This window comes from Triticum aestivum, chromosome 3D (assembly GCF_018294505.1).
Source record: "Triticum aestivum cultivar Chinese Spring chromosome 3D, IWGSC CS RefSeq v2.1, whole genome shotgun sequence".
Taxonomy (NCBI): Eukaryota; Viridiplantae; Streptophyta; class Magnoliopsida; order Poales; family Poaceae; genus Triticum; species Triticum aestivum.
This window is the reverse complement of record NC_057802.1, coordinates 348,350,012-348,421,647: the sequence shown is the minus strand read 5'-3', so window position 1 is coordinate 348,421,647 and position 71,636 is coordinate 348,350,012. Positions and strand designations below refer to the sequence as shown.

Below are 71,636 nucleotides of genomic sequence, written 5' to 3'. Positions count from 1 at the left end.
TGATGGAGATTTCCCTCCCCAAGATGGGAGAGTTGTTGGTGATGATGATGACGATGATTTCCCCCTCCATGAGGGAAGTTCCCCCGGCAGAATCGCTCCGCCGGAGGGCAAAAGTGCTCCTGCCTAAGTTCCGCCTCGAGACGGCGACGCTCCGTCCCGAAGGTCTTCTCTTTATTTTTTTCTAGGTCAAAATCACTTATATACCAGAAGATGGGCACCGGAGGTGGGCCGAGGAGGCCACAACCCACCAGGGCATGCCAGGCGGCACGCCAGGGGGCCTGGCGCGTCCATGTGGGTTGTGCCCACCCGGTGGCCCCCTATGGTGTTTATTGGCTCCAATAATTCTTAAATAATCCACAAAAAATCATCGTGGAGTTTTAGCTCATTTGGAGTTGTGCAGAATATGTGGCCTGACATAGCTTTTTCAGGTCCAGATTTCCAGCTGCCGGAATTCTCCCTCTTGGTGTGTACCTTGCAAATTATGAGAGAAAGGCATTAGAATTACTCCAAAAAGCATTATTATGGATAAAAACATTATAAATAATAGTAAGAAAACATGATGCAAAATGGACGTATCACCAAGTTCCGCCTCGAGACGGCGGTGCTCCGTCCCGAAAGTCCTCTCCTTATTTTTTCTAGGTCAAAATGACTTATATACGAGAAGATGGGCACCGGAGGTGGGCTTGGATGAGCACAACCCACCAGGGCGCGCCTGGGCTCCCTGGCGCGCCTAGGTGGGTTGTGCCCACCTGGTGGGCCCCCTCTAGTAGTTATTTGCTCCAATAATTCTTAAATATTCCATAAAAAATCTCCGTGAAGTTTCAGCTTGTTTGGAGTTGTGCAGAATAGGTGGCCTGATGTAGCTTTTCCAGGTCCAGATTTCCAGCTGCCAGAATTCTCCCTCTTGGTGTGTACCTTGCAAATTATGAGAGAAAAGGCATTAGAATTTCTCCAGAAAGCATTATTATTGATAAAAATATTATAAATAATAGTAAGAAAACATGATGCAAAATGGACGTATCAACTCCCCCAAGCTTAGACCCCCCGCTTGTCCTCAAGCGAAAACCGAAATTGAAAAACACGTCCACATGCTTTGAGAGAGAGGTGTCGATAAAAACAAAATACATACATAGAAGCATCATGTTGATTATTATAATAGCATCAAGTTTAAACATAGGACTTTTACCATAGAACTTTTGATCATATACTTCTCAAGAATAAGTAATAGTTCATCACACAATCAAAGTACAAAGCAAAAACTCTATTAGAAACCAACAAACTATGTTCTCAGTCAACTTTGCAACTACAATTCATCATCTTTTCAGGAAGGGTCACGTGTCGGAGCCTTTAGGCAAGCCTACATACTCAACCATCATATAGTCTTCTATGATTGCTAAAACTCACCTTGTACACATGAGCAAAACGTCTCAACCGGACACATAGAAAGATAGGGGCTTATAGTTTTGCCTCCCAACGTATTCACCGCAAGGGTGATGTCAACAATAATAACTTATGCTATCTATATTCAACTGTACATATGTGCCTAGATCTTTCCTCACCACATGATGCTTGCCAAAGGAGAAAAATAAAAAGGAATAGAAGAAAAACTTTGACTCTTTGCATAAAAGTAAATACGTAAAAGTAAAAGATAGGCCCTTCGCAGAGGGAAGCAGAGGTTGCCATGCGCTTATTTGTTTGTATGCTCAATCCCTTAGTGCAAAAGAACGTCACGTTGTATTTCCCCTTAAGATGACAACCTTTATTATGCAGTCTCTCGCTTTTATTCTTTGTCATCCAAGTTTCTACAACGCTCAATTTTCTCTTACTCTAAATGATCTCACACTTTTAGAAGTAATTTTTATTGCCTTTTTGCATCGATGACAACTTACTTGAGGGATCTTGCTCAATCCCTAGGTAGGTATGGTGGACACATGAAAATAAGATTTGGTTTAAGGGTTTTTGGATGCACAAGTAGAATCTCTACTTAGTGTGGAATTTTTGGCTAGCAAAGATAGGGGCAAGAATCACATGTTGAAGGATCTATGACAATATGACTTCTATGTGAATATAAACAAACATAAACCATTAAGTTGTCTTCCTTTTCCAACGTCAACAATTTTGGCATATAATATTTTTGATGAGGGCTCACAATCACAAAAGATTTCTAGGATAGTATATTTATATGTGAATCTTCTCTTCCCTTATTAATTATTTCATGAGTTGCATCCTTGACTAATGCTATGTTTGTCAATCTCTAATAAAATTTCCTACTTATACTTTTCCTTATGTGGTGCCATCACCTAACATAGGAATAGTAAATGATCTTATTGATTTATTTCCTTTCTTTTATTTAATTCCTTTCTCTTTTTCTTTCTTTCTTATTTCTTTTCTTTATTTGCAACATGAAAGTAGAGAAAGCAAAAACTCAAACTAAACTTTATTATATAACTTGCACACGATTACAAGGATAGATCACTAAGCAAACTCTCAAAGAGGAAAGGATTGAACTAAACTTTCATTCATCTAAAGCAAAAAGATCGAACTAAGATAAGTAAAAGCAAAAAGATAGTGGGATGATACGATACTGGGGCACCTCCCCCAAGCTTGGCGGAAGCCAAGGGGAGTGCCCATACCCAATACTCAGTTCTCTTTTGGTGGTGAAGAAGGTGATGGTGGTGATGAAGCGATCCTATCCTTAAGGATCACGAGATTCTCCAATCGACGGATGACGCTCCGAAGATGGATGATATGCTCTTGATGCAGAATATTTTCGCGGGTGAGATACTTATTCTGTATGCGAACTATTTCAATGACGCGAAAAGCTTCAATCTCTGCAGGAGTAAGGTGAGTAAGGTAGGGATTAAGGATATCCTCTTCCTCCTCCTCGGCCAGCAGTGCTTGTGCTGCCACCGGGGATGGATCTAAGGTAGTTTTCTTGCCCTTGTCTCCCTTCCATAAGCTCCTCCCGCTTCATCTCGATCTTCATCAACCAGGAATCTTCTTCCATGTTGTTGGAGGAGCAAGAAGACATGATGCCTGGCTTGATAAATCTGACCGGAAATAGCAAGAAAAGAGGACAGAGGATTTCTCTGCGATATGGTGATCAACAGGTTTGGGGAGTATATATAGATTTTTTATCTTGGAGGACAAGCATACGGGAGAAAAACGGAGTACGGAAGGTGTCCTAAGTGGGCACAACTCGCCTGGGCGCGCCAGGCAAGCCTGGTGTCTTGTGCCCACCAGGGGACGCTTCCTGGAAGTTTCTTTATTTCCAAAATTCTTAAATATTCCAAAACTGATAAAAAATATTTTTGTAGATTTTCGGAGTCCGTTTACTTACCGTATCACGTACCTCCTTGTTTTCACAATTCTGGAGTGTTCCGGAAGGACTCTTTTATGTGTTCTTCCGGTGTCAAAGTTTGGATAATATTAATTTCAACGTTAATGGGCGTACCTGAGATATAATGTTTTATTCATTGTCCATTGACAACCTTCGGGTTAGTACCTTCGGAATTATTTATTTTGATGGCTCTAGACCGGTAAACTTCCTCGATGACATCTGGGCCTTCCCATTTTGAGAGGAGTTTTCCTGCAAAGAATCTGAAACGAGAGTTGTACAAAAGGACATATTCTCCGACTTTAAACTCACGCTTTTGGATTCTTTTGTCATGCCATCTTTTAACCTTTTCTTTGAATAATTTTGCATTTTCATAAGCTTGGGTTCTCCATTCATCTAGAGAGCTAATATCAAATAACCTCTTTTCACCAGCAAGTTTGAAATCATAATTGAGTTCTTTAACTGCCCAATATGCTTTATGTTCTAACTCAAGAGGCAAATGACAAGCTTTTCCATAAACCATTTTATAAGGAGACATACCCATAGGATTTTTATATGCTGTTCTATAAGCCCAAAGTGCATCATCTAATTTCTTAGACCAATTCTTCCTGGACCTATTGACAGTATTTTGCAAAATTAATTTTATTTCTCTATTGCTAAGTTCAACTTGACCACTAGACTAAGGATGATAAGGTGATGCAATTCTATGATTAACATCATACTTGGCAAGCATTTTACGAAAAGCACCATGAATAAAGTCTGAACCACCATCAGTCATTAAATATCTAGGGACTCCAAACCTTGGGAAAATAACTTCCTTAAGCATTTTAATAGAGGTGTTGTGATCAGCACTACTAGTTGGAATAGCTTCTACCCATTTAGTAACATAATAAACAACAACCAAAATATGTGTATACCCGTTAGAGGAAGGAAACGGTCCCATGTAATCAAATCCCCAAACATCAAATGGTTCAACAGCAAGTGAATAATTCATAGGCATTTCTTGACGCTTACGGGTGAGGGAGTCCTGGACTAGGGGGTCCTCGGGCGTCCGGGCTATGTGATATGGGCCGGACTGAGGGGCGTGAAGATACAAGATCGAAGACCTTCCCCCGTAACCGGATGGGACTCTCCTTGGCGTGGATGGCAAGCTTGGCGTCCGGATGTGTGGTTTCCTTCTTCTGTAAAACTGACCTGGTATAACCCTAGCCCCCTCCGGTGTCTATATAAACCGGAGGGTTAGGTCCGTAGAGGCAATCATAATCATACAGGCTAGACATCTAGGGTTTAGCTATTACGATCTTGAGGTAGATCAACTCTTGTAACCCTTATACTCATCAAAGTCAATCAAGCAGGAAGTAGGGTATTACCTCCACTAAGAGGGCCCGAACCTAGGTAAACAACGTGTCCCCTGCCTCCTGTTACCCTTGATCCTCAGACACACAGTTCGGGACCCACTATCCGAGATCTGCCGGTTTTGACACCGACATTGGTGCTTTCATTGAGAGTTCCTCTGTGTTGTCGATAGAAGCATTGATGGCTCGCCTTGTCATCAATGACAGCATCACTTTTGGAGGAGCCCTAGTTTCGGGGCAGACCCTCCGGCTTGGCAGCTTCACTATGAGCGCCCGTCCGGCCATTAAGCCAAAGGTGCCCCCCCCAAGTCATCAAAAATCATCTCCGCGTCGGTCCCGAATACTCCGACAAGATGGATCCGGCGGATATATCGTCTTTGAACGAACTGCTAGATCACATCGCCGCCCTGGGAGTCACAACTGACTATGATCGGATTGGGTTTAAGCCTGATCAGAGAGAAATCAAATCTCCGCCAGTCACCCATCTGGTAGCGGTCGTGGAGGAACAAGCTGACGATAAATCTTCTCCTATGTTGAGAACAAACTATGTTCGGATTTTCGAGCCCGGTGAGCCGGATACCCATCTTAGGGAGGACACTCCCTGTCCTCCGAACATTGAATCGGGCGTTGAGCCTGAAAACTCCCAGGGGACACTCCGGATCCCGGGTTTATAACCTCGGAAATTCTTCAAACTCCGGATGCCACAGCGGGTCAAGGTTCGGATTTATCCCAGCCCACCCACCACAAACAATATTCCCCAAGCAATTCCGGTCCTCCGGATATATGCGACCTAATGTATGTGCGGCAGCAGCCTCAGGAAACAGCCCATCACTTTTGGGCCAGATTTCTCCTTGTTAAAAACAAGATCAAAGATTGTTGCGACAACGACGCGATTTCAGTGTGTTGCAAAAACTGTACAGAGGAGGGAATTCTCAATGCCCTCAAGCGCCGTCGCATATTGCACTTTGCACATTTATCACATATAGTACAGAAGTACTGCGCAATGGAAAGCGCCTGGAAAGATCAGACAGCCCGCTGGGAACCACAGGCCTTCAAGCCATCTCCCGGACGGACAAAAGGGATGCACCCTCGCGGGGCACCTGACCATCATCCTATGGATAAGAAAATCAAGCCCTTAACGGGACACACGACTGTCCTTGAGAACTGGCTCGACAGCCATGTCAAATACACACGACACTGGATACCGAACCAACGCACAGCCTTCGAGCATGTTGGATACTCCGGCAAGTGGCCAAGAGCGACGAGGATATCCTCACCAGCACTACCCCAGAGAAGTACTCTTCGGAGGGCGACGATCTCAAAAAGTTTACGGTCTTCGAGACCTTTTCTTCAAATAACCGTCGTAAAAGGGCGCTCCGCGACCTCGCTGATGTCTGCCAAGTAACAGAGATAAGTCCTTGGAACGATACGGTGATAACCTTCAACGCTGAAGACGAACCAAGAGCCCGATCAGTCCGGGCACCAGCCGCTCTGGTCCTAAACCCAATTGTGGACGGCTTTCGCCTCACTAAAGTGCTCATGGACGGCGGCAGCGGACTGAACCTCATCTACGAAGACATGCTCAATAAAATGCAAATGGACAAGAGCCGCATTGAGCAGAGTAATATAACCTTTCGAGGCATTATCCCCAGTCGGGAAGCAAGATGCTCAGGGAAAATTAAACTCGATGTAGTATTCGGCACGCCGGAGAACTATAGGTCCGAAGAGTTGCTCTTCCATGTGGCACCTTTCAACAGTGGATATCATGCCCTATTGGGGCGAGACACATTCACACGCTTTCAAGCCATACCCCATTATGGGTATATGAATCTTAAAATGCCCGGGCCCAATGGAGTTATCACTATCACCAGTGATCCGGACATAACACTCCGCGCCGAAAACAAAACCGCATCTTTGGCCCTCGAGGCATTATCCGAGGCCCTTGCGGCCAAAGAATTAACCACCCTACGCTCCACAATGGATAGGGACAACGTAATCCTCGATAAGAGGCCTAAGTCCACTTCTTTTAAACCAACAGACGAAATAGTCAAATTTCAAGTTCACCCGACGGACCCCAAGAAGACAGCATCCATTGGGGCACGGCAGGATCCGACGGTTGACACCATGTTACGCGCGTTCCTGCGTGAGAATTTGTACATCTTCGCCTGGCACCCTTCGGATATGCCAGGTATCCCACGCGGACTGGCCGAACGTAGTCTCAATATACCAAAGGGATACAAACCAGTCAAGCAAACATTACGGTGATTTTCCAAACCCAAGCGACAAGCTATGGGGGAGGAGCTAGCCAAGCTACTGGAAGCCGGGTTTATCAGAGAGATCAAACATCCGGACTGGCTAGCAAACCTGGTCATGGTGCGGAAGAAGGATAAATCCTGGCGCCTGTGTGTCGATTTCAAAGACCTTAATAAGGCATGCCCTAAGGACCCCTTCCCACTACCTCGCATTGACCAGATCATTGATGCAACTGCGGGACACGATTCACTGTGTTTCCTCGATGCATACTCCGGATACCATCAAATTAAGATGAAGGAATCCGACCAGGCCGCACCAATATTCATAACCCCGTATGGGCCTTTCTGCTTCAACACTATGCCTTTCGGGCTAAAAAACGCCGGCGCCACTTACCAACGCATGATTCAAACATGCCTAGAAAAGCAAATCGGCAAGACAATCGAAGCATATGTAGATGATGTAGTCATCAAAACTAAGAATGTTGAATCATTGGTGGATGACTTACGCCTTACATTCAACAATCTCCGAACATACGACATACGGCTCAATCCGGAAAAATGCGTTTTCGGCGTTCCCGCCGGAAAACTGCTCGGGTTCATTATTTCCAATAGAGGAATCAAAGCAAACCCAGCCATAATTCGGGCCCTGTCACAATTGGCCATACCAACAGACCTCAAGCAGGTCCAAGAACTAGCTAGGTGCATGGCAGCTTCAGCCGCTTTATCTCCAGATTGGGAGAAAAGGCATGGCCGCTTTATCGCCTGCTCCGACGCACCGACCACTTCGCGTGGATGGACGCGGCAACAGCTGGATTGGAAGAAATAAAAACTTTGTTAGCCAGCAACCCAATACTGGCCGCACTAAACGTCGGCAAACCCATGTTGCTCTACATATCCGCGACACACCAGGTGGTGAGTGCGGTGCTCGTTGTCGAATGAGAAGAAGAGTGACATAAATTCCCACTCCAAAAACCAGTATACTACGTATCGACGGTCCACACACCATGCAAATCCCGATACCCACATTATCAAAAGATAGTGTATGCGGTCTTTATGGCATCCCAGAAGTTGCGGCACTACTTTCAAGAGTGTTTGATCGCGGTGGCTTCCGAAGTACCACTTAATGATATCATCAACAACCGGGACGCCACTGGCCGGATTGCCAAATGGGCCATTGAGCTCTCACCATTTGAAATAACATATAAGCCACGCCGAGCCATTAAATCTCAGGTGTTGGCTGACTTCGTCGCCGAGTGGACAGAGGCCGAACTCCCTAAAGAATACGGCACATATTCCAACTGGGTGATGCACTTCGACAGCTCTAAAATGCTAGCCGGACTTGGGGCTGGTGTTGTCCTGACATCCCCCACAAGAGACACAGTCCGTTATGTGCTTCAAATACTATATACAGACTCTAATAATGCAGCCGAATATGAGGCTCTATTGCATGGTCTCCGGATGGCCGTCTCTATGGGCATATAATGCCTCGAGGTGCGCGGGGATTCAAACCTCGCAATATCTCAAATAAATGGAGAATTTGATGCCAAAGATCCGAAGATGGCGGCTTACCGCAACGTCGTACTTAAAATATCAGCTCGGTTTCAGGGGCTCGAGTTTCATCACGTAGCTCGGGAGAGTATATCAGGCAGCGGACATCCTTGCTCGCATGGGCGCTAAACGCGACCCCGTCCCACCGAACACCTTTGTGGAGAGGCTTTTCAAGCCATCCGTCGTATGGCAGGACAAGAGCGGCAACACCAATCCGGAGCCGATCATACCCCCAGATTCCGAACACAGCTCCGATATCATCGGGGGCTTGGGCATCGAAATAACACCATCAGTCCACGAAATCATGGATGTAATTGCCCCATGGACTGAACCTCTCCTTGCCTACCTCGCTAGGAAGGAGCTCCCTGATGATCAGACTGAGGCCCGTCGCATTATTCGGTGCGCGAAAGCCTACAAAGTTCATGAAGGAGAACTATACAAGAAAAGTACTACCGGAGTCCTTCAAAGATGCATCTCTGAAGATGAGGGACGACATCTCTTGGCTGAAATACACGCTGGTCTTGGTGGCCATCACGCTGCAGCTCGGGCCCTTGTAAGCAAGGCCTTCCACACGAGTTTCTTTTGGCCCACGGCTTGAGCAGACGCACAGGACCTTGATAACCCACAAGTATAGGGGATCGCAACAGTTTTCGAGGGTAGAGTATTCAACCCAAATTTATTGATTCGACACAAGGGGAGCCAAAGAATATTCTCAATTATTAGCAGTTGAGTTGTCAATTCAACCACACCTGGATAACTTAATATCTGCAGCAAAGTATTTAGTAGAAAAGTAGTATGGTAGTAACGGTAACAGTGGCAAAAGTAACAGTAGCAGTACTGTAGTGATTGTAACAGTAGTAACGGTAAAGTAACTAAGCAAAGATCAATATGTGAAAAGCTCGTAGGCATTGGATCGGTGATGGATAATTATGCCGGATGCGATTATTCATGTAACAGTTATAACATAGGGTGACGCAGAACTAGCTCCAGTTCATCTATGTAATGTAGGCATGTATTCCGAATATAGTCATACGTGCTTATGGAAAAGAACTTGCATGAAATCTTTTGTCCTACCCTCCCGTGGCAGCGGGGTCCTATTGGAAACTAAGGGATATTAAGGCCTCCTTTTAATAGAGTACCGAACCAAAGCATTAACACATAGTGAATACATGAGTGGTCCCGATTATTGTCACTTCGGGGTTGCTGGATCATAACACATGGTAGGTGACTAATGACTTGCAAGATAGGATCAAGAACTCACATATATTCATGAAAACATAATAGGCTAAGATCTGAAATCATGGCACTCGGGCCCTAGTGACAAGCATTAAGCATAGCAAAGTCATAGCAACATCAATCTCAGAACATAGTGGATACTAGGGATCAAACCCTAACAAAACTAACTCGATTACATGATAAATCTCATCCAACCCATCACCGTCCAGCAAGCCTACGATGGAATTACTCACGCATGGCGGTGAGCATCATGAAATTGGTGATGGAGGATGGTTGATGATGACGACGGCGATGGATTCCCCTCTCCGGAGCCCCGAACGGACTCCAGATCAGCCCTCCCGAGAGAGTTTAGGGCTTGGCGGCGGCTCCGTATCGTAAAACGCGATGAATCCTTCTCTCTGATTTTTTTTCTCCCCGAACGTGAATATATGGAGTTGGAGTTGAGGTCGGTGGAGCTCCAGGGGGCCCATGAGGCAGGGGGCGCGCCTAGGGGGGCAGGCACACCTCCCACCCTCGTGGACAGGGTGTGGGCCCCCTGTCCTTGATTCTTTCGCCAGTATTTTTATTAATTCCAAAATAATTCTCTGTTGATTTTCAGGTCATTCCGAGAACTTTTATTTCTGCACAAAAATAACACCAGGCAATTCTGCTGAAAACAGCGTCAGTCCGGGTTAGTTCCATTCAAATCATGCAAGTTAGAGTCCAAAACAAGGGCAAAAGTGTTTGGAAAAGTAGATACGACGGAGACTTATCAGACCTCATACAGCGCTGCGTTGGATGTCAGCTTTTCGCCAATCAAAGCCATATGCCGCCTACCGCCCTACGAACAATCCCATTACTTGGCCTTTTGCGGTCTGGGGGCTTGACATAGTCGGACCCCTTAAAGGGGGAAGCCATAAGAAAAAATACCTGCTGGTCATGGTAGATAAATTCACTAAGTGGATAGAGGCCAAATCAGTTAAAACGGCTGAAGCCGGACCAGTGATCGATTTCATATGCGGTGTCGTACACCGTTATGGTGTCCTACACAGCATCATCACCGATAACGGCTCTAAATTTATGGCCAACGAGGTAAAAACTTGGTGTGCTAATCTGGGCATCAAGCTCGATTACGCCTCCGTGTATCACCCTCAAACAAGCGGTCAAGTCGAATGGGCTAATGGCCTGATAATGAGCGGCATTAAACCCAGACTAGTGCGATCCTTAAAGGATTCAGATAAACATTGGATTGATGAGCTGGACTCCGTACTCTGGGGGCTGCGGACCACACCCAATCGCACGATTGGATACACACCGTTCTTCATGTTGTACGGCGCAGAGGCCGTCTTGCCCTGCGATATTATTCATGACTCACCTCGAGTGCGCATGTATGAAGAGAGAGAGAGGCCGAGCTCGATCGGCAAGACGACTTATATGGCCTGGAGGAGGAGCGCGATGTCGCAAAAGCTCGTTCAACATTTTACTAACAAAAGGCTCAAATATACCAAAGTAGAGAAGTGTGGGCCAAGACTTATAATGTCGGTGAACTCGTTCTACGCCTACCAGAGAAGAAAAAGGACAAGCTCAAGCCCAAATGGGAGGGTCCCTTCATTATAGATGGAGTTCTCACTGGAGGAGCCTATCACCTTCGTAATGCATCGGACAATCGCTTAGAGCCGAACCCATGGAATGCTGCCAGACTCCGAAGATTCTACGCCTAAGTCCAGACTCATTGTTCGTTACCTTTTTCTCTTTTTTATCTTTCTTCTTTTCATTTTTATATGACTTCTAGCTCGTGTTCAGATAAACCAAACACCAAAGGGGTATACATCCTTAAATGTACATGCCCCACAATACCTGGGGCCTTCTTTTCACAGAAGCTTATTATTATTTTTCGAGCATCAAGCTCACCGTATATATGTGTCATCTTCTCATATATGTCTTTTCTTTGCCATTATATGCACCTTTATGACTTAAGTTTTTGCCAAGCTGGGTTGCCTGGCTCCTGTGCTTATGCCCTACGTTCCCGCTTGTTCGGCTAGGGCATAAAGGGAGCACCTCTGCGATTGTTACAGCCGGGTTATCTGGACGTGTACCTCAAGACGGGTGAAGCCGAAAACTAGCGTTCTTAAGGGAATAATTGGTCGGCGGACAAAAGACTAATTCCTTCGTTGCGATATAAGCCCCCAAAATATAACGTGTACTGTGATTTTTTGCATCACAGCTTAGGCATGCACAACAACGCATGCTGGCCCAGGGAGAGGAACCCTTGACAGAACTATTCTCTCTGGAAGATGTTTCTTACGATCAAATGTAATATAACATAACTCCCCGAATACAACTTGTCTGTTCAAGCAACTATGACCAGACTGCCTGGTTTCCGAACATACTTTGGTGTTTACCGACGGTATAGTATTCGGAAACACACCAAACCTTGGGTTTCGGAGGTTGAAGCAGAAGGTCTGCCATGACAATCGTTTTACAATTCGGCTGGAGATAAGTTTGCCGATACAGTACATTGCTACTTGGACTCAAAAACTTCTTCCTCCTCTAGACCATCTAACAGGTTGCCTAGTTTACAATCCTGTTGTGAAAACTTGGCGGCTATCTTTACTTGGTCATACACCAAGCTAACAGGAATTTCTTGTCCATCTGGTCCCCGAGGTCCGACCCAGGCCATATGATTCAGATCAAGTCCGGTGTACCGCGTTTTCACCATGGCCGAGGCCTCTCGTGTGCCTTCTCGGCATGCTGATATCTTCCATAGCCAAAAACAGCGACGAGCCCCCTTGAATAAATTCACGAGTTCCTCCATACTTCCTGGAGGAGAATCGGATGGCCATAAAGCCTTAGCGATGTTCCTCATTGCCTTTCGAGCTCGCTCATGCACTTTGGACAGGTCTTGTAGCAGATCGCCTTGAAATCCAGAAATTCTCCTTCAGACCGCCCAGTCAGCACACCTACAGAAACAAACTTGTTAAACCTTTCCATCAGGGGACCATACAAAAGTCAGGGTTCAGAGCATACTGAATATGCCGCCTTTCAGCTTTCTGTTCTCCTTCAAAGCATCCGATAGTTGGGCTCTTACGTCCTTCAGTTCTTCGGCTTGCATGATGTTTATATCTTGTAGTTTGTTCTTCTCATCAATGGTCCGTGTTAATACACATTGACCAGCGGCTTCTTGCCCTTCGGCGTGTTGTTTGTCCGCTTGAGTAGCCCTGAGCCTCTCCTCCAGCTGATCTGTCGACCCTGCAAATAATGTATATTTAATAAAAGCAATGTGGGCACGAAATATATTTCCAGACTACTGTTGTGCTTACCATCAGGTGCCTTCTTGGATTTCTTCAAATTTTCCAGTTCGGCGGTGGCAACAGTTAGCTTAGTTCGGCAGTCTTCTAGCTCCTTGGATAAGGCATTATTTTTCTCCGTGAGTACCTAATGATGTAACGACCCTTAAATCAATTGGGCCAACTGCTTCAAGACTCAGGGGCTACTGGCATATGATTATTAAATCTACACAAAAGTTCTTACCCGCATATCCTTTCAAAGCTGGTGAGTGGCTCCAGCAAGCCCATCCCGAGAAGCTCGGATGTACGCATCCGCTGAGCTGAAAGCATTGAATGCCTCTTCGGTGAAAATTGGGTCGCGCATAGCCGCCCTCTGGCGCCGATGGTTCATCGCACTCTCCACTTCAGAGTTGGTGACAGATACATTATCCGAATCCTATGGGAGAGGACAATCCGGCATTGCACCTGTATCAACCCTAGTCTTTGGGGCAGGTCCATGGTCGGATTGGTTGATGCATGACCACCAAGGTCTCCGGACATAGTTTGGCGTATGCTCTTCCTGAAAATGTGGCACAACAGGAAATGTCACAATTTGGTAACATCTGCCAGGGGCATATTAAAAACCATACCTCTTTGGTGAAGGTGGAAGCTCGGCAGCATTGCCATCCGCCTTTCTTTTCGAAGACCCACCCTGCGCAGGCGTCGCCCTCTTAAGGGACGCTTCTGATACGGCATGGCGAGACGAGCATCGCCCCTTTGGAGCACGAGACAGTGTGGTGGGTGAGGCGCCATGAGAAAACTCTTTTGGAGGAGACGTCTCCTGGGTACTTACGTGGGAGGAGGGGAGATGGCCGGGGTAATCGGCTATAATGGCCACTTTTGTGCCGTCGTAGCTCGCCTGATAGAAGACCCCCTCCTTGAGCTCTATAAATATATCCGGATCCTCTTCAAATCCGGGATCCAGGTCTTGAATATGGTCCTCCGACTGCGGAGCAGGGCTATAGATCCCCGCGACAACCTTTCTCCATTCCTGTCAAAAATAGTCAGATTAAGTTCAACTGGGTACGACTCAGGAAGCGGATTGAATAAGGTTACAGAGTGAAAGCTCACCCAGCTAGGAGGGTTGTACATGGAAAAGCCCTCTCGGCACTTAAGGCGAGTGAAGTCTTCTTTCTCCCCTTTGTAAAGATCAGCCAACGTGGCAGCCAAGGCGGCAAAATTGTCCGACCCCTTACGCCCGCGGCGTGATGCGTCGTCTTCCCTGTTGTAGTGCCACATGGGAAGCCCTCTGGACTTGAGTGGCTGAACACCTTGCGTTATTGAAATCTCCATTACCTCGATTATAGATAGTACGGATTGGGCAAGTGTCTTTATCTAGCTCATTAACTTCTTGACCTCCGCACTGTCTTCCTCCTCGAGGCTCCGGGGGCGCCAACTATGGCGCTTCTTTAATGGAGCATTGGAAAATTCGGGTAGGCCCCGTCTGATTGGGTCTGGAAGAACAACGTCTTCGATATAAAACCACTCTGAGGGCCACTCTTCGGATGCCTTCTTTGGAGTGCCGGACAGGTATCCTGTCCCGGCTATACGCAATACTTCGGCGCCGCTCACCTCGAATATAGATCCCTTTTGGGAGCAGGGGACGAGGCAGAAAAGTCCCCTCCATAACTCAAAATGGGCCTCGCAGCCTAGGAATAGCTCGCAAAGAGCAACGAAGCCCGCGATGTGCAGAATGGAGCCCGACATGAGATTGTGCAGCTGGAGGCTGTAATACTCCAGGAGACCTCGGAGGAAAGGGTGGATTGGAAATCCAACGCCTCTTAATAGGAAGGAAACGAAGCACACTCGCTCCCCTTCTGTAGGATTGGGGAAATTTTTCGCCAGGGCTTCGCTGTTTATGGAAGTTAATCCCACCCGAACGGGAACCAGGTCCGTGGGAGGAAGATATCCCTGCGTTTGGATCTTGGTCGGCTGGGCGTGGGAGAATGAGCAGCTCTCCCAATCGCCTTTTTGAGGGCCGTGGGTTGCGAGGAAGAACTGGAAGCGCCGGCCATGTTTGCACGGTTTTCTGTGGCTAGCTCTAAGGATCTTTGACTGGTGTGGAATGGCATCTGAGATCCAGTCCCCTTAAATAAACGCCTTCCCTATGCCGTCAGGGTGTTATTTGTAAAAATACTAAGACCTTTCGTATTCGTCTGACACGTGGAAGCCGAGGCAACGAAAGCACAGAAGCCGAAGGATATGACATTTAATGTGAATCTGAAGTTGTCCAGAGTGTCATGGAGGTCTCACCTTACAAAGCCGAAGATATAAAAGCCGGATACATCATTGTCATTGAAATGTTGAATACAATTTTTTTTGCTTTGGAGTATTCGAAGGAAGAACCCGCCTTGCAATTCCGAAGACAATCTGCGCACCGGACACGTCGTCATTGAAGCCTGGTTCGGGGGCTACTGAGGGAGTCCTGGACTAGGGGGTCCTCGGGCATCCGGGCTATGTGATATGGGCCGGACTGATGGGCCGTGAATATACAAGATCAAAGACCTTCCCCCGTAACCGGATGGGACTCTCCTTGGCGTGGATGGCAAGCTTAGCATCCGGATGTGTGGTTTCCTTCTTCTGTAAAACCGACCTGGTATAACCCTAGCCCCCTCTGGTGTCTGTATAAACCGGAGGGTTAGGTCCGTAGAGGCAATCATAATCATACAGGCTAGACATCTAGGGCTTAGCTATTATGATCTCGAGGTAGATCAACTCTTGTAACCCTTATACTCATCAAAGTCAATCAAGCAGGAAGTAGGGTATTACCTCCATTAAGAGGGCCCAAACCTGGGTAAACATCGTGTCCCCTGCCTCCTATTACCCTTGATCCTCAGACACACATCTCGGGACCCCCTACCAGAGATCTACCGATTTTGACACCGACAACGGGCATCCTTGAAGAGAGTAGGCCAATAAAATCCAGACTACAATACCTTATGAGCAGTTCTATCTCCAGCACGATGCCCTCCATAAGCTTCGGAGTGACATTTCCGTAGGATTTGTCCCTGTTCATGCTCGGGTACACAACGTCTAATAATACCATCTACTCCTTCTTTATAAAGATGTGGGTCATCCCAAAAGTAATGTCTTAAATCATACAAGAATTTTTTCTTTTGTTGGTATGTAAAGCTAGGTGGTAAATATTTAGCAACAATGTAATTAGCATAGTCTGCATACCAAGGAGAACTATGAGAAACATTTATTGCAGTTAACTGCTCATCAGGAAAACTATCATCAATAGGAAGTGGGTCATCAAGCACATTTTCAAGCCTAGACAAGTTATCAGCTACGGGGTTCTTAGCTCCTTTTCTATCAATCATATGTAAAATCAAATTCTTCTAATAAGAGAACCCATCGAATAAGTCTAGGTTTAGCATCTTTCTTTTCCATAAGATATTTAATAGCAGCATGGTCTGTGTGAACAATTACTTTGGAATCATCAATATAAGGTCTAAATTTATCACAAGCAAACACCACTGCTAAGAATTCTTTTTCAGTAGTAGCATAATTTGTTTGAGCATTGTCTAGAGTTTTACTAGCATAATTAATAACATTCAATTTTTTATCAACTCTTTGTCCTAGAACAGCACCAACAACATAATCACTAGCATCACACATAATTTCGAGGCAAGTTCCAATCAGGTGGTTGAACAATAGGTGCAGAAATTAAGGCTTTCTTGAGTGTTTCAAAGGCTTCTAAGCAATCATCATCAAAAACAAAAGGAATATCCTTCTGCAAAAGATTAGTGAGAGGCCTAGAAATTTTAGAGAAGTCTTTGATAAATCTCCTATAGAAACCAGCATGACCTAGGAAACTACAAATACCTTTTATATCTTTAGGACATGGCATTTTCTCAATTGCATCAACCTTAGCTTTGTCCACTTCAATACGTCTTTTAGAAATTTTATGACCCAAGACAATGCCTTCATTTACCATAAAGTGGCACTTCTTCCAATTCAAGACAAGATTTGTTTGTTCACATCTCTGCAGAACTCGCTCAAGATTGCTTAAACAATCATCAAAAGACTTCCCATAAACAGAAAATTCATCCATCAAAACCTCAATAATCTTTTCACAAAAGTCAGAGAATATAGCAGTCATACATCTTTGAAAGGTAGCAGGTGCATTACATAAAGTAAAAGGAATATGTCTATAAGCATAGGTTCCAAAAGGACAAGTAAAAGTGGTCTTTTCTTGATCAGGTTGAGAAACAGGTATTTGTGAAAAACCAGAATATCCATCAAGGAAGCAAAAGTGTGTGTGCTTACATAATCTTTCAAGCATTTGATCAATAAAAGGCAAAGGGTAATGATCTTTTCTAGTTGCTTTATTTAATTTTCTAAAGTCAATTACCATTCTATAGCCTGTAACAATTCTTTGTGGAATTAGTTCATTCTTATCATTAGGAACAACAGTTATACCTCCTTTCTTAGGGACATAATGAACAGGACTTACCCATCTACTATCAGCTATAGGATAGATTATGCCTGCTTCCAGAAGTTTTAATATTTCCGTTCTTACCACCTCTTTCATCTTCGGATTTAACCGACATTGGTGATCAACAACGGGTTTAGCATCAGGTTCCATATTAATTTTGTGCTGACATAGAGTGGGACTAATGCCCTTTAAATCATCAAGAGTATATCCAATAGCGGCTCGGTGCTTCCTTAGAACTTTCAACAATCTTTCTTCTTCATGTTCTGAAAGCTTAGCACTAATAATAACAGGATATATTTTCTTTTCATCAAGATAAGCATATTTCAAAGTGTCTGGCAATTGTTTTAATTCAAACACAGGATCACCTTTAGGTGGAGGAGGACCACCCAGAGTTTCAATAGGCAAATTGTGTTTAAGTAGAGGACGTTGTTCAAAGAAAATCTTATCTATTTATTTCTTTCATGCATATGTAAATCATTTTCATGATCTAGCAAATATTGTTCTAAAGGATCAGTAGGTGGCACAACAATAGAAGCAAGACCAATTAATTCATCCTTACTAGGCAATTCTTTTTCCATGAAGATTTCTACTAAACTTGGAAAAATTAAATTCATGAGACTCATCACCAAAGCTAACACCGACAGTTTGTTTCTTACAATCTATCTTAGCATTAACTGTGTTCACGAAAGGTCTACCAAAGATAATGGGACAGAAGTCATCTTATGGGGAGCCAAGAACAAGAAAATCAGTAGGGTATTTTATTTTCCCACACAAGACTTCAACATCTCTAATGATCCCAAATGGTGATATGGTATCTCTATTAGCAAGTTTAATAGTAACATCTATTTCTTCTAACTCTGCAGGTGCTATGTCTTTCATAATTTCTTGATATAAGGTGTAAGGAATAGCACTCACACTAGGACCCATGTCACATAAGCCATGATAACAGTGATCTCCTATTTTAACTAAGATGACAGGCATGCCCACAACGGGTCTATGTTTATCCCTTTTATCAGGTTTAGCAATTCTAGCAGCTTCTTCACAGAAGTAAAATAACATGCCCATCCATATCTTCTTCCAAGAGATCTTTAACCATAGCAATGCTAGGTTCTACTTTGATTTGTTCATCAGGTTTAGGTGTTCTAATATAGCTTTTGTTAACCACAGTTGAAACTTTAGCATGCTCCTTTATCCTAACAGGAAAAGGTGGTTTCTCAATATAAGCAGAAGGGACAACTGGATCAACATTATAAAGTATAGTTTCTTATTTAACTAGTACTGGTTCTTTAATTTCTTCTTTAATAGGTGGGTGATATTTAAACCACTTCTCTTTAGGGAGTTCAACATGAGTAGCAAATGATTCACAAAAGGAGGCTACTATCTCAGAGTCAAGTCCATATTTAGTGCTAAACTTTTGAAAAGCATCGGTATCCATAAAAGATTTAACACAATCATACTTAAGTTTAATACCTGACTCTTTACCTTCGTCGATTTCCCAATCTTCAGAGTTGCATTTAATTCTTTCCAAAAGATCCCACTGGAATTCAATAGTCTTCTTCATAAAAGAACCATCACAAGAAGTATCAAGCATGGTTTGATCATTACGAGCAAGCCGAGCATAAAATTTTTGGATAATAATTTCTCTTGAGAGCTCATGGTTGGGGCATAAATATAACATTGACTTAAGCCTCCCCCAAGCTAGAGTGATACTTTCTCCTTCATGAGGCCAAAAATTATATATATAATTCCGATCACGATGAACTAGATGCATAGGATAATTTTTTGATGAAACTCCAATTTCAAATGATTCCAATTCCATGATCCAATATCATCGCATAGCCTATACCATGCCAATGTTTTTCCCTTCAAAGATAAAGGTAAAACCTTTTTCATAACTTCATCCCCGGGTAAACCTGCAAGCTTAAACAATCCACAAATTTGTTCCATATATATCAAGTGCATATCAGGATGTTCGGTTCCATCTCCTGCATAAGGATTACCTAGCAGTTATTCTATCATACCCGAAGGGATTTCATATTCAATATTTTCAGTAGGTGAAGTAGGTTGAGGGGTAGCTAATTGTGGTTTCGGACAAGGTGAAGATACTCTGAACAAACCCCTCAAAGGATTGTTTTCCATAGTAACAAGTGACAATAAATTTCAGCACACTATATAAATGTTTCCTTACCAAAGGCGCTTCACTCCCCGGCAACGGCGCCAGAAAATAGCCTTGATGACCCACAAGTATAGGGGATCAATTGTAGCCCTTTTCGATAAGTAAGAGTGTCGAGCCCAACGAGGAGCAGAAGGAAATGACAAGTAGTTTTCAGTAAGGTAATGTCTGCAAGTGCTGAAATTGTAAGTAGCGGAGTAGTTCGATAGCAAGATAATTTGTAACGAGCAACTAACGATAGTAGTAACAAAATTGCAGCAAGGTAGCCCAATCCTTTTGAGGCAAAGGACAGGCCAAAACGGTCTCCTATGATAGGCAAAGCATTCTTGAGGGTACACGGGAATTTCATCTAGTCACTTTCATCATGTTGGTTCGATTTGTGTTCGCTACTTTGATAATTTGATATGTGGGTGGATCGGTGCATAGGTGTTGTTCTTACTTGAACAAACCTCCTACTTATTGTTAACCCTCCCCCAAGCATCCGCAACTATGAGAAAAGTAATAAGAATAAATTCTAACCATAACATTAAACTCTTGGATCCAATCGGTCCCTTACGGAATAGCGCATAAACTGGGGTTTAAGCTTCTGTCACTCTCGCAACCCATCATCTAATTGCTACTCCACAATGCATTCCCTTAGGCCCAAATATGGTGAAGTTTCATGTAGTCGACGTCCACATGACACCACTAAGGGAATAACAACATACATACTATCAAAATATCGAACACATATCAAGTTCACGTGATTACTTGCAACATGATTTCTTCCGTGACCTCAAGAACAAAAGTAACTACTCACAAATGATAATCATGCTCAAGATCAGAGGGGTATTAAATAGCATAATGGTTCTGAACATATAATCTTCCACCAAATAAACCATATAGTAATCAACTACAAGATGTAATCAACACTACTAGTCACCCACAAGCACCAATCTATAGTTCCGGAAACAAGATTGAACACAAGAGATGAACTAGGGTTTGAGATGATATGGTGGTGTTGAAGATGTTGATGGAGATTGCCCTCCCCAAGATGGGAGAGTTGTTGGTGATGATGATGACGATGATTTCCCCCTCCGGGAGGGAAGTTCCCCTGGCGGAATCGCTCCGTCGGAGGGCAAAAATGCTCCTGCCCAAGTTCCGCCTCGAGACGGCGGCGCTCCGTCCCAAAAGTCCTCTCCTTATTTTTTTCTAGGTCAAAATGACTTATATACCAGAAGATGGGCACCAGAGGTGGGCCTGGGTGAGCACAACCCACCAGGGCGCGCGTGGGCTCCCTGGCGCACCCATGTGGGTTGTGCCCACCTGGTGGGCCCCCTCTAGTAGTTATTTGCTCCAATAATTCTTAAATATTCCATAAAAAATCTCCGTGAAGTTTCAGCTTGTTTAAAGTTGTGCAGAATAGGTGGCCTGGCGTAGCTTTTCCAGGTCCAGATTTCCAGCTGCCGGAATTCTCCCTCTTGGTGTGTACCTTGCAAATTAGGAGAGAAAAGGCATTAGAATTTCTCCAGAAAGCATTATTATGGATAAAAATATTATAAATAACAGTAAGAAAACATGATGCAAAATGGACGTATCAACGACCCACATCTTTTTAAAGAAGTAGTAGATGGTATTATTAGACGTTGTGTACGTGAGCATGAACAGGGACAAATCCTACGAAAATGTCACTCCGAAGCTTATGGAGGACATCATGCTGGAGATACAACTGCTCACAAGGTATTGCAATCTGGATTTTATTGGCCTACTCTCTTCAAGGATGCCCGTAAGTTCGTCTTATCTTGTGATGAATGTCAAAGAATCGGTAATATCGGTAAGCGTCAAGAAATGCCTATGAATTATTCATTTGTTGTTGAACCATTTGATGTTTGGGGATTTGATTACATGGGACCTTTTCCTTCCTCTAATGGGTATACACATATTTTGGTTGTTGTTGATTATGTTACTAAATGGGTAGAAGCTATTCCAACCAGTAGTGATGATCACAACACCTCTATTAAAATGCTTAAGGAAGTTATTTTCCCAAGGTTTGGAGTCCCTAAATATTTAATGACTGATGGTGGTTCACATTTTATTCATGGTGCTTTCCGTAAAATGCTTGCCAAGTATGATGTTAACCATAGAATTGCATCACCTTATCATCCTCAGTCTAGTGGTCAAGTTGAACTTAGCAATAGAGAAATAAAATTAATTTTGCAAAAGACTGTCAATAGGTCCAGGAAGAATTGGTCTAAGAAATTAGATGATGCACTTTTGGCTTATAGAACAGCATATAAAAATCCTATGGGTATGTCTCCTTATAAAATGGTTTATGGAAAAGCTTATCATTTGCCTCTTGAGTTAGAACATAAAGCATATTGGGCCATAAAAGAGCTCAACTATGATTTCAAACTTGCTGGTGAAAAGAGGTTGTTTGGTATTATCTCTTTAGATGAATGGAGAACCCAAGCTTATGAAAACGCAAAATTGTTCAAAGAAAAAGTTAAAAGATGGCATGAAAAAAGAATCCAAAAGCATGAGTTTAAAGTCGGAGAATATGTTCTTTTGTACAACTCTCGTTTCAGATTCTTTGCAGGAAAACTCCTCTCAAAATGGGAAGGCCCATATGTTATTGAGGAGGTTTATCGGTCTGGAGCCATCAAAATAAATAATTTTGAAGGTACTAACCCGAAGGTTGTCAATGGGCAACGAATAAAACATTATATCTCAGGTACTCCCATTAACGTTGAAAGTAATATTATCCAAACTTTGACACCGGAAGAACACGTAAAAGAGTCCTTCCGGAACACTCCAAAATCATGAAAATAAGGAGCTACTTGATATGGTAAGTAAACGGACTCCGAAAAATCCGCAAAAATATTTTTTGTTAGTTTTGAAATATTTAGAAAATTAGGAAAATAAGAAACTTCTAGGAATCGTACCCTGGTGGGCACAAGACACCAGGGCGCGCCTGGGCGCGCCATCCTGGCGCGCCCAGGTGAGTTGTGCCCACCTGGGACATCTTCTGGACTCCTTTTTCTATCGTATGCTTGTCATCCAAGATAAAAAAATCTATATATACTTCTCGAACCTGTTGACCACCGTATCACGGTGAAATCCACTATTTTCTTTTCTTTGCTGTTTTCTGACAGATTCAGCCAGACCAACATCATGTCTTCCTCACCTTTCAATAATGGAGAAGAAGACACAAGGGTGGCTCAGGAGGATCTAAGGAGAGATGAAGCCGGAGAGGCTGCTATGGAGGAAGAGGAGGGAAATCCTTCTGGGGCTCACTCTTTGACCTCTGAGAGAGGCACACTAGCCGGCATCTCTACTCACCCCAATCCTCATCAAGCCATGGGATCTTCAAACAATCAAGCGAGCCTAGAAGTACAAGAAGAACTCCCTCCGAGGAGGCCTTTACACAGGTTACATAGTAACAATTTTCGCAATTTGATTCACAATTATGGGTTCGAGAATACTCCTCGTAGGCACATACCGTCCAATTGGGACATATCTCGGCCAAGAGAAAACGGTGCAGGAACAAAACCGCGGGGCCCGGAGAATAAACATATCATGGCTGAGGTGAAGAAAAACTGTGAATTAATTCATCAAGCCCTTCAGGAGATTCAAGGTTTGAAGGATCTACTCATGGTTATATTGGAGAATACTTCTCCATCACCACCATCATCTTCTTCACCACCATCATCTTCTTCACCACCAAAGGAGAATTGAGTATCGGGTATGGGCACTCCCCTTGGCTTCCGCCAAGCTTGGGGGAGGTGCCCCGGTATCGTATCATCCCACTATCTTTTTACCTTTACTTATTTTAGTTCGATCTTTTGCTTTAGAAGAATAAAATTTTAGTTCGATCCTTTCTTCTTTGAGAGTTTTCTTAGTGATCTATCCTTGTAATCGTGTGCAAGTTATATAATAAAGTTTTTATTTTCTTTACTTTCATGTTGCAAATAAAGAAAAGAAATAAGAAAGAAAAATAGAAAGGAATTAAATAAAATAAAGGAAATAAATCAAGAAGATCATATACTAATCTTATGGTAGGTGATGACACACATAAGGAAAAGTATAAGTAGAAAATTTTATTAGAGATTGACAAACATAGCATTAGTCAATGATGCAACTCATGAAAGAATTAATAAGGGAAGAGAAGATTCACATATAAATATACTATCCTAGAAATCTTTTGTGATTGTGAGCCCTCATCAAAATATCCAAAATTGTTGACGTTGAACAAGGAAGACAACTTAATGGTTTATGTATGTTTATATTCACATAAAAGTCATATTGTCATAGATCCTTCAACATGTGGTGCTTGCCCCTATCTTTGATAGCCAAAAATTCCGCACTAAGTAGAGATACTACTTGTGCATCCAAAAACCCTTAAACCCAAATCTTATTTTCAAGTTTCCGCCATACCTACCTAGGGATTGAGCAAGATCCCTCAAGTAAGTTGTCATCGATGCAAAAAGGCAATAAAAATTGCTTCTAAAAGTGTGAGATCATTTAGTGTAAAAGAAAATTGAGCGTTGCACGAACTTGTGATGGTGAAGAATAAAAGCGACAGACTGCATAATAAAGGTCGCTATCACAAGGGGCAATGCAACGTGACGTTCTTTTGCACTAAGGGGTTGAGCATACAAAGAAATAAGCGCATGACAACCTCTGCTTCCCTCTGCGAACGGCCTATCTTTTACTTTTATGCATTTACTTTTATGCAAAGAGTCAAAGTTTTCCTTCTATTCCTTTTTATTTTTCTCCTTTGGCAAGCATCATGTGGTGAGGAAAGATCTAGGCACATATGTCCAGTTGAATATAGATAGCATGAGTTATTATTGTTGACATCACCCTTGAGGTGAATACGTTGGGAGGCGAAACTATAAGCCCTATCTTTCTATGTGTCCGGTTGAAACGTTTTGTTCATGTGTACGCAGTGAGTGTTAGCAATCATAGAAGTCTATATGATGGTTGAGTATGTGGACTTGCCTAAAGGCTCCGATACGTGACCCTTCCTGAAAAGATGATGAATTGTAGTTGCAAAGTTGACTGAGAACATAGTTTGTTGGTTTTTAATAGAGTTTTTGCTTTATACTTCGATTGTGTGATGAATTGTTACTTATTCATGAGAAGTCTATGATAAAAGTCTTATGTTTAAATTTGTTGCTGTTATAATAATGAACATGATGCTTCTATATCCGTATTTTGTTTTTATCGACACCTCTCTCTCAAAGCATGTGGACATGTTTTTCGATTTCGGTTTTCGCTTGAGGACAAGCGAGGTCTAAGCTTGGGGGAGTTGATACGTCCATTTTGCATCATGTTTTCTTACTGTTATTTATGATGTTTTTATCCATAATAATGCTTTTTGGAGTAATTCTATGCCTTTTCTCTCATAATTTACAAGGTACACACAAAGAGGGAGAATTCCGGCAGCTGGAAATCTGGACCTCGAAAAGCTACGTCAGGCCACCTATTCTGCACAACTCCAAACAAGATGAAACTTCACGAGGAATTTTTATGAAATATTTGAGGAATATTGGAGCAAATAACTACTAGAGGGGGCCCACCAGGTGGGCACAACCCACCTGGGCGCGCCAGGGAGCCCAGGCGCGCCCTGGTGGGTTGTGCTCACCCAGGCCCACCTCCGGTGCCCATATTCTGGTATATAGGCCATTTTGGCCTAGAAAAAAAGTAAGGAGAGGACTTTCGGGATAGAGCGCCGCCGACTCGACGCGGAACTTGGGCAGGAGCACTTTTGCCCTCCGGCAGAGCGATTCCGCCGAGGGAACTTCCCTCCCGGAGGGGGAAATCATCGTCATCATCATCACCAACAACTCTCCCATCTTGGGGAGGGCAATCTCCATCAACATCTTCAACAACACCATCTCATCTCAAACCCTAGTTCATCTCTTGTGTTCAATCTTGTTACCGGAACTATAGATTGGTGCTTGTGGGTGACTAGTAGTGTTGATTACATCTTGTAGTTGATTACTATATGGTTTATTTGGTGGAAGATTATATGTTCAGATCCAATATGCTATTTAATACCCCTCTGATCTTGAGCATGATTATCATTTGTGAGTAGTTACTTTTGTTCTTGAGGTCACGGGAGAAATCATGTTGCAAGTAATCATGTGAACTTGATATGTGTTCGATATTTTGATAGTATGTATGTTGTGATTCCCTTAGTGGTGTCATGTGAACGTCGACTACATGACACTTCACCATATTTGGGCCTAAGGGAATGCATTGTGGAGTAGCAATTAGATGATGGGTTGCGAGAGTGACAGAAGCTTAAACCCCAGTTTATGCGCTATTCCGTAAGGGACCGATTGGATCCAAAAGTTTAATGCTATGGTTAGAATTTATTCTTAATACTTTTCTTGTAGTTGCGGATGCTTGCAGGAGGGTTAATCATAAGTAGGAGGTTTTTTCAAGTAAGAACAACACCTAAGCACCGGTCCACCCACATATCAAATTATCAAAGTAGCGAACACAAATCGAACCAACATGATGAAAGTGACTAGATGAAATTCCCGTGTACCCTCAAGAACGCTTTGCTTATCATAAGAGACCGTTTTGGCCTGTCCTTTGCCTCAAAAGGATTGGGCTACCTTGCTGCACTTTTGTTACTACTATCGTTACTTGCTCGTTACAAATTATCTTGCGATCAAACTACTCTGCTACTTACAATTTCAGCACTTGCAGACATTACCTCGCTGAAAACCACTTGTCATTTCCTTCTGCTCCTCATTGGGTTCGACACTCTTACTTATAGAAAAGAGCTACAATTTATCCCCTATACTTGTGGGTCATCAGACTTCATCATTCTTATTGTCTCAAGCCAAGTCAATTGGGTTATCAAGTTTCTATACTATATCCAATGTGCCTCCTTCCGGTAACTTGTACTTAAATTGTTTACATTGGAAAGTTACTTGCCCCTTTGCATGTTTTGGTTTTGTTCCTTCCATGTGTTTGTATATGTTGTGTCTCCAAATTGCTTATCTTGAGTAATCAAGTATGTGTATGTTGGTTTGCACTTCATGTACATGTGTGTCGTACGTTGAGCCTTTGTGCATCTTGTTTGTATTTTAGTTGGCTCTTGTGAGAGATTAATGGAGTATCCCATTGTGGGGGAGTGATGTGCTTTGTGCACCTCACAATCCTATAAATGTGTGTACATGAGTAATACCATCTAGTATTGATATTACAAGATTATCTAGTCGCTATGTGGTATGTCTTCTCATGAGAAATTCAAATTCTAAATAATCCATTAATTATCCTCTTGTTGGATCCTCTTATTGCCTCTTGTTAAGTTTTTATTGGTATCATATTATGGGGAAGTAATATTCTATGTGCATATTACAAGCCTAAAAAATGTGTTCATTTGAGATAATGTCACCTAGAATTGATATTGTAAATTATCTTGTTCCTAGGTGGCATGTTAGCTCTACAAGTTGCAAGTTGCTTATATGTTTGGTGTGAAGATGATGTCGGATATCCTTGCTATCTACCACCGGGAATTATTTCCAAATACTTCTTGTCTTTTGATAATTGGCACTCACTTATGTGTGGTAGAAATTATTGATCATCTCCACGTTGGTGTTTGCTTCTTATTGCCTTTTCTCTTGCCAAGGAATGTATCAACTCCCTTTGTCTTCCATACCACTTGTGGATCTTGTTAATTTCTTAACCTTGCCTAGTGTTTTCTAGATATAGGGAAAGTGGTAATCCCACCTTGTGCATTTTGTATTCAAATACAAATTCTCTATAATGCACTAGTCTTGGGGGAGCTATCCTATTTTCTATAAAACACCCATCTTGTGATCCTTATCAAGTGTGTGTTGGTGGAAGGCAAGTCATTTCTTTTTGGTACTTTGTGCCATCGTGAAACTTTGTAGAGAGCTTGGTTTGTTTGGAACCATCCTCTCTTTTGGGAGTTTGATATCTTTTATTTAGTGCGTATCAATGGATATCTCATTCCTCAATGTATTGATGACCCACAAGTATAGGGGATCAATTGTAGCTCTTTTCGATAAGTAAGAGTGTCGAACCCAACGAGGAGCAGAAGGAAATGACAAGTGGTTTTCAGCAAGGTAATGTCTACAAGTGCTGAAGTTGTAAGTAGCAGAGTAGTTTGATAGCAATATAATTTGTAACGAGCAAGTAACGATAGTAGTAACAAAAGTGCAGCAAGGTAGCCCAGTCCTTTTGAGGCAAAGGACAGGCCAAAATGGTCTCTTATGGTACACGGGAATTTCATCTAGTCACTTTCATCATGTTGGTTCGATTTGTGTTCGCTACTTTGATAATTTGATATGTGGGTGGACCGGTGCTTAGGTGTTGTTCTTACTTGAACAAACCTCCCGCAAGCATCCTCAACTACGAGAAAAATATTAAGAATAAATTCTAACCATAGCATTGAACTTTTGGATCCAATCGGTCCCTTACGGAATAGCGCATAAACTGGGGTTTAAGCTTCTGTCGCTCTCGCAACCCATCATCTCATTGCTACTCCACAATGCATTCCCTTAGGCCCAAATATGGTGAAGTGTCATGTAGTCGATGTTCACATGACACCACTAAGGGAATCACAACATACATACTATCAAAATATCGAACACATATCAAGTTCACATGATTACTTGCAACATGATTTCTCCCGTGACCTCAAGAACTAAAGTAACTATTCACAAATAATAATCATGCTCAAGATCATAGGGGTATTAAATAGCATATTGGATCTGAACATATAATCTTCCACCAAATAAACCATATAGTAATCAACTACAAGATGTAATCAACACTACTAGTCACCCACAAGCACCAATCTATAGTTCCGGTAACAAGATTGAACACAAGAGATGAACTAGGGTTTGAGATGAGATGGTGTTGTCGAAGATGTTGATGGAGATTGCCCTCCCCAAAATGGGAGAGTTGTTGGTGATGATGATGATGATGATGATTTCCCCCTCCGGGAGGGAAGTTCCCCCGGCGGAATCGCTCCGCCGAAGGGCAAAAGTGCTCCTGCCCAAGTTCCGCCTCGAGACGGCGGCGCTCTGTCCCGAAAGTCCTATCCTTATTTTTTTTCTAGGTCAAAATGACCTATATACCATAAGATGGGCACCGGAGGTGGGCCTGGGTGAGCACAACCCACCAGGGCGCGCATGGGCTCCCTGGCGTGCCCAGGTGGGTTGTGTCCACCTGGTGGGCCCCCTCTGGTAGTTATTTGCTCCAATAATTCTCAAATATTCCATAAAAAATCCTCGTGAAGTTTCAGCTCATTTGGAGTTGTGCAGAATAGGTAGCCTGACGTAGCTTTTCCAGGTCCAGATTTCCAGCTGCCGGAATTCTCCCTCTTTGTGTATACCTTGCATATTATGAGAGAAAAGGCATTAGAATTACTCCAAAAAGCATTATTATGGATAAAAACATCATAAATAACAGTAAGACAACATGATGCAAAATGGACGTATCATGTATCTATTATGGATATCCTCCAAGTGAGGATTTGTTCATTTGGTATCTTTTCTTCACTTGGTATTTCTTTGTCAATTGGTATCGGTTCTTGAAAGTCTTGAGCATGCATATTAACTTCATGTAGTTTCTTTGGCATGCTTTCTTTCGTTGACCCAATATATAGGGGGAACTCCACCAAGTCTCAAATTGGATGAGATGTGCATGAAATTCATTTTCATATCTATATGCACATATTTATGTGGAGTTTGTCCTATGTATTGTTGGTTCTCTAACTCTTTGGTCCCAATGAGTTTGGGTACCATTTTGTTTGTGTTGTTGGTCTAGGAACAATTGGATATGCATTGGATGCTCGGCTCACTCACAAGGAAGGTAGTGTCACCATGTGCTTATTGGAGTCAAGCTAGGATGCTCAATGAACTACTATCTACTACCTTCAATTGGTTTCTTCTACATCCTTCCAATGATATCTCGGTAACAAGTATCTATTCATGCATTCCTCTCTTGCATTCAACCTTGTGTAGGTTGCATCTTGGCATGATATTCATTCCATATCTTGTGATAATTGTTTCCTTTCTCAAAGCATCCCAACGATGATCTCTTGTTGCTAGTTGTGATGTCTTTGATGGATGTGTGGTTGGACTTCATTTATATACAATAAGACCATATCTAGCCAAGTGTTATGCTTTCAAGCAAATATCTTATTGGTATATTTATGATTTCCTTGTGGATATCTTGTTCTTTCCTTTTTGTAACTATTTCGTGTGTACATCCTTCTTTGTGGATTGATATCATCATGATCGTCATCTACCTAGAATCTTATACACTTGAGAGAAGTTGCATATCTAGTTGATATCCATTTCTTTCACGTCCACCGTTTCTTTCTCATGTTATTTCTTTGGTGGCTCCGTGAAAGTGTGTGCCTTGAGTGCGGGTCATATCTCGTTGTATCTTGATGCACTCTTGTGTGGTGAAGATCATTTTCTCTTGCTTGTCTTGACGAGGCTTTAATTGGTATCCCTCGCCTTGATGAGGCTTTCACTTTCTAACTTCACCATAGGTTGTCACAAGCTTGGTTGTTATTTCGCTTTTTAGTAAGCTTGTGTATCCATTTGCTTGTTGTGTGTGTGTGGGAAGGACATGTCTTACACCTTGTATCTCATTTATCCAAGACTATGTTGATGTTTAATGCTCATCCTTACATTAGTCTTCTCAAGTGCTTTGCCATGACTCACACACATCTTTTTGGTCGAGCCTATTCTTAAGTTGTCTCTTTTACATGTTGCTCAACCATGTGTTTGTTGCAGGTGCTAAGCTTTGTTTCCTATATGCCCACTTGCACTTGTTGTAAGTTTCTATTGATTTTGGGGGAGCTATGATCCTATTTTGTGCACTTTGTATCCAAATACAAAAATTCTTATTTATGCACAAATCATGGGGAGCTTCTCTAGTTTCTTTAGAACACTCCTTTGCTCATATATTAATATCCTTTATTCATGTGGCTTATAGGATCTTTGGTCTAGTTCGTTCAATTGATATCTGTTGATTGCTTGCTTCAATTGGTATCTTTTGATTGCTTGATTGCTTGTGTCTCTCTTTGTTATGTCTTTGTGGCATATCATTCTTTAGCAATCTTTGTGCCTCAATATAGTTTGTCTTCCTCCAAGTATTTACCTTTGGATATGTGTATGGCATTCCACTCTCTTGTTGAGAAATACACAATTTATGGAGGAACACTATTTATATTGGTCTCCTAAGCTTTTCTCCCATTTTGGCAATCGATGCCAATGGGGGAGAAGTTTCAGAGAGTTTTGTGGAGAAGTTTTCAGGGTTTTGTTCTTGCTTTGGTTTTGTTCCTAAGCATTTGCATCTCATACTCATGCATTGCTTTGGTTTTGTTCCTAAGCATTTGCATCTCATACTCATGCATCATTGGTTGTTGCATTGCATGGTGATGCATAATTCCTTATATAAACTCTCTTGAAAGTGATTGTCATCAATTACCAAAATGGGGGAGATTGAAAGGACATGTGGTGCCCCCATGTGTGGTTTTGGTAATTGATGACATTCTCTAGGGACTAATGGTTGCATTGAGTTATATTTGAAGGATTTGTCCATAGGCATTTCTTGAAGTCCATGTGTTGGTTTCAAGGAGTTTATGTGTTGACCAAGGTGCTATTAAGGAATTATCCAAATATTGGTCATGTGAGAGTTGAGCTTATTGCAAGCATGTCTTGAAGAAGAAGATTGTGTGATCATTCATGCTTACCTTCAGGCATCATCCAAATGAATAGAGTTAGAAAGGTTCAAGGTTGATCAAGACTAAGTCAAGAGTGAATCAAGTTGATCAACTCACAAAGCGTAGAAGATGTACCGAGAGGGATCAAGTGATCCCATGGTATGGTAAGCATTGTCCATTACGCTTTGTGTACTAACCCATGGTCTTCGTGAGAGCTCTTTGTGGGGTTAGGTTGCGGTGTGCACGTTCAAGTGATGCATCACGAAGAGATCAAGTGCTTGAAGATTGCCGTCCATTGTGGTGACAATGGGCTTGTGAAGATGTGCCGAAAAGTGGCTCACCCAGAATGGAGTATGGGGGAGCAATCTACTAGTCTTCACTGAGCCAACGCAATCAAGAAAGATGGTCCTACTTGAGGAAGTCGAGATCGTCTACATCTAGCTCAAGTGGACTTTGTGCAAGGCAAAGGTTTGGCCTTGATAGGTTCTCTATTTTACCGGTCTCATGGTGGTAGTTTGGAGACCGGGCTATAGGATCGATTGCCGTACTATCAAGGGGGGCTCTCAAGTGAGTAGCTTCATCGTATCGTTCGTAGAGAGCTCAAACCATTGCATGCTTGATCATCTTTCTTGGTTCTTGTTTGGTTTTCTCCATGTGAGATTTGGAGCTTATGGTCATCTTCTTGACAAGCTCGAGTTCATCGAAAACGGAGTTCACATGCTTCTTCTTTTGCGTTTTCGGTGTTGGAGGTCTTACCAGTCTTATTCGAGGAAGGGTTCTCACCATTTTCTTATGGGCCTTTTCTAATTTCCTTCTTATTTTTATTTATATCAAGATTGTGTTAGCCCTTGTAGCTAGCTTTCCGACAAACTTGGTTTCGTTGAATTCGGAGTCCGTTTGCAGAAGTTGTGTCAGTTTTGGTGTCCTTAAAAAAGTTGCAGTGGTACTACCGCTCATGGGAGCGGTACTACCGCTTGGAGGGGATGTAATTTTTTACTACCGCTCTTGGGAGCGGTACTACCGCGGCTACTTCCGTGGCTACTTCCGCTCCGGACCAAAAACTCGTCTCAAGTCCAGCGGTGGTAGGCACGGATGTATTTTTTAGTACCGCTCGCAAGCAGTAGTACCGCTACCCTTTGAGGTAGTACCACTACCCCTAGCGGTAGTACCGTGAGCACGAGCGGTAGTACCACTCTATGCGGGCTGCGAGCATAACGGTTGGATTTTTCCCCACCTATAAAAGGGGGTCTTCTTCCCCACTGAACCATATCCTTTGAGCTCGTGTTCTTCCCCCATTGTTGACCTTCTTCGAGCTTGGTAACTCTCGATCCCTCCATGGGTTCTTGCTAGTTTTTGAGGGAAAAGAGAGAGGAGATCTAGATCCACATTTCCACCAATCACTTTCTCCTCTATGTGAGGGGAACCCCTTGGATCTAGATCTTGGAGTTCTTGGTGTTCTCCTTCTTGTTCTTCCTCTCATTTTCCTCCCTAGCATTTGTTGCTTTTGTGGGATTTGGGAGAGAAGGACTTGGGCACTCTGTGTGCCCTTGCCATTGCATTTGGTGCATCGGTTTGAGTTCTCCACGGTGATACGTGGAAGTTACAAGTTGAGAAGCTTATTACTCTTGGGTGCTTGGTACCCTTGAGCTTGTTCCTCTTGGGTGCTTGGGCGCCCTAGACGGTTGGTGGTGTTCGGAGCTCAATCATTGTGGTGTAAAGCTCCGGGCAAGCGTCTGGGTCTCCAATTAGGTTGTGGAGATCTCCTCGAGCAATTTGACAGGTTCCAGTGACCGCCGCCAGGTTGCCGAAGTGTACGGGTTCGGTGACCGCCCCCAAGGGTTGCCATTTGTACGGGTTCGGTGACCGCCCTCAAGGGCCCCTTAGTGGAATCACGGCATCTTGCATTGTGCGAGGGCGTGAGGAGATTACGGTGGCCCTAGTGGATTCTTGGGGAGCATTGTGCCTCCACACCGCTCCAAACAGAGATTAGCATCCGCAAGGGTGTGAACTTCGGGATACATCGTCGCCTCCGCGTGCCTCGGTTATCTCTTACCCGAGCCCTTTACTTATGCACTTTACTTTGTGATAACCATATTGTTTCTTGTCATATATCTTGCTATTACTTAGTTGTTTATCTTGCTTAGCATAGGTTGTTGGTGCACATAGGTGAGCCTAGTTGTTGTAGGTTTTATGCTTGATAGATTAACCGCTAGGTTTATTCCGCATTTGTTCAAGCCTAAACTGTAATTATTTTAAAGCGCCTATTCAACCCCCCCTCTAGGCGACATCCATGATCTTTCAGAGGGGATGCCAGTGGGGCCCATGTAGACCTGGCTTGCGCCCCTGGCCGAGAGCTAGGGCCGAGTGAGGCCCATGGGCACCGCCTTCTAACCTCCTGATGCTTCCTGGAACTTTCTGGACTTGAAAATCTTTGTTGTATTTGTTCCCATTTTTTTGGTCTCCAAAAAATTGTTTTTCTTAAAAGTCCATAAACAACAAAAAACAGGAGCTGACATCGGTCCCTGAATTAATAGGTTGGTCCAAAAAATAGGTGCACAAATTATGCAATAATGATATAATTATAGCATGAAAGAAACAAAAGTTATAGATATCCCTAAGACGTATCAGAGTCCACCATCTTTTCTAGGAAAGAGGGAAATCCCCTTGGAGAAGTATAACAAGGTGACCGTGAGCAAACTATATAACTATTTGTGCTGAGCTAGAGGAAAGAGGGGAAGAGAGAGGCAGTTGGACTGTATATTTATAGTCAGCTACAACACGGGGTCTTAGGCTACTCTTAGTGAGGAGTATCATATACTAGTATCATGCATATGATACTAATGTATGATACTACCTTTATAGTGCATAGTATCATATATTAGTATCATTTAGGATCTTATTTATTGACAGGCATGACAGTAGCATAGCATTTATTATGATACGATATCTATCTATGTTACTCTAACCCTCTCTCTCTCTTCTTTAATTGTGTGCCACATTAGCTTGTTTGCTAGTCCTAAGTGCATAATACCGACTAAGATACCACCACTGTTGCCAGTCTTAGGAACTTCGTGAGATAATGAGGTGGGCCAGATATTAATGATGTACTACACTATATTTTCATAGCTAACAAAGTATATGAGTTGGCTATTAGATTGACATAGCCTGGAGTTGGCACTACTTATCATCCTTGCCCTAGGCTGGTCACAATGGGAGTATCATAACTAGTATCATGCATGCCAACTAGGCATTTTTGCTGAGGTGGCACACAATTAAATAAAAAAACAGAGGATTGATTAGCATGATATGATCTCGTATCATATTAAATAATGTACTAGTTTGTGTCATGCATGACAATAAATGATGTCTCTATGATACAAAATTATGATACTATACATTTTGGAGGTAGTATCATATACTAGTATCATGCATATGATACTAGTGTATGATACTTCCCACCGTGACTAGCCTTAGGATTTGGGTCCTAACAAAAAATGAGGAGTACTTAGGCCGCTCATCATAGCTAGTACCATGCATGCCAACTAGGCAATTTTGATGAGGTGACATAGAACTAAACGAAGAAAGAGAGGGTTGAGTATCATATCTCATGATATTGTATCGTAATAAATACTATACTAGTATGTGTTTTGCATGACAATCAATAACATCATCTAAGATACTGTACTAGTAATCTATGATACTATGCATTACGGAGATAGTATCATATGCATGATACTAACTTACGATACTATCGGCGTTCTGGGAACCAGGGTACCCAGTCTTGCCTGCCTGCGGCCCACGGCGTGGCTTCGTCGACGGCCTGGTACGGCCCATCTTCAGCACCTCCAAGACAAGACCCTCGCGAGGGGCCAAGCCTCGCGAGGCGGGCGACATCAAGACCTCCGGAGGGAGCGGCCTCCTCGGGCTGGCTCCCGAGGAGCGGAGATCTCTATGCAGGTGCCCACCTCATGAGGTTGAGGTGACGCCAGCCATGACGACCGAGGCCAGGCGAGCGCCAGTGGGCGCAGAGCGGCAGGTTTCCTCTTTGGGGCTAAGAAGGCAAGCGCAGGCGCGGGGTCCCGAGGAATCACCCAAAGGTTTCCATTCCCGTGCAACAAGACTAAGACCACCAGGACGGCAAGACGGATGTCATCACCGAGCCCACCACGGCGTCACGACCAGAAGCTTTGCAGGCGAAGACCACCTTTCATCAGGATAGGATGTACTTCTTGTAGGCGAAGACCACCTTTCATCAGGATAGGATGTACTTCTTGTCCCCTTTCAAAATTGGCCACTGTGGAATCCCTTTCTGCCTACGCTTTGGGGGAAGAGGACCAAGGCCACTATAAATATAGGTTAGCCACCACCGTAGAAGGGGATCGATCCAACCCTCAACTTATTCCCTCACCAGAGCAGACCTTGCGAGGTTGTTCTTCCTCTGTACTAATTCATCCTCAGCACCTCGTGAGGCTAATCCGCCCCAAAGAAGGAGTAGGGTCTTAGGGGCTGTTTGGATTGTGCCTCATCTAGCCCCACCATTTTTTTGGCGTGATCAATAGAAGGGCATGACCAATTTTTTGGCAAGTGACCACCGTTTGGATTGTAGACATTCATATTTGGTTGATACACATGTGGAGTAGCCTGCTACATGCATGTTGTGAGGACCCACAGATTAATTATAGCTTGCATGCACCAAATACTAATAAAATAAAGGGGAAGGTACCTGGGACCCACCAAGGCAGAGAGTGCACGGCACAATGCCAAATTTTTGGCGAAGCTTTTCGCCGCCCTGAGCTCGCCCGTGCGTTGGCCAAAACTACACTGGCGTGTGGCAAAGCGCGCTGGGCGTGCCAATTCTTTGATACCGGTCCAAACGGCCACCAAATTTGACGGGCTTGCCAATTTTTCGGTAGGGCTGGTTTTGTTCGAGATCCAAACACACCCTTACACCACAAGGTGGCCCGAACCTGGGTAAACCGATGTGTCCGTCTTTTTTCTTGTTCAGCGAGTTAGGCTGTGGGGGCGACGAACTGGTTGGCTGGAGAGGTTGAGTTCTTCGCACACGCCCCAGAGTTCGAACCTTCCTTGGATTTGCGGAGCCCTGAATCCGACAGATAATGCCCATTACAAGTTCACGACTAGCCTAAGCCCATTTTAAGTGTGAATTCTTTTTTTTCCTATGATCTATGACTAGGAAACAATTTACTACCTCCATAACTAAATATACTAGTAAATTGTACGTGCTTTGCACGTCATTTAAATATATATATATATATATATATATAAAGCATGAAAAAATACATTTGAATATGTATTTTCTTTCCTAGAATCGTATTGGACAAGATCCAACTTGGTTCTTACCTCTCTTGAATCTAGATTGTTCTAGTCTCTTTTCATTACAGTATCAGATAAGCATGTGGATAGATACTTCTAGAACACATAAGACAGTAGAGTTGAGGTTCAATTAGAAGTTCACGTGGCAGAATTCTATGAGTTGAAAACTTTATCCAACGAATGATAATGCTCGGATTTATCATCTCTTGTTCGTTGGTATATTCAACGACTCAATATTTGAAGATATTGGCACACTATATAGTGATACAAATAAGACATTTTTGCAGTCCAATTTAAACAGCAAAAACGTCTTATATTTAGTTACAGAGGGTGTATTTAATTGTCCACAGCTTGGACGTTTCTTCACGTCGAGCATATGTTCGGTTTGCTCCAGCACATCCGGGCCTGCATGCCGCAATTCGTTTCCCAAAAAGGACATTTAATGGTGTTGTTCCTCCACAACTAGGAAATTCTCCAACATTTTTGCAAAGAATTAACTGGAGGGGCAGGATACCCAAAATGCTGTAGCGCCAATTGTGTCAAGTATGAAATGCACATTAATCCAGCATTCCCTTTCCAAAAGGATGCCACCAAACCAGTACAATATTCTAATGGTCAATACGTGCACGCAACGATAAATAATTCGATTATTAAATTCTAAATTTGTAAAGTATTGATTAGAAGGGGAAAGGGCAGGCCAAGTCGTCGTTTATAAACGGATCCTCCTGCCTGGTAGTAGCCTCGTCGTTCTTCCCCTCAACAATTCAACCACACAATGCTGAACGGAGCCGACGAGTGGCGTGCCTTCGTCTGACGGACTGCTGGCCCAGCTGAGACCACCAACGCTCAGGTCAGCGAAGCACGGTTCAACTGGCACATTTTATATCGAGAAATGATAAAGAAATGCAAGCCAAAAGAATAGGTATATCTCATCATCTGTTAGGAAACAAAATCGCACCGCTTTTGTTTAGAATAGCGAATTGTATTGTGCGTCTTTGGCTGACCGCCTCTGGACGTGCTTCCCTTCACCTTCAAGGCGGCTCTTGGAGTTCGACCGTTTCAACGAGTCTCTGATTCATCTTTTCCCCTTCTTTAACAGCGCACAAGACGCGGTCTTGGATCTCTGCTTCTCTGCCCTGTTTTGAAGTTTCGCCATAAAGAAAAGCCTCTTTGCTTCGAGAGACAGCCACCATAGTCTCTCTCCGCTCCGGTATGCACAAACCGACTTCTCGGGGCAGTACCTGATTCCCGCTTATGCATGTGATCTGATTCTCATAGGAGTAACCCAGGTGGCATAATTGCTTGATCCTGGGCTGCCAGCACCAGCACCAGCACCGTTCCTGACCCGAGAAGATGTTCTCCTTCAAGTCCAGGTAGAGTATTTAGTTTCTTCCCCGAGTTTTCTTATCCAAATCATCGGATCATTTCTTATCTGTTGGCCAACATGAATCATGGTTGTGGTTCCATGAAATTTAGGTTTCTGTCGAATTTCTTATGTTGTTATTTCTTTGTTTCGATTACTGTCAACAATCGATGAACCCAGGGGCTTTGTTTTATGTTCACAGCGCCAAGTCGTCTTCCAGTGGGAACCAAGTTTCCACGCCGCGCTTCACTGAGGAATCAGATATGCACGAGCAGTTGAACAAGTTGCAGGAGGAGCTGGAAAGGGAGAAAGAGGAGAAGGTACGTGCACTGGATCAGATAGAGGAGTTCAAGAAGAAAAGCAGTAAGAAGAAGAAGCTAAAAGGGAGTAGCGGAGACGATCAGTTAGACCTTGCACGCAGATTAGAGCAGTTGGAAGTTGAGCTGGAGGCAGCAAGGGATTCGGAGAAGAACATGCTAGTGTCGCTGGAGGCCCAAACAAAGCAGCTTGAACAAACCAAGGTATCTTTGGAGGAGGCCAAGCTTGAGATAGATTCGCTTCAAGACAACAACAAGAGCTTGGTTGCACTGTCCTCTAATCCAAGTAGACAGCCAGCCAGGAATTTCAGAAGAAGGGGTGTAATGTCCTTCTCCTTTGCCGATCCTGCTGAGGTGGAGACATTCTCATTACAGCGTGACCTCAAGTTGGCTGTCGAAGCTGAGGAGAAGTGCAAGAAAGCCATGGATGACTTGGCGATAGCCTTGACGGAACAAACCACGGCAGCTAGAGAGGCAAAAATGGAGCTCTCGATGGTGCAAGCTCATTTAAAAAATGCAACAACTGAATTGGAGAACTCAAAGGCCTCTCTGGAAATCATGGAAGAAAAGCTCCGGTTGGCACAGGAAGAGGCTGCCAGACTGAACTTTGAGTCGGATGAGTTGGCAGCAGCCTCAAAAGAGAAAGAGAGAGGACTCATCGATTGCATCAAGATATTTGAGGGGGAGATGAACAAAGCAAAAGAAGAGAATGACAAACTGTTTGAATCACAGAGAGTGATCAGAGATGAGAATTCCAGGCTGAGGGAAATGCTGAAACATGCGGTTAATGAAGCCAATGTAGCAAAAGAATCCTTGGAGATTGCCAGGGTAGAGAATTCTCAGCTTCAAGAAGACATGTCTGAGAAAGAGAATACCTTAAAGAGCATCGTGCAAGAATACGAGTCCTTGAAGGTAAGTGAGGCTGCTGCACAGAGTAGCATTAAAGAATTGAAGGACATGATTGATGCTATGTTCAGTTCGGAGTCGGCCAAAACCTCGGCAGAAGCATCACCCATAGATGCCAAGGGAGGCGACGGGAAAGGAAGATATGTGGCAGCAGATAATATGTACTCTGATGTTGAAAGCTCTCCTCGTTCAAAGGATATTAGGAGTCCTGCAAGGCAGCAAAAGAGGACGATTCTTAGGAAATTTGGTGACATAATGAAGAAAAGAAACCCTCAAACTCAAAGTGTAATCTAGCATCCTCAGGCACCAGGCAGTGACTAAATACAAGTATACACTCTAGATTCCATTTTGTTTCTTCAAATCCCTTGTTAGTTGTAATGCTTGACAAAATGAGATGTTCCAAGTGCGGAGAAACCCTTTTATCCATTCAGTTTTACAGATGTAAATTACAGAGAATGTAACATATATGCAAAACATACAGGTAGTGAAAATATGAAACCGGCATAGTTTCTAGGGGTGCTTGACATATGCTGCCTCCAACTTTCAATCTGCTACATCTGAAAGCTTGTTATGAACATGGTAGATGATAGGTAGCCAAGACAAGGCTGCCGCACAACAAGAGCAGGGGAGAAACTTGGGGAGGATAACTGGGACTATTTTTCTAGTTATCTATTGATTGATATTGCTAGGCATTAGTGCATTACATAGCCAGCTTACAACTTGGAGGCTAGGCCGAACTAACAGATTTTAGTAAATAACTAACTTGAGAATCAAGAAATATCTCTAAGAGATTTAAACTGCTAAGGATAACTAGGGATGCCTATCCCCTTAGTTTCAGGCGTGGCTCTTTCCATCGTGGCCTTCTTGTGCCTCCCGTAGGTTTGTATGTCTATCCCCACATAACAAAGCTTGATATGGAAATTCTCTTATGTTTCAGACTAATGCAGAAACCTAGCAATGTGCAATTTAGCAGTCCTAGTCTTGTCATAACAGTCTGCAGAACCTGTTTATGAATTTAGGAATATTTGCAATTGAACTTGCCTAATCGTTGTTTGTCTATTGTTCTCTAAACAGAAATAGTTTAACAACCAGGTAAAATAAATACCTTATTTCCCAGTTCTAAACCTCCTTGTCAATGTGTTGTGAGTTCATTATTTATATAAAATCGAATAAAACTGCATTCCAGTCCGCATACCCAATCATAAGCTCTCGAGATAAAAAAAAAAACTAGAAAACCATCTCTCCACTATATATCCAAAGCAAAATAAAGCATGCAGCTACTAAACTAGGATTTGCAACAGCAGCAGCTAGACCAATGTTGTGACAAGGAAAATGTCAGTTTATCTGGATTACCAAAATATACAAGTGACTTCCATTTTTAAGCAAACCAATATGCAGCTACTGCTCTGTTCCCTAAGGTTGTTCCTGTATGCATAATTTTAACTTGCTGCCGGCCATCCTCTGTGGATTGAATTTTGCGCTTGCGGCAATGACAATTCCAATTAATGACATCAAAGGGAACAAAAGAGGAATAAAGAGCTCATGGACGAACATCAATCCTTTGTTAACGATGTAAATTTCACGGAGGTCTAAAGTCCCTTCTGTTCATATAGATCAAAGTAACATTGCAGCAAGCATATCCCACTAGCCAATGTCTAAAATACATATATGATACTGTTGAGTATCAAATACTGGTCCGCTAGAAAAACTACAGCACTTTCCTTGGGATTAATTGACCTGACAACCATGTGTTCATCTCAGTCAAGGTTGCAGCTAGAAATTCCTAGGTAAAACTGGATCAAGATTGTTTTATCACCCAGAACAAAATTATTTCCATGATCAATAGAAATGATTATGGAAATTACCTTTAAAGACTGTTTCTTCTACTTTCTAGTTTCAATTTCTTTATAAACAGCAGGGGGGCTTCTTTTATTGAAGGAAAAAAAACCAGGTTTATCATGATACTAACATCCATTAGACTCGTCTATTTAAAAGCCATGCAGGGAATCCATGTACCTGAGACAAACACTCTGTGGCCTGTAAATTTGATCCTTGAACTCACAGACAGATACTCTGATTGAGCAGATGCTGCGAATGACATGTGTGCATGAAGAGTATGAAAAGCCCTATCTAGATTCCTGGGACATCTCTACCATTGTATGAGTTTCATTGGCCATCATTTGCATATGAAAGCTGATTTTTCTCAGCTCAGATATGATCTTGTTCATCTCTGGATGAGATGCATCACCACCCACAAACATATGAACTCTATTAGCAATTTCAGTCCAGCTGTATCCAGGTTGTTTCTTCACACCTTTTTCCTTCATTTGACCTCTTATTCGATTGACTTCACCCCACATGCCAGCAGCAGCATATATATTTGAAAGCATCACATAAGGCCCTGAACTTCCTGAGTCTGACTGCACAAGCATTTTCGCCGCAAGTTCACCCAACTGCACATTGCCATGAGTCTTGGAAGCCCCCAGCAATGCACCCCAAACATTCTTCTCAGATTCAAATGGCATGTCTTTTATGTAACTACATGCTTTCTCAAACTGTCCTGCTCGGCCCAATATATCGATAATACAAGCATAGTGTTCAGCTCCTGGACATATCGCGTATTTGAATGACATAAGATCAAATAGTTTCAAGCTGTCATCCACCCTGCCAACATGCCCACATGCTGATAGCACACTAAGGATGGTAATATCATTAGGTATCAGCCCACGTGTTTCCATCTCATGGAAGAGAGAAATAGCTTTCTGATATTTGCCATGTTGTGCATATGCCGCAATCATTGTGTTCCACGAAACAATGTCCTGGCTTTTAAGATTTATGAAGACCAACTCTGACTCACTGACATCACCACACTTGCTATACATTGTGATCAAAGCATTACAAAAAGATGTGCTAGATTCTAACATTGTTTTGACAGCAACAGCATGTGTTGATCTTCCTTGTCTGAGCAAAGCAAGAGCAGAGCATGCTGTCAGGGTTGCAATAAGAGTCGCATGATCTGGTTTTGTACCTTCTCTGAGCATTATGATGTGCAATTTCAAAGCTTCTTCTCCGTATCCATTATGAACATAACCTGCAGAAATATGGAAAGTGAAATGTGAGGATTTTCGAGAGTTCAGTGGCAGCATTAAAAAGAAAAAGACCTAGGTAGAGTTTTTTCTTTTATTATGAATTCTATCCCCCGCGCCCCCCTAATGAAGTGAAATGATTCCCTCAGTCAAGAACCTCAACAACAATGTAGGGTGCAGTTGGTGCACGCCATTCAAAAGTTTGAAACACATTAGTCCAAGGCCTCAATAGTCCAACCAAACCATCCTGCGGCATTGCACTCCAGAGTTGCAACCAACAATTAAGGCATGAGTTCCTAACTATTGCAAAATTGTAAGGAATCAATATCATCAGGCATGAATTTTGTAATTTTTTTCTTAGAGAACATTGTTGATTCAGAGTATTACAACCAACATTTAGTTCATGCCAAGCAAGAAAATTTAATGACTATTTGTTTCTTAAGTGTGAAGTTCACTAGCGGTATAAAATTGACACCAAACACTGTCAATTGTTTGAAACGGCAAAAGGCAAACAACAAAAATCATTTACAACCGCTAACTGATGCAAATGCATGCACTTACGCAAATCGATTCGAGAAAGAACTGATGCACAAACTCAAGAACAGCTTGAAGATATGAACAGCCAGGATGGCTTGGCATGGAGGTAAATACACAACATCCAATAGAAGTATCCAAGCAACATAAGAATTCTTAGGACTGCACATAGTATTAAGCAATTAGCAAGCTGCATAAGGAGAAAGGAATAGCAACCTGCAATCATGGCGTTCCACGAGATGACATCTTTGACATAAATCTCATCAAAAAGCTTCCTGGCGCTCTCCACGTCTCCTTCCTTGCAATATCCAGTGATCATGGCGGTGGATGCCATGACATTCTTCTCTGGCATCGCTGCAAACAGTTTTCTTGCCTCGTCGAGCATGCTGTTGTCAACATACCCACTTATCATCGCTGCCCACGACACTAAGTTCCTCTCTGGCATTTCGTCAAACACCGCACGTGCCCTACCCACCTCCCCTCGCCGCGCGAGCCCATCAACCATGGTGGTGTACGACACCACGTTCCTCTCAGGCATTTCACCGAACAGCCTCTCCGCGTCGTTCATGCAGCCGAGCCGGACGAGCCCGGCAAGCATGGCGTTCCACGAGGCCACGTTGCGACGCGGGGTGCGCGCGAAGTAGGCGGAGGCGGCAGCGAGGTCGCCGTGCGCGAGGCAGCCGGCGACGACGGAGTTCCAGGAGATGACGTTGCGGGACGGCATGCCGTCGAAGAGGCGGCGCGCCGCGGGCAGGTCCCGGCCGACGCGCCAGAGCGCGGTGAGGAGCGCGTTCCAGGAGACGACGTCGCGGCGGGGCATGGCGTCGAACACCCGGCGCGCCGCGGCCAGGTCGCCAGCGCGGGCGAGGGCGGTGATGCGCTGGTTGTCGCGGACGAGGAGGCCAGAGGCGGCGATGGCAGGAGAACGCGCTGGGTGCATTGGGACAGCATGCGTGTCGGTGTTGGCCGTCGAGCATCTATGGAGCTCGTATGGGGTTTAAGATTCCTAAAAAAAAGTTTTAAGAGCAACTTCTTAAAATAGCACAAGGACATCTTATACTCCAGAAATTGCATAAAAGTCCTTTTTGTCGTACGTCGTCGATGACATTTATGTTTCTTATTAGATTCTCAAATCTTTCCCTAGTTTTAATAATAAACCAGCTATTGTTTCTGGTCGTACGTAGGGGTGGGCACTTTGAAACCGAAAACCGAAAAACAGAACGAAACTGAACCTTTTTAACTGATTTGTCGGTTTATTCGGTGTTTGGTTTTACGGTTCGGTGCGAAACCTGGTCGCTATAAGGTGTTTGGTGTTGTATTCGGTTTTCATCGCTAACAAACCGAATTAACCAAAGAAACCTATATGTATGTATCCCCGTTAGTTTGCTCCTGTAGTGCAAGCGCAACAGCCGGCAGGCCAATTTGTCATCGGCCTAACCCAATAGCTGCTCCACAATTGTATTTAACTAATATATATTTTCTGAAAAATCTACTCTGTAATTACAGTTGCTGTCACATCTAGCCGGTTGGCCGCTAGAAGGTACTTCCCTACTGGCTTCTTCAAGTTATGGTGTCTCGATGCATTCTACAAAAAGATCTATAGTCTATTAATATAAGTAGTGCGTAAGGCCAAGCTAATATCAGATCACTATACTAATGATTAATTCATCCATTGGAATATTTTAATATTCTTTTGCATGCACGGCTAGTGAATGCTAGTGAATCCTTCCACCAAGTGTATGTATATGTGCTCATGGAACTAATTATTTTGTGCATTCTGTACAAAGTCACGCCTTCTCATTAGTCATGACACCTTGACTGATAGGTGCAAGTAATTTGGTTTTTCGGTTAACCGAATAAACCGAACCGATATATTTCGGTTAATATGGTTCGGTGTCTGGATTTTGTGTACTTATTTCGGTGGCAATTTCTTCAAAACCGAATAAACCGAACCGAATCTCTACTCCTAATGTCTCAGTTGGTAGTCCGCGTTCCGGGTTTATTTTTCGTCCCATCATTTTCGTCCGGTTTTTTTTCGTCCGGTTTTTTTCGTCGGTTTTCTCGTCCCTTCCCCGCACATAGAAAAAAACTGCCAGCAGATCCTCATCCCCCTCGGCCCCCGCGTCGCCTACCCCAGGCGACACGGGCGGCAGCCCCCAACCACACCCCGCCGCCGGCTCCCCTCCTCCAGCTACCCCCCTCGCCGCCGCCGGAGGCCACCACCGGGCGAAGCCCGCGCCGTGGCGGCGGCGGCGGGGTCTCCCTCCGTGGCGTTGATCCCCTCGCGCGGGGCCCGCGGCTGGCGGCCGCCTCCTGATGGTTCGTCGGCGGCCTCGCGGCCAGCGGCGCTTCTCCTGGTAGCGGATCCGGTGGCTCCCCCCCCCCCCCCCCCCCCCCGCGCGCCCCATGGTGGCCGTCCCGGCGGCGTCCGTCCGGCGTCAGATCTGGCGCCGCCTCCGCAGTCCCTCCCCGTCGTCGTCACCGGTGCTGCCCTGGCGCGGCGCGTCGCCCTCCCCCTCCCCCGCCCTCCCCTGCGCTCCATCTCGCCTGGCTACCCCCCTGCCCCTGGCTGGCCGGCGTCCTCCCGGCTGCAGGGCCTTGTCCCGGCCGTGCCTCCTCTCTGGTTGGCCGCGGTGGGGCTCTCCAAGGGAATGCAGTGGCGCCTGCATGAGGCGTAGCAGATGTACGTGGATGCGTGGAAAGCCAACATCCCAGAATTCAAGAATCCCTTTGCTCCATTGAGGACACCATCACAGGTACGTCAATCTCTGTCCTCTCCTGCGTTGTCATTGTATTATACCCATGTGTGTAGTGCATATTGCTCTGACGTTATAGAATTTTTGGTAGATTGTGCGTCTCTTCTTTTCTTGACAAATTCTTTGCCCTGGTGATCACGTCTAGATTTATTCAGCTCATGTATCTGTACCATGTACTATTTGCTTCTATAATATATATGGTATTGATTGTAAAAAAATGTGCATATTGCAATTTTAATGAAGAATGAATGATTGTTTAAATCAAGTGGAGAATAAATGTTCATTAGCATACTGTAATCTGACACAAATATATGCAGTGGGTTTGATGGCAGGTTGATTAAAACCATGGTAAACAATCGACATTGAGAATCCCCGGATCGATGTATTTTCGTGTGTGAATTGGAAAAAAATCCTTATTATAGTCATAACAGTGATAAGGACTGTTAGACAATTAATGCTCTTTATTTATTTGTTTATTTTAGATTCCACACAGGATGTTCTAAAACATGTTCGTCTTACCTGAAAGAGCACTGCTATGCACACGAGTATCGACGTACGATCCACAGATGACAAGTCAGGTAGACCATATGATTAACTGGGTTTTTTTTTAAATCTGTGTGGCTCCTAATCCCGTTAAGCGAAATCATCCTGGAGCCAATCGTGTGCAGAGCACTTTCGTACCTGAAATGCCTACTTGTTATGAAGAGATCTAACATGTATCATGTACTCCCTCTGTTTTAAATTACTCGTCGTAGTTTTAATTCAAATTTGAACTAAAACCACGACGAGTAATTTGGAACGGAGGGAGTATGAAGTAATAGGTGGATCATGTGTCCCTCTTACATAAGGGTCATGTTAAATTGTCAAACACTCAGATGATCTTTGATCGAGACATATAAACCACTAGCATATGTATATTTCTGAAACCAGTATTTCAGCTGTCACGTGTCTTTGGCCGACGGCAAATTGCAAACACAGCAAAGCTGGCTTCCCTTGAGAGAGATCAAACTTGGGTAGCAGCATAGCTCGAATAAGTGTATTGACTGATTGACTAGCAACACATGCGCACACAGAAGATAGTTGATTGGATAGCCACTAGCATGTAAACATGCATGTTGTTTATATTTCTTCAACACACTGTGATTGTGAAGCTATCTCTATTTCTACAATTCGCTGTTGATCTTTTATAGATGTTCATCTCCCGACCTTATCTATATTAACTACTGGTCAATTTTATGAATTACTTGTTGGTGAGAATTCTTCTGCATCTGTTGTTGTCTTCTTGGCATCATCATTCAATCATATTTTCTAGACTATTGAGTTCAGGAATATTTGTTTGTTGCCTCAATATGTTGTAGATTATCTTATTTTATAGTTTCTTTTGTTGAGTGAATATCTCCAAAGTATCGAACTTACACTGTCTGCTCACAGAGAGGAAAAGAGGGGCTGACTGTAGGATTCTAAAATCTTTCTTTGCTGCCAAACTTTAGTGATTGCCCTGCTGGAGATTGTCATATTTTTTTAAAAGGAAAGGTATTAACCACTTAGCCATGTATTTATTATTTAGATGATTTAGGGACTTTTCTGGTCCTGGGCCACCTTGCAATTCCTAAAAACATTGCCATTTATTTGTGTCGATTACATAGGCACACTTGATTGTATACTTAAACATAAGTTTTCTTTTTTGGAACAAGACCATGTTTAATGTTGAATATCTGGTGCATCGCGTATGTTGAGCAACTGCAAAATGTACTATGCCCCAGCGGATCCGTTCGCCGCCGCTGATCTCATCGCTACGTCGACGACAACCATTTGACGCCGCCGAACCCCTTACCATCGAGTGTCTCCTCCATTATGAGTGCAAGCAACAGGAGGTGTCCTCTTGGCACAACGACGTGGTCAACTGGTCACTCCTTCATCGACAGGTTCTTGCGCTCGGTGGATTACTTCCACGGTTCCACAGTGGGAGGACACACTCAAGCTACTGTACGTATCTCTTCCCCTTGGAGGCCCGCACTCTTCATGTGCTGCTGGTACTGGAGGATCCACAAGCGTCAATGATACAGATTAAGTAACGTGCACGTGTAATCTTTGTAGGTTCAGGCAACGTCTCCACCCACTCGCAAGTTCAACTACATTGGCTGAGTGCAAGCAGGATCTGTAGTAATACTGAGTACTTACAAATGCACAAAGCTCTGTCTACGTCTGCACAAGGTAGAATCACAATGAACTTGGCCCTTGATTATTTTTGTCATAGAGTTGTATTTCAGTGGATTGACCTGTGGTCGGAAGTGTGCCTTGTATACCACACCTTTGAAACTTTGTTAAATCTGAATTGTGTGGATGGCAAGCAGTACATCAGGCTTTGTTTCCTTTGTACTGATTTAATATACCTGCTGGTTCGGCTGATTAGTGCTACGCTGTGTGGATGGCGCAAGCAGTACGTCAGGCTTTGTTTCCTTTTTACTGATTTAATATACGTGCTGGCCCGGCTAATTAGTGCTACGCTGTATAAGTTCACAGTGGACTTGCAATTGCTTAGTAACTGTAGTAGATGGAAATGTACCAACATGTCGTAGTTATGTTGTTAACTTGCTATATTGCTCCTTTCCTTTTGTAAGGTATCTCAGACTGGGGGATTTTTTGTTCAACATTAGACGAAATATTCTGCTCAATTTTTATATTCTACCATTTGTTTCCCACACTTGTCTTTTGAATTGTCCATTTGTTATTTGGATTTTTTTTAGATTTAACTGTGTACCCGACATACGTACAATAATAATTTTGTTTAGATATGAAAATTATAATATCATTGTCAGGAACTTCTACACCCGATTATTTCTCATATATTTGGGGTCTGATGCAGCAAAGGTAATATCTGCTTTGTGTTTTTAGATTGATAACAATGAATTATTCCAGATGTAAAAGGAATTGCTAAAATCAACTAGAACTGATGCTACATAAGTTTTTGCTTTTCATAATTAAATTATTTCCCTCTTGATAAAAAAAAACCATACTATTCTAGAGAACTTAGTTCACAAGACAGAAAAGAAGCAAAGGTGTATTATGCAACTTTCAATAAGGTGGAAATAAACAAGACTAGAAGTGGGTGGAGAGAGAGATAGAGATGTTACACATGATTCATTCCTGAACCACTAGAACTTGTTGTTTTTTCTCTCATCCGTTGGCCATGCCCATCCTTAGATTGGGCTTGATTTGTATTTATGCGTAACTGTGCACATTTTGGTCAGCTATGTGTCATGTTTGGGCTTTTCTGCGCTGTCTCGGCTGAAAGCCATTTTTATCGGAATGTTGGTTGGTGCATATAGTTTTACTGCCATGTAGAAGAATGAAGTACTTAAGTGCTATTTGTTTCTCTGCGAACGAAACTAGGTCTCTTTGTTACAAGTAAATCAGGATAAGAATGGAAATGACCCTGTTAGATCCCCATAAGTGGTACCGCAGTAGCCAAGAACAGATTGACGTAATCAACGGATGAATTGGTGTGTGTTAACCATTTAATTTGAACATGGTATGGCAATTGTTGCACTCTGTTTTAGTTAGTTGAAACTGATAGCCAGGAACGCATCCTTGTAGTACTTTTTCGTTAAATTTGTAAATATACATTTTGCTTCAAGCAATTTGCTAGCTATTCAAGTTGGCAACTAGCTGGCATCATGTGATGTTTCTTTTCCATGTTATTAAGACTTATACATAACTTATTGTTTACATGGTGGTCCATTATAACTATTGTAAACTAAATTTTTTCAACAAGGAGATGTCTGCATATAACACCTTCATAATTGTTATTACATGACTATATGTTGTGAAATCATTTTTCATATGTCTATTTTTTTTTCATCACCCCCATTTAGAAATGAGCCTTCTGTTAACTCCTGATCTTCCAAGTCATTTTCTGTTCTGACAAACTTGTACCTTTTCAGACAGATCATTGTCAGCGAGTAAACAATTGTTCAATTAAATACTGGCATTATGTGCTCTATATTGGGAATTTCGAATGAATAGTTTTGACATATTTTTTTCAGGAGAATTAATCGGAGCTTGAGTAAGCAACTGTATCTACTTATTTTGTTAATCAGATTTGTAGCACCCGATATGTTTAGGCAGTAGACTTATTGGTCCAGAGAAGGATTCCCATGATTCACCAAAAAATTGTTGTACTAGGGAGTTTGCTTGTTTTGATAGAAATAGTAGTAAGGTGTGTATTTGTACGTATAACATGTTTGGTGAGAGAGAGACTTGGATATTTCTCCATCCATATTTTACTTGTTCTGATGTAGACATGCAAACAAGCCAAAAATGATCCCTATGGAATAATGTTCCTGACAAGAGATAGGGCTTTGTTCTATAGCATTTATGCTTTATGAGCTGCATTTATAAATGGATTATATCAGTGATATTAGCTATGTGTGTGGACGGATATACAAATGTGTGAGATAATTTGGGGTTGATAGGAAATCATTATTTTGATGTTTTGTTAATTGAAGTTTGATCTTATGTTCTAACTGCAAACATGTGTGCCACGTTTCCTCAATGTGAAGCAAAAGAAGGTCGTTGCGGTGGTCGGCTACCAGGAGTATCTTGTTTGGCCTTGTACCATGTCGGATTGTCACTATTTTTAAAATCTACTTATGACTATTTTGTAAAGGTATGTTGCAGAACCATCTATTTTTAAAATCAATATAATGCCGTTGAGATTGGTGAATGAGGCTTCGAATAAATTTGAATTCAAATAAATTTTCTAAGCACATAGCTTTGTTGGCATATAATATATTGGTCAAATTGATTATCTAGGAACATGTGCACACCCCAAGCACTCGTAGTAGTTATATTTTCCTCTTACATTTGTTAATTTAGGGATTCACTTTAACATAGTCACATTAGACCTTTTTTTGCCAAACACAGCAACTTAGATACTCCATTGAATAACTTACCATGTGTTGGTATTTATTGCTATAAATAACACTGAGCCTTGTTCATCACAAATCTGTATTGATATGTGTTGTGCTCTCTTTGAGAGAAGTGAACTCTGAAAACCCTCCTCATTCCGAACAATGAAAATTCTCAGGCTGAAAGTACAAATTTTGTAGGACAAATTGACAGATTTGGCAAAAAATGGGCGTATTTGGAGCCGGATGGAAAGATTGGCAGATTTGGAGCAGGGTGACGATGGAGCAGCCTTTTGTCACAATAACAAAAGAGCTGAAGTGGAAGGGCTCATGGAAGAAGAGATGGAATGACAATGATGCAACCTTGACGTGTGGCTGTTGTATGTATTTGAGGTACGTAGGAAAAGAACTCTTAATGAGGTAAAGTGATGGGGACTCATCTAAGGCGGAGATGGCAACTGAGCCCAGAGGCAAACATGGCATTGTTCATAGTCAGTTTGTGAATGAACATGTGGTGGAAAGAATGTTTCCATGTCCATATGCCTCCTTTTCTTATTATTCGTACTAAGGTGAGGTGCCTTATATCTCATCAGTTGTCGATATGGAGTTCCCCATGGTGTCCTATTTGGAGCTCTATTTATGATCATCTCATAATTCAGCATCAGCCTTACATTTATCCTTCCAATCTTAAAGATCTATGGAAACCTAACAATAAAGCTTGGAATGAAAATCTTATTTACTCTCTGTTTGATGCTGAGGCAGCAAGCATTATTCTCCAAACCCCCATAATTCAAACGGAGGGTAAAGATATCATGTGTTGGAAACACACCCCAACAGGTAAGTGCACTACTAAGAGTGCATACAAGCTATGTGTACAGGTTCTTCATCAAGAATGAGCTCCTCAACGAAGGCAGGTGTTTACTCTTGTAAAAACACTTTTTTGCTAGGTTTGGAAAGACAATAGCATTGCTCCGAGAATTCAGACGTTTGCTTGGAGGCTTCTTGAGAGAGCAGTTCCAACAGGCATGCGGGCTGGTATGTATGCCAAACACATCTCCAAATACTGCTCCATGTGTGAGGCGGAGGAAGATGACATTCATTTATTTTTCTCATGCCCATTTGCTAAAGCTGCTTAGTTCTTAGAACCATGGTTTCTTAGGTCTGATTACTTTGTGCAACATTACAGATCAATTCCTAATATTATTCAAGCAATCTTAAGTTCAGGACACCACTATGCTTCCATATGCAATCTAATGACTTTTTCTGGTGTATATAGAAGGCGGGAAATGACAAACATTTTGGAAGAAAATAGGGACATCCAACTCAGGTGCATCAAGCTGCTCAAGCTATAATGAAAGGGTTTCAGGTAGAGTCCAAAGTTACAGGTTTTATCGGTCCACCCTTCTGACAGATAATCAGGTACTTGCAAGAGCTACAAATGCTAGCGAATTTCAAACCCGGGACATTGTGAAATCCATTCACAGATAGCAGAATACTTCATTGTTTCCAAGTCTCTTATGTTAAAGATATATCACATCAAAAGAGATTTGAATGGTGTTGCTCATACCTGTGCAAAGGACTCACTGAAAAAGCTTTGTATTAGCTACCACATACTATATTAGCTCATACTGTACTGTATCCCCTACCACATACTGTATTAGCTCAACTGATAGGAGTATCCAGTGTCCAGTGTTGCTCGCTTTGAGCAACTTTGTAATCTATGGATTTCGTATCCTTGATGTAAGATGTGTATGAAAGATCAATGAATAGCGCCCTCGGGCGCTCCTTCTGTTAAAAAAAAAATTGCATGGCGTATGTAGTAGAATGAGACAACAAAACAATGGCATAGAAGCCACATGAAGAGTCAAGGGGCAATGAGATGATGATTTATGTATGGACAAAGAAGGCGATGAACGGCATGTTCAATGGAGAAGAGAGGCTAGAGGGGTGCATGGTGTTTGTTGAAATACATAGAAGATACTCGTGTTTGTGTTGTGGTTGAACATTACGTGCAATGAGTTTGTTCGTAGGGAGTAAAATGAGCATTGTTTACGAATTCATTTATTGGCCCGTGGCAACGCACGGGCAATCAATTATTTTTAAGTATGGCACCCAAATAATTCATCCATGACATGTCTTGAAATTAATTTATTCTACTGATTATTCAGAACATGAGTTTTAGATTTTGTAGTCCAACAAGATGATAATGAAATTGAGAGAAGAGAGTATGCCTAGGATCTATGAACATGATGTGTGACAAGAGATGGTATGACTTCTTCAGAGAACCATCTTGATCCTTCTTTTTTCTTCATATATGGCCAACCATTGATTATTGTGGTGCGGAAACTCGTGAGCGCTAGAGATTGTGGCACTATTTAGAGGGTTGGGCGGCAACTCGGGTAGAGGGAGGTAGTGCGTGACAACATTTGCTGACTGTTGATGGTGGAGGCAAGCGGTTTCGTAGGTAGAGGTGGGCGGGTGAATAGACTGGATGAAGAAAAAGGTATGCAGAGGGAGGAAGAAGAGTAGTAGCAGCAGCGGGTGTTGGCGGCGGAGGAGAGGCAAGGGGTTAGCGGTCTCGAGTGCGGGGTGCGGGAGGTCGTGGGCACCAAAATGGTGGTAGGTTTTAGAGGAACAACTGGCGTCAGCGTTGACGGAGGTGGTGACTTGAGCAAGTGGCGACGTGTGGCAACACTCGCCGGCTGTAGGGTGGCGGTGGTAGGTGCTTAGGCAGGGAGAGGCGGGCGGGTCGATAAAGTGGTCAAATAAAAAAAATCTGCGGCTACGGGAGGAAGACGAAGAATTAGAGGCAGGTCATCGTTGGATGAGAAGGGGCAGGGGATTAACGGATTTTAAGGCGGGGTACAGGATATCTCAGGTGACGGAGATGGTGGTGGTGTTTAGAGGAATAGCCGACACATCATGTTAGAGCATTTCGTTTGCACTATCCATCCCGAACAATCACGAAAAATAGAAGAAATTGCTGGAACTATGTTATAAAGATCTATTTGGGTGAAGAGATGAGGAATAATGTAGTTCATGACGGTCATTTTCAACGTCTACACATTTTCAGCCTCGTCGGCACAGGAACACATAGAGTTAGGGGTGCGTGGGTTGAAAGAGTGAGAGGGCTGGTTGTGGTGAGAGAGTGACTGAGGTCAGAATAAGGCTAGACGGTAAGCTAAAAAAACTGGATAGACAACATTTCTGATTGTGAGAGAATTTCTTAAGTGCATCAAGTAAATTTTAATTTGTAACATATTTTTAGTTAGATAATCGCTCTATATGCATACATCGTCAAATTGTTTTTTAATCAATTTACATTGCAAGTAAAGTAGACTTCAATTATTACCCAATTACGCCCATGCTATCTTTTCTCTACATGTAAAATTTAACTTGCGTTATGTTTATATAACTTCAGCAAAATATTTCAAAAGCCCGTGGCAACGCACGGGCATTATACCCAATTACGCCCATGCTATCTTTTCTCTACATGTGAAATTTAACTTGCGTTATGTTTATATAACTTCAGCAAAATATTTCAAAAGCCCGTGGCACCGCACGGGCATTATACTAGTTAACCATAAAAACCGAACGTCCAGTCCTACTCGTACGTCGTCGTCCTTTTTGCATAGAAGTCCCCCTATTGTTAAGAATTCAACCCGCAGTCCTTTCTTAAGTGAGAAAAACGTTTCGTTCAGAAATTTTACAAATAAAACCCTATGGTTTCAGGGATTCAACCCGCAGTCCTCGGATACAAATCGGTTTCTGGTCTGTAGATCGTGCGGCGGCGCTCCCGATCCCCGATCCGATCGGGAGCAGGACGACGGCGGCAGAGCTCCGGGAGGCGGGGAACGACGGGGAAGTGGCGGAGGTCGGGATCCATCCCGGCGGTTCATAGTGGTGGCCGGCCGCGGCGGCGCTCCTGATCCCCGATCCGATCGGTAGCAGGATGACGACGACAGAGTTCCGGGAGGCGGGGAAGTGGCGGAGGTGAGGATGCATCCCGGTGGTTCGTAGTGGAGGCCAGCGGCAGCGGCGCCCCATGGCTGTGGCGACTCGGTCTTCTGGGAAGAAGATACGAGGGAGGGAGACGAGGTGAGATGGAGAGAACGGAAGGGAGAATACGGACTGCGCGGCTACTTGCTGCTGGTCCAACGGCGGCTCCAGTCATCGGATCAGGTTTTGTCCGGATTCCTCTCCTCCCCGCAAAAAAGGTATGCCATGTCGTTGTTAATTGCTAGAGACGCTCTTCATAAGTTCAGCCTGTGGCCAACAGCAACCTCCAGGTCACCTGAGAATTCAGTGGCATAGGCATGCTCTCGCCTGATTAATTTTGTATTGAAGATTTTTCTTTGGCGTGTGGGCAGCACCCATCAGTGTTAGAGTACATGTTCAATATACATAACAGCTTCTCTGGTGACTTACTCATCTAATGGTTAGATACAATTTTAGCAACAGTGAATAGACGCATGATACGTTTATCTGCTTCTGAATGTTCATAATGTTTAAACGATTCAATTTTTAAATGATTTTGCTTTAGAAGTTGAATCTGCACATCGACTATATGCTCCAACACTGCAGGCCAACTCTTGATGGATTTCCAATGTGTTGCTGGCCTCCCAATTTTTTCCGTCGTGCAGCCGCTCCCCGTCTCCCTGCGTCGTCCCAAGATGGTCCGGCCGGGTGCTGCCCTGACAGCCGAGCGTGTGCTATCCACGGAACACGGCTCCTCCACCCAGGACCTCCTCCGCAACGCCGGCGAGGACACTACTTCGTCCGAACCGATCATCACGACCACGCGCAGGTACACACACATGTGCTCCCTGCCACCCCTGCACTGATTTAAGGCGAAATCCAATTGGGGGGTATTGATAGGCACCAATGTATTCTTGATTGAGTTCCCATTTCTTGAATTACGTTGATCCTTTTGGTAAGATCAAACCGAACAAACTGAACATCACTTGCCCAAACAAGCTGAACGTCATGCTACATTATTGCAAATCAGTTGCCAGGACTTTGTGTTCTTTGTACAAAACAGCCAAGACCTCGATCACTTATTTGTAGAGCACAAGCGAAGACACTGCTAGATAAATGTCTTCCCAAGCTAAAGGCTCATGGCTCCGAAGTACTAATATTCTCTGAGGTACTGATTCTCTTTGTTACTCATGCACCTAGCTTGGTTGCTTCAGAAAGCATCATGACTATGATAAAAATATGATAGCAATCATGAGTTACAGAAATTCTGCTTGTGAGGTGATTTTGTGCCCATGCTCACATTCTATCTTGAGTTTTGTGACCCATATTATACGGTTATCTTCTTTGTGTATTCATGATTGTGTGGAGCTTGCAAGATTAATTCACGCTGGCTTCTTAGCTTTTCATTTTTCATATTTGCCACAAGCCTGCTTTCATCTCTCCCTTCCCATTATACAGTGAATATGTAATCTTAAATCATGACCAGAAAAAATGTGCAGGTTCTACATGTTTACTTGCATGCTATTTTTTTATAGGACCACCATAACATGTGAAAAATTCGAAGAGCTTTGTGAAGATTTGTGGGAGCGGCTCTGACTACCAATTAAGGAAGTCCCACGCAGCGGGCGTGAAGATTGGTCACATATATATGTATAGTAGAGCTGATTGAGGACTTACACGGCACCCAAACTGCAGGTGATTATACTCTTCATTGAAGACTTATACTTTGAGGGGCTGTAATGGTAATGCAGGAATGTTGCATCGTTCCTATCTACCATCGACCATCATTACTTACTTTTGTTGTTCTTCTTGCTATTGGCTGGTAGCTTTTAGTAGCAATTTGGATAATTTTGTGCATAATATTCTGTCTGATTTTGGGGCCAGAAAGGTCGGGGATTCTGCTGTGGGTGGATCATGGCCTCCAGAACAATGCACACTATATAGTAGCCTGAGCAAGTTGTGGGCGGTGCCTTCATATGGTTGTTAAATTGCTGCTCTTTTTCTATATGGATTAATGCGAAGCACCTCAAATTTCTCGTTGAAGAACATATGTTTCTTTTTGTTCGATTTGAGTTCTTGCTCTCCCAGTTCAGAACATTTAGGACGTGATTTTGGAGAAACTTCGAGAGTAGGAATAAGTCACCCGTCGTATTCAACTTTGTAATTAAAATGATTTAGAGTAGGAACCAGAGCTGAGATTGTTACTTTTTATGTAATAAAACGGGTGCTATATCAAATGATTTTTTTTCACAAAGGTGGGGATTCAACTCTGTCGCTAGAAAATGGCTAGAGCGTACTTGAATTGTTGAAAACGTGGATCAGGTCCTATAGTAGCTATCTTTGATTTACAACCAGAGTACACTTATAATTATAGGATGAAACTTTATATTATTTTGCCATCTTATTTCGTTTGTAAAAGTAGCTGCAACAACTAGCAGTTTAAATTGATGCATGCATGCATAATATAGACAACTAATTAATTAGCTTTTCAATATTATCTGTCACTCCACTATTTATCTGTTTCTTCAGTGTACATGCACGATATTACATGATTAAACATACCATTTTTTAACTTCATTTAGTTGTCTATATTATGCTCTATGTGCTATTACCAACAACAAAAAAGTGTTACCTCTGTACCACGCCTACCAAGCGTCTTATATTTTGGTATGGAGGTAGTATTTTTAGCCTGCAAAGCGACTCCTATGCCCAGTGTGGCAATAATGTGTCTGCACCAGTGAAGAGAGAACTTGTTTTTTTACATTGTAAGAAACACGTTTTGTTTCTTCCCCATCATTTAAGTGTGTGCCATGTTACTTTTGTTCATGTTGCTGAATGTACATTTTCAGTATTCTCAGTATATATCTGATTATGATGATGTTCCATACTGTTCTGGAGCCGACAACTTTTTGGACTGCTCGATGTTTATAACCAATGAGACTACTTTTTTGGTTGTTGGCTGGAGCTATCACTATGACTGAAATTTTCTTTTCACCCAAGTAAATTTATATGGTCATCAAAAACCAACGACAGGTCAACACTTGACAGCAGTTTGCAATTTGTATTACAATATGCCTAAGCCAATGGTCAAATAATGTTGTTTTAGTTAGGAAATGTAGAAAACGTGGTCATGATTTATGTAGATTGGACAGTCCCTTCAAACTGCAGTCTTCGATCTTGAGTGGACAGTCTAACTATATGTTTCCTAGAAAATTGACTATAGGTTCCATGAATTGACTGATTATTTTGGCCTGATCAGATTATACTAGGTCTTGATTTGAAGGTCCAGTTAAGGCAGCTGGTGCTGATTTATTTGTTGTAACACTAACTATGTTATTTAGACAACGACATGTGGTCTTTCTCATTCCTCGACATTTTCCTTTGCTACCAAGATTTTTCATTCTAGGTTGTGGAAAAACGGATGTAGCATTCCTTCTACAAGTTGTCATGAGCTGGGACATAGAAGAAGAGAGCCGACGAGAAGTCGCACAACGGTTCGCTCCGGTGTCGCTGCCAATGGTGCTGCGCAAAGTGCGGATTGCAGGCTAGATGCGTATGAGTCCGTCCCTACGTCCATGACGTGGAAGCAAAGGAAATCGATACAATTAGATAGTATATTTGGTTATGAAAGTTGTCTTTTGTGTAGGCAGTTTTGCCATTATTTTGTAAAAGCTTTGAGTTTTTGGTAATGTACTTGTCTTACTAATCACACTTTTAACCAATTCGTGCCAAGGCTAATAGCCAAGTTCTGCACAAACTGTTCCTGTTTCCTTGATGACTGCTATTGTGAGAAGATTCTTTTCAGCATTTAAGTAATACCGATCCCACATTCAGTTATGTGTGCAAAGGCCAGTAGCAAATTAATGACTGCTTGCTGGTCGGATATTTCCTACTTCCAGGTTTTATTTCATTATGTTTCGCACCATGCTGATTTGTGAACGAGAACCTACATGATCATCCACCCTGATTTGTGAATTCGTATTCACATCCAGACACTCAGGTATGCAATATGGTTTTGCTCTTTTTGTGCAAGTGTCAGCATTCCCCGCTGTTTTTTACAATCAGAGAAAAACAAAAGGAGATTTCACTCTACAATGGATGTCCTTCTCCTAGGCATATGTAATTTCGCTGCTCTTTACAATCAGAGAAAAACAAAAAGTGATTTCACTCTACAATGGATGTCCTTCTCCCAGCCATATGTAATTTCACCGCTCTGATTGCCATCTATCTTTGATGGCGTACGGTGCCGTGAGGAAACACCCAAGGTACATGTGTATGTGGGCGCTAATATACAGTATTAACTACAGATATGTACATCAATCCCGTCAGTGATCACCGTGTAAATTGTTACAATTAAACAAATGTTTTAATTGGATCATCAGCGATCCCAGCAGCAGCGAGTAGTACAAGAATTCTCTTATAAATACTTAAAAAAAATATCCTATTCATTTTAACTCAAAATTAAGCTACTATTGTTCTAAAAATATTAGAATCACTTGACTTTGAAAATAATATTCAGGTTGAATTTAAGGTGACCTGCATATACTTAATGCTTTAGTTTAATCTTTCAAAGTGGAAGTTTAAAATATTTATTTTAGATTTTATACGGTGGAGAAATTATTTGATTAGAAATTATTATGGATTTTTAAATAAATTTTAACATTAATTTTAAATCCATATTGATAAAAGGCACTCAAAATCAAAAATAAATGCAGCATAATTTAGATTATAATTATGTATTATTTGGAACAACCATTAGGAGTCGCCGAAACTAGCCTAGGAGATTTGAGAAAGAGCTCGCAGGGTTAATACGCCGGCGGGTCGGCCGACGGACGACCTGGACGCTCTGACAAAGTCGAGCGAGCGGCTAAGCTTAGCCGTGCGGAACGTTTCAAAGGTCATGGACGGTAAGGGCAATAATAAGTGACAATACTGAGCTTGTGGAGGTCTTGAGTCATGCTTATTGTGGGAAGGAACATATGATATGTTTTTCCTTCACACGTTGCAACACAAAGTTTTTTTAAAGAGCAAAAGATAAAAGTGATTAATCAGACTAATCTATGCACCACTACTCTTCCATCAAATAAAGGACATGAGGGTGCTTTCTTCATGTCCACAATTCAGGCTCTGAAAAGCGATAATTAATTTAAACTTATTACCATATTTATCGGAAATGGATATAAGAAATGGTGAGTAATGGCTTGCCCGCCCGATGTTAAGGTTCACAAAAGATGAATATACGAGTATATCATATTTAGATGGATGTGTCATTGGCGGTGGAATTTACCATGCCTCCATGGCCACACGAAGAAGAGTGATATAAAAAATCAATAATATTATGTGTTGTGCATATGGATACTAAAAATAAATGTTTGCCACATTGATGTTAACCGGTTAATATAATTATGCACCCGTTGCAACGCACGGGCCTTTTTCCTAGTCTATAAAAAAATTATGCAAACGAAATAACCTACATATTATATAGGGACGCGTCTAGCTGACGGCTAGTGGGCAGCTAGCCGTCCGTGGTGGCCGGCCGAAAAAGGTAAGTTTTTGTCTCCCTGACTCATATTAGGAAAAGTAAACAGGTGTGGACATATGTGAAGAGAATAAATAATTGCAAAGCATCCAACGGATGTTTTTAAAAACCATAATTTTCAAACCGTGCATCGAAATTAAGATCCGTTTTTACTGTTGGAACCCTCGCGACGTGCTCTTCGGAACAAGATCCCGCATGGGTATGTTTCAACGACTTTTTGTGTGCATTTTCTCTCCGTTTTGTGCAACTGCGTAGCCGTCGATGTGCAACTATTTATGTGCAACTTTTGTCCTACACCGTAGACGTGCAGTTTTCAATTATGGTACCTCCACCCCAAACCACATTCTTCTAGTGAGATGTGCAACTTCGTCTGTTGCCCAGGCCAACTGCATAGTAGTTGATGTGCAACTTTCCCCCGCCTGTGGATGTGCTTCACTATTTGCTGCATCGGCCAGCGGCCTAACAGTGGATGTGCAACTTCGGATACTGCCGCGGCCAACTGTCTAACAGTGATGTGTAACTTTCTCTCGTACCCCATGGATGTGTAGTTTCCCTGCTAGCACTCGGCCCAAACCACCCCTACCAGTGAGATTTGCAACTTTAGCACTCTGTTTATATGCAACTTTTCAATACCCTCATGAATGCCAAATTTTCATCATTCAACTGTCTCTGCCTATGAGATGTGCAACTTCGTATGTTGCCCTGGCCAACTACCTAGCAGACTATGTGCAACTCTGTTTGTCGCCCCCGCCAACTGAAAATACATGTCCATAAATAGGAATGACAATGAGTTGCACATTGACTAATAGGCAGTTGGCTTGAACAATATACTAGGTTGCACATATTGCTTGCAGGGGGAGGTGGGGGTAGGGTGTGCCAATAGTGAAAAACTGCACATCGACTACTAGGTAGTTGGTCGGGACAGTAGACTATTGCACATCAAAGTTGTCATGGTTGCTAGATTGCAATCTCATAGAAAGTTGAATCATGCAGATCCAAAAAATGATTTTGGAAAAAGTTGCACGATGTAGTACTAAAGTTGCACCAAATAGCACCAAAGTTGGCATCGAAAAAATTTCGTCGAAACATACCCATGCGGGATCTAATTTTAAAGATCTCGTCGCAAGAGTTCCAGCAGTGAAAATGGATCTGAATTCCGACGCGCGGTTTGAAAGATATGACTTTTTAAAATTTAAAACTCCAAAATGAATGTGCGTGGATCTTTCCTGTTCGAAATGAAGTAATCAGTGTGAACGCATTTAATGCTGACAGCCACATGCACTAGGAGACAAAAAAATTAACAGCCACATACATGCGAGACCGGCCGCTCCATTCAACCAAATAGTGCGTATGCACCTTTTAGATTTTAGGATTATATAGACGTAGATCATGTAGCTACTTCTCGTCGGAGATGTGGACTATCTCCGTGCCGGCTCCGGGTACATGGGTGGCAGCTCCAGCTCCGGCTCCTCCGGCTGCCCCGCTCCGGCCTCATCCTTCTCTATCTCCGCATCGACTTCGGCAAAGAGCGCGTCGGACGTCGCCTGCCCCTACCGGAGGAACTGCCGGTTGGCCTCCACATAGGCCTCATCTTGGATGGACTCCAGGATGGCATGCTGCTTTGCCATGTTTGCTGCTTGGGCGACGGTGAACTCCGCCTCCGCCTCCACCATGTTGAACCCCGGAGCAGGCTGCTCTGCCTCCTCCTCATCCGGATCCGCCACCTTCATTGGTTCCGGCAGCTGCTCTCCCTCCTCCTCCTCCAACTGCTGCTCCTCTTCCTCCTCCGGCTGCGACGAATCCGGAGGCAGCCTGGCAGCGATGCGGGAGGCGCGCCTTGCTTGGATCTCCTCCGTGATCTACCTCTGACGCTCTGGCATGAGCATAGCGTACGTGGCGATCTTTCGCTGGACCATGACGATGTCGGAGAGCGTGGGAGAGCGGGGGAGAGGAGGCAGACGGGCTTGGGTGGCTGTGCAGAAAGGGAGGACGTGGATGCGCTAGGGTTGGGGGACGCCGGCCGGCTTAAATAGCCAGATTTGGCCTCAGGCGGCAAGCCGGGCCACACGACGTTCACACCACGGCACGGAGGAGGCGTCCGTCGGACCTCCGGTTTTCCAGGCGATTCAGCATGGGACCCCAACGGTCCTACGTGGCGGACGCACCCCAGGCGCCCCATATCCACCCATATTTGAGATGTATATGAGGGGTGCCGGTCAGCCCGGGCATTTGAGGTCCATTTGAGGCGCCCGTCTAGGTCAGATTTTCATGACCGGTCAATGACCGGATGAGCCGCCCGGGCGTTTGAGGCCAGTTTGGGGCATCTGGCTGTAGGTGCTCTAAGAGCATCTACAGCAGCTCCGGTATCCGTAAAATAGCCACTGTCTAGTGAAAATTAAGAAAAAAATCATCTCTAACAGTTGTCGTAAACGTGAAAATTATTTATGGGATTCCATAAATTCTACTCACTTCGCCCCAAAATAAGTGTCACTTTGTACTAAGTCGGCGGCACTTATTTTAGGACGGTGGAAGTACTAAACTTCTCCTTCTACGGGAAGATGGTCTTTCCATAAACTTTTGCGGGAGACAAGTACGCCGAACTTTCAGGACCACCTCGTCATGTTTCCTCACTGTTGCCGAACCCCGCCATCGCTCCCCTCCCCCGCCCCGCCGTCGGCCAGAGGAACCGGTGGCACTGCTCACACCACCTGCCTCGCTGCACCACACCGTTTCGCACCGGCCGTCGCCTATCCACCGCGTCCCCTCTCAGTCACGCCGCCCCACCCCGGGAGGAGGAACCGATGGCACCGTCCGCCCGCCTCCCAGTACGTCCATTTTGCATCATTTATTCCCCTATTGTAATCTATTCTATTTCAATGATATATTTCACATATGATGCAATTCTAATGTCTTTTCTTCTTAAACTACAAGGCATACACAGAGAGGGAAATTACCGGATAGTTGGAAATCTGCACCTAATTTGCAATAGAATAATAAGCAATTTTCCGGAGCTCCAAAAATGCCGGGGATTTTTGTGAATTATTTTTGAAAAATATAGACTGGAGACCGAAGAAGGGCCAGAGGGGAGCCACATGGCCGCCAACGGCCTGGCCACGCGCCCCTGGCCGCTTGGTGGGCCAGTCTACTGGCCTTGAGGCTCCTATCTCAGTGCCCTTTAGCCATAAAATCCCATTTTGCCCTAGAAAAATGACAGAAAAATAACCAGACCTTTTCATCGCCGTCTGCGAGGCGGAGCACTTTTGTCCTCCGACATGACAATTCTGCCAGTGAAACTTCCCTCCGGGAGGGGGAAATTGAATTCATCATCTTCACCAACACTTTGTTCATCATTGAATCATCATCTCCATCAACATCTTCACCAACACCATCTCCATCACCAACCCTAGTTCATCCCTCTATTCTATCTATGTGCCATAACCTCAGACCGGTTGCTGAGAGTACTTTTATGTGTTGATTACATCTTGTAGTTGATGCTTTGGAGTTTTATCAGCAAAAGATTGTTATGTACAGATTGTTTACCATCTATTCGTACCCACTGATCATGACCTATATGATGTCTTGTGAGCATATCTATTAGTTCTTAAGGACATGAGAGAAGTCTTGTTGCTAGTAATCATGTGAGGTTGAATACCATTTAATATTTTTGATGTTATGTTGTGATGTTCTTCCTTTAGTGGTGTTATATGAATATCGACTATGTAATACTTCACGATCTTTGGTACTAGCGGAATGCATTGTGAAATTAGTTTGTAGATGATGGTCGCGGGAGTGATAAAAATCTAAACCCCGGTTTATGAATTGTTGCACAAGAAGCTATTTTGAATCCCAAAGTTTAATGTTATGGCTAGATTTATCTTAATTACTCCTCTTGTTTTTGCGGATGCTTGCATCGAGGGTATAATCATAAGTAGGTATCTGTTAAAGTAAAAACAATACCTTAGTATAGGTCTACCCACACAATACTTATTAGAACAATGAAAGGTAACTTAATTGAACTTTGTGAAAGTAACTTACCAAACCTTGATATCGCACATGTACCTCCATCAATAGTTTTTGTAGTAAAGAATTGTTTTAACTCCCAAGCTTTTTGGAAAAAGTATACTCTCTGGAGACGCGCACAACAAGGCATGCACACCACCCAAGTACTTTGGTCTTATTAATACTAGCTGATAGCATGTTTCATTTTTTATCCTCTCATGAAATTTATGTTTCAAAACATTATTGCAGAGTATGGCATGGGCAGTGAAATCGTAACCAAGGGCAATGTCTACAGCTATGCATTGTTCTTCTGGAAATGCTAACGCAGAAATGACCTACTCATGAAGAATTCAATGATGGATTCATGCTTCGCAAGTGTGTAGAGGCATCTCTTTCACGAACCAAAGACATTCTTCACCCCAAACTTACTTCAGAAATATTATCTTTCTCACCTCAACCTTGTTAGAGTAGTATATATAGTCATGTAGCCTTTTGTTTTTACCTCATTGTATAAGGGGTTTTCTGCATATTTCCTGCACCTGTACATGTATATATACTGGCCTATGGCCTCATGGGAATACATGTTGCATATTTCCTAACATGGTATTAGAGCCCTATGGGTTTTTCTCGCACGCCGCAACTCGTGCTCTTCTGATCCAATCTCCTGCTACCGCTCTCCTTCGTCGGTCGGCCGTCGTTGTTCCTCTCACCCGCACGCTCACGTGCTGCCCTCACTCCCTCTCTCGTCACTACTTTTCCGTACCTCAAACCGCCGCCGCCGTCCAGATCGCTCCAACCCATCTCGCCTGCAGATCGACGCCGCTTGGATTGGGGCGGGCCCCGACGCCGCCGTCCGGCACCTGCCCGCCTCCGTCGCTGTTCGGCAACCGTCCTCTCGCCAGCCCACCGTGTAGCGCGTGCAGGAAGTCAGCCGCCGCTGCGATCCGTTCGTGGCCGTTTTGTGCGTTGACCTAGACGTCGTTCCTTTGGGCCACACCTTGGACAATTTTTGGGCCTGGCTGGCTGTTGGCCTGCTGCCTTGGGCATCTGCTGTAACTCCTCACGCCACGTCGTTCTGGTGGCTTGGCTAGCTTGTGCTTGTCCACTTGCGGCTGCTGCACCATCTTCCTCCTGTGCAGGCCCGTGACATGTTGCATCAGCCTCCTCCACTTGCTGTCATCTGATCTGCTCGTCGCCGCCTACTGGTCCCGATCTGTTGGCTGATTGACTGGTTGCCTTCCGGTTAAAAAAAACAACAAGAAAAGAAAAGAAGAAGCATAATGTCGTCGGGTACAATTTCCTCTCCGCACTATCCGCTGATTTTGGAAGGTGTACCCTACACTGATCCTGTCTCGCGTATGCGCTTTTCCTCGGTGCTTGGTGCTCGTCAACCTGTGACGTCGTCCGCTGCAGCATCTTTCGCAGGTTGTGTTGGTCGCTTCTCAGCGACTCTTCTCACCACCTCTGCACATGGTGACCGTCGCTCTACGTCGACTCCTCTCGCGACTTTCACTGGTAGTGCTGGTGCATATGACTCCGTTGGCTCCGCCTCGCACAGGCGTCTTCCATTGATGCTTGGTGCTTGTCTACATACGGCCTCGTCTCCTCCACCGGCATGTGTGGATACTACTGGTCATGCTACACCGCCACATCTAGCGGCTTCCACAGGTGGTGGTGGCCGCTTCTCTCCCGGTGCTCCCGGTGCTACTGCATCGACTACTTCAGCTGTGTACTTCACTGAGGAGGAGATTGTGCGACTTCGCGCCCTGCTGGTTGCCTCCGACTCTCTATTGTCGGGCGCATCTACGTCGAGCTCTTCAGTTGCGCCCCTGACCGAGCAGGAGATTGTGCGAGTTCGATGCCTGCTAGCTCCATCCTCCGGTTCTCCATCGACAGGTTCTGCTGGTTCTGCTGCTGACTCTTCTGGCATTGTGAGACCACCTTCTACACAAGCAGGTACATCTCTATGAATTCTTGATACTGGAGCATCTTTTCATATGACTCATGATTCATCCACTCTGTCCTCTACTCGACCTCTCAATTCTCCTGTTCATGTTCTTACTGCTGATGGTACCTCTCTCCCGGTTATTGGCCAAGGCATTCTTAGCACTTCTTCTTTTCATGTTCCTAATGTTGCTCATGTTCCCCGACTTACCATGCAGCTCATTTCTGGTGGACAGATTGTTGACTCTGGTTGTCGTGTCATTCTCGACTTTAACTCTTCTTCCGTTCTGGACCGTCATACTGGTACTCTCCTTGGCGCCGGTCCTCAATGTCGTGACTCTCAGGGTCTCTGGGAGCTTGACTTGCTTCATCTTTCGTCCGCTCCTGCTACCGCCAGTCTCTCCTCCTCTGTTGCCTTGTCTACCAGCTCTTTTCAGCAGTGGCATCATCGCCTTGGTCACCTATGTCACTCTCGTCTCTCATCCTTAGTTCGACGTGGTCTTCTTGGATCCGTCTCCGGCGTTGTGTCTTTAGACTGTCAGGGTTGTCGGCTTGGTAAACAGGTCCAGTTACCTTATCCTCACAGCGACACTGTGTCTCAGCGTCCTTTTGACCTTGTTCACTCTGATGTCTGGGGTCCAGCTCCCTTTGCCTCAAAAGGAGGTCATCGCTACTATATTATATTTATAGATGATTTCTCTCAATACACCTGGATATATTTTATGTCTTCTCGTAGTGAGGTCTTATCTATCTATAAACGTTTTGCTGCCATGGTTCACACTCAGTTCTCTATGCCTATTCGTGTGTTTCGTTCTGACTCTGCTGGAGAGTATATCTCCAAGATGTTGCATGGAGTCCTTGCTGAGCATGGTACTCTTGCCTAGTTCTCATGTCCTGGCGCTCATGCTCAGAATGGTGTGGCTGAGCGTAAGCATCGTCACCTTCTTGAGACGGCTCATGCGTTGATGATCGTTGTCATGGATTTGTCACGGCAGATGTCCTCGTGGAAAGGACTTAGTCGTGAGGCCAACACATCTACATAGTAGCTTGAAAGGGGTTGGTAGGAACCGAGAGACGTGAGGAGATCGTCAAGGTGGGTTAACACACGAGACAAGATTTAGACAGCTTCGGGCCCTGGGAAATCATCCGGTAATAACCCTACATGTTGTTTGTGGCTAGGTCTTATTCTGTATGCTCATGAGGGAGTCGCCGTATAACCGGCCCTCCTCCAGTTGTGTCTAGCCCTTGAGATTATTCAGCATGTCCCTCTTGGGGTGCCCTGCCTGTCCTTACATAAGTTGAGGGGGCGGGTTACATGACTAGTCCTAGTAGGATCAGGATTACTCTATTACAAGTAGGGTCCTAGTCTTGCTTCCTTTGTAAGGGAAATATTCCTTATGCCTTTCCTCTTAAGCCTACCCACCATCACATGAACCGGCCTACTGGGCCTTGGGCCTTGTGAAGCAAATATGCCCTAGAGGCAATAATAAAGTTGTGATTTATATTTCCTTATATCATGATAAATGTTTATTATTCATGCTAGAATTGTATTAACCGAAAACTTGATACATGTGTGAATACATAGACAAAACAGAGTGTCCCTAGTATGTCTCTACTTGACTAGCTCGTTCATCAAAGATGGTTAAGTTTCCTAGCCATAGACATGTGTTGTCATTTGATGAACGGGATCACATCATTAGAGAATGATGTGATGGACAGGACCCATCCGTTAGCTTAGCATAATGATCGTTTAGTTTTATTGCTATTGCTTTCTTCATGACTTATACATGTTCCTTTGACTATGAGATTATGCAACTCCCGAATACCGGAGGAACACCTTGTGTGCTATCAAACGTCACAACGTAACTGGGTGATTATAAAGATGCTCTACAGGTGTCTTCGATGGTGTTTGTTGATTTGGCATAGATCGAGATTAGAATTTGTCACACCGAATATCGGAGAGGTATCTCTGGGCCCTCTCGGTAATGCACATCACTATAAGCCTTGCAAGCAATGTGAGTAATGAGTTAGTTACGGGATGATGCATTACGGAGCGAGTAAAGAGACTTGCCGGTAACGAGATTGAACTAGGTATGATGATACCGACGATCGAATCTCGGGTAATTAACATACCGATGACAAAGGGAACAACGTATGTTGGTATGGGTTTGACCGATAAAGATCTTCGTAGAATATGTAGGAGCCAATATGAGCATCCAGGTTCCGCTATTGGTTATTGACCGGAGATGTGTCTCGGTCATGTCTACATAGTTCTCGAACTCGTAGGGTCCGCACGCTTAACGTTCGATGACGATTTGTATTATGAGTTATGTGATTTGATGTACTAAAGTTTGTTTGGAGTCCCGGATGAGATCACGGACATGACGAGGAGTCTCGAAATGGTTGAGAGGTAAAGATTCATATATTGTAAGGTTGCATTCGGACATCGGAATGGTTCCGAGTGATTCGGCGGTATTGTTGCATAAGATATGGGCCTTATGGGCCATAGGGGGAGGCTAACCAGCCCACAAGGAGCTGGTGCGCCCCCCCACAAGGGAGGAGGCCGAATTGGACTTGGGAAGGGGGCGCCACCCCCCGTCCCTTCTCCTACTCCCTCTCCTTCCCTTTCCCCCCTCCGGTAGAAGGAAAAAAGGGTGGGGACGAATCCTACTAGGACTGGAGTCCTAGAAGGACTCCCCTCTCCCTGGCGCGCCCCTTGTTGGCCAGCCACCTCCTCCCCTCCTTTATATACGGGGGCAGGGGGCACCCCAAAGGCACAACAGAGAATCTCTTAGCCGTGTTCGGTGCCCCCTCCACAGTTCAACACCTCGGTCATATCGTCGTAGTGCTTAGGCGAAGCCCTGCGCCGGTAACTTCATCATCACCGTCACCACGCCATCGTGCTGACGAAACTCTCCCTCGGCCTCAGCTGGATCGAGAGTTCGAGGGATGTCACCAATCTGAATATGTGCAGATCGCGGAGGTGCCGTGCGTTCGGTACTTGACCGGTTGGATCGCGAAGACGTTCGACTACATCAACTGCGTTACTAAACGCTTCCGCTTTTGGTCTACGATGGTACGTGGACACACTCTCTCCGCTCGTTTCTATGCTTCTCCTAGATAGATCTTGCGTGATCGTAGGCAATTTTTTTGAAATACTATGTTCCCCAACAGTGGCATCCGAGCCAGGTCTATGCGTAGATGTTATATGCACGAGTAGAACACAAAGAGTTGTGGGCGATAATAGTCATACTGCTTACCAGCATGTCATACTTTGATTCGGCGGTATTGTTGGATGAAGTGGCCCAGACCGACATTACATGACCACGTTCATGAGACTGGCTCTACCACCGTGCTTTGCACACAGGTGGCTAGTGGGTGTCTGTTTCTCCAACTTTAGTTGAATCGAAATTGACTACGTCCGGTCCTTGTTGAAGGTTAAAACAGCACACTTGACGAAAAATCGTTGTGGTTTTGATGCGTAGGTAAGAACGGTTCTTGCTAAGCCCATAGCAGCCACGTAAAATTTGCAACAACAAAGTAGAGGACGTCTAACTTGTTTTTGCAAGGCTTGCTGTGATGTGATATGGTAAAGACGTGATGATATATAAATTGTTGTATGAGATGATCATGTTTTGTAAAAGTTATCGGCAACTGGCAGGAGCCTTATGGTTGTCGCTTTATTGTATGAAATGCAATCGCCATGTAATTGCTTTACTTTACCACTAAGCGGTAGCGATAGTCGTAGAAGCAATAGTTGGCGAGACGACAACGATGCTAAGATGGAGATCAAGGTGTCAAGCCGGTGACGATGGTGATCATGACGGTGCTTTGGAGATGGAGATCAAAGGCACAAGTTGATGATGGCCATATCATATCACTTATATTGATTGCATGTGATGTTTATCCTTTATGCATCTTATTTTGCTTAGCACGGCGGTAGCATTATAAGATGATCCCTTACTAAAATTTCAAGGTATAAGTGTTCTCCTTGAGTATGCACCGTTGCGACAGTTCTTCGTGCTGAGACACCACGTGATGATCGGGTGTGATATATAAGCTCTACGTTCACATACAACGGGTGCAAGCCAGTTTTGCACACGCAGAATACTCGGGTTAAACTTGACGAGCCTAGCATATGCAGATATGGCCTCGGAACACTGAGACCGAAAGGTCGAGCGTGAATCATATAGTAGATATGATCAACATAGTGATGTTCACCATTGAAAGCTACTCCATCTCACGTGATGATCGGACATGGTTTAGTTGATATGGATCACGTGATCATTTAGATGAGTAGAGGGATGTCTATCTAAGTGGGAGATATTAAGTAATATGATTAATTGAACTTTAATTTATCATGAACTTAGTCCTGATAGTATTTGCATAACTATGTTGTAGATCAATAGCTCGCGATGTAGCTCCCTCTTTATTTTTGATATGTTCCGATAGAAAAATAAATTGAAAGATGATAGTAGCAATGATGCGGACTTGGTCCATGATCTGAGGATTATCCTCATTGCTGCATAGAAGAATTATGTCCTTGGTGCACCGCTAGGTGACAGACCTATTGCAGGAGCAGATACAGACGTTATGAACGTTTGACAAGCTCGGTATGATGACTACTTTATAGTTTAGTGCACCATGCTTTACGGCTTTGAACTGGGACTTTAAAATGTTTTGAACGACATGGAGCATATGAGATGTTTCAAGAGCTGAAATTGGTATTTCAGACTCATGCCCGAGTCGAGAGGTATGAGACCTCTGTCAAGTATTTTGCCTACAAGATGGAGGAGAATAGCTCAACCAGTGAGCATGTGCTCAGAATGTCTAAGTACTACAATCACTTGAATCAAGTGGGAGTTAATCCTCCAGATAAGATAGTGATTGACAGAGTTCTCTAGTCACTATCACCAAGTTACTAGAACTTCGTGATGAACTATAATATGCAAGGGATAACGGAAACGATTCCCAAGCTCTTCGCAATGCTGAAATCGGCGAAGGTAGAAATCAAGAAAAAGCATCAAGTGTTGATGGTTGACAAGACCACTAGTTTCAAGTAAAAGGGCAAGGGAAAGAAAGGGAACTTCAAGAAGAATGGCAAGCAAGTTGCCACTCCCGTGAAGAAGCCCAAAGCTAGACCTATGCCTGAAACTGAGTGCTTCTACTGCAAAGGGAACGATCATTGGAAGTGGAACTACCCTAGATACTTGGCGGATAAGAAGGATGGCAAAGTGAACAAAGGTATATTTGATATACATGTTATTGATGTGTACTTTACTAGTGTTTATAAGCAACCCCTTGGTATTTGATACTAGTTCAGTTGCTAAGAGTAGTAACTCGAAATGGGAGTTGCAAAATAAACAGAGACTAGTTAAGGGCGAGGTGATGATGTGTGTTGGAAGTGATTCCAAGGTTGATAAGATCACCATCGCACACTCCCTTTACCTTCGGGATTAGTGTTGAACCTAAAATAAATGTTATTTGGTGCTTGCGTTGAGCACGAATATGATTGGATCATGTTTATTGCAATACGGTTATTCATTTAAGTCAAAGAATAATTGTTTTTCTATCTACATGAATAAAACCTTCTACGGTCATACACTCAATATA

At 43.5% G+C, this 71,636-nt stretch overlaps 3 protein-coding genes and 1 long non-coding RNA gene across 37 annotated transcripts; 3 read left to right on the top strand and 1 right to left on the bottom strand.

Moving 5' to 3' along the window:
* Positions 1-37,456: 37,456 nt before the first annotated feature.
* Positions 37,457-39,783, top strand: LOC123078806 (myosin-11). 6 transcript variants are annotated; one of them, XM_044501418.1, is made up of 4 exons: positions 37,457-37,613; positions 37,791-37,901; positions 37,981-38,064; positions 38,257-39,783. In XM_044501418.1, exons 3-4 carry the CDS (start codon positions 38,045-38,047, stop codon positions 39,569-39,571), a joined length of 1,335 nt encoding a protein of 444 aa, XP_044357353.1. In that variant the 5' UTR covers positions 37,457-37,613; positions 37,791-37,901; positions 37,981-38,044; the 3' UTR covers positions 39,572-39,783. The 6 variants fall into 6 exon arrangements, with proteins under 6 accessions (XP_044357353.1, XP_044357348.1, XP_044357351.1 ...); XM_044501416.1 differs by having other exon boundaries at positions 37,524-37,541; positions 37,791-38,064; XM_044501417.1 differs by lacking the exon at positions 37,457-37,613 and having other exon boundaries at positions 37,643-37,901.
* Positions 39,250-43,876, bottom strand: LOC123078805 (pentatricopeptide repeat-containing protein At4g02750). Its single transcript, XM_044501412.1, has 3 exons — positions 43,114-43,876; positions 41,294-42,368; positions 39,250-39,485 (listed from the first exon to the last, which is right to left on the bottom strand). Exons 1-2 carry the CDS (start codon positions 43,835-43,837, stop codon positions 41,404-41,406), a joined length of 1,689 nt encoding a protein of 562 aa, XP_044357347.1. The 5' UTR covers positions 43,838-43,876; the 3' UTR covers positions 39,250-39,485; positions 41,294-41,403.
* A 1,100-nt stretch (positions 43,877-44,976) lies between these two features.
* On the top strand, positions 44,977-52,127 carry LOC123078803 (uncharacterized). 28 transcript variants are annotated; one of them, XR_006437694.1, is made up of 9 exons: positions 44,978-45,653; positions 46,136-47,639; positions 47,751-47,867; positions 48,473-48,524; positions 49,598-49,719; positions 50,216-50,322; positions 50,765-51,400; positions 51,511-51,598; positions 51,840-52,127. XR_006437694.1 is itself a non-coding variant. In XM_044501410.1 (7 exons), exons 1-5 carry the CDS (start codon positions 45,579-45,581, stop codon positions 50,912-50,914), a joined length of 672 nt encoding a protein of 223 aa, XP_044357345.1. In that variant the 5' UTR covers positions 44,982-45,578; the 3' UTR covers positions 50,915-51,400; positions 51,511-51,598; positions 51,840-52,127. The 28 variants fall into 28 exon arrangements, 1 of the variants encoding a protein (XP_044357345.1); XR_006437697.1 differs by having other exon boundaries at positions 44,977-45,653; positions 46,136-46,231; positions 47,085-47,186; positions 47,417-47,639; positions 47,751-50,322; XR_006437685.1 differs by having other exon boundaries at positions 44,977-45,653; positions 46,136-46,231; positions 47,085-47,186; positions 47,348-47,639; positions 47,751-50,322.
* A 2,106-nt stretch (positions 52,128-54,233) lies between these two features.
* Positions 54,234-58,298, top strand: LOC123078802 (uncharacterized). Of its 2 annotated transcripts, XR_006437680.1 has the most exons (3): positions 54,285-55,709; positions 56,077-56,236; positions 57,934-58,298. It is a non-coding gene; the product is annotated as an uncharacterized lncRNA (long non-coding RNA). The 2 variants fall into 2 exon arrangements; XR_006437679.1 differs by having other exon boundaries at positions 54,234-55,709; positions 56,077-58,298.
* Positions 58,299-71,636: the final 13,338 nt, after the last annotated feature.

What these genes read in the sequence shown, in the direction of transcription:
- LOC123078805 (XM_044501412.1), bottom strand. Translation starts at nt 43,837, where the DNA reads ATGCACCCAGCGCGTTCTCCTGCCATCGCCGCCTCTGGCCTCCTCGTC. An exon ending in GTGGAACGCCATGATTGCAG is followed by an intron (nt 42,369 to 43,113) that starts GTTGCTATTCCT and finishes ATATTTCTGCAG; the next exon opens with GTTATGTTCATAATGGATAC.
- LOC123078803 (XM_044501410.1), top strand. Translation starts at nt 45,579, where the DNA reads ATGTACGTGGATGCGTGGAAAGCCAACATCCCAGAATTCAAGAATCCC. An exon ending in CATTGAGGACACCATCACAG is followed by an intron (nt 45,654 to 47,416) that starts GTACGTCAATCT and finishes ACTATGCCCCAG; the next exon opens with CGGATCCGTTCGCCGCCGCT. An exon ending in CTTATGACTATTTTGTAAAG is followed by an intron (nt 50,323 to 50,764) that starts GTATGTTGCAGA and finishes CAAATTTTGTAG; the next exon opens with GACAAATTGACAGATTTGGC.
- LOC123078806 (XM_044501413.1), top strand. Translation starts at nt 38,186, where the DNA reads ATGTTGTTATTTCTTTGTTTCGATTACTGTCAACAATCGATGAACCCA.